The following is a 72,089-nucleotide window of genomic DNA, read 5'->3' on the forward strand; positions in this document are numbered from 1 at the left end:
AATTTCACCAAAACAGTTTGTGTGTTGAAGAAAAAATCCTTCAGAAATATTTGAAGGATAGAAATCTTCTTGTTCCTGACTATGTATTTTCAATTTTTAATTGCATGGTTTACAATTACTTATTTATGTAATTCTGATAGTAGTCCAGTGTTGTGCAGAACTGAAAGAAATCCCAGGTCTCCATGGTAAAACTTTGCTTATAATATCTTTAAGAACTTTATTTATCCATTTTTAACACTTGCAGAAGGAAAATATATTTGATAAATTAGAAATACCCCATTTTATTTCAAATATTAAGGAAGCAAATCTCTGGGGAAAAAAGGCAAGATAAAATTATCTTTGTGGTGTTTAGGCTTGTTAGGAGTAAAAATAGGTAATTGTCAAATGTTCATCAGTGTTCAATGGTTTCCATGGAACCTTTTTCTATAAGAGGCAAAATTGTTGATGTCTTGAGCAGGGTGGCACCACTTCACTTAAAAGGCATTGCATTTCTGCTTTGCAGTAACATTTCTGAAAGTCTAGTATGTTGCATGAGGAATGAGCTTTTTTGTTTTGTTTTGTTTTGTTTTTTTTTTAAATAAACTGTTGCTAAATCTGCCTCTGATACTCAGAATCAATGAAGTCTTGTATTCTTCTAAATTTAATGGTCAAATAAGTGTAACTTCCTTTCCTGCTGATATTCATTTCAATAGAGAGTGAAATTTCTTTAGCCTTGTTTCACTTACAAACTTCTTGGTAAAACCATGAAGGAACTCTGTGCCTGGAAAACCAAATTGGTTCCTTTATTATGGGAATTATTTATAGAGATGTTGCAGCAGAAGCTCCAAACTTCTCATTGTAGCTGAAGCTTTCTCTACTGCAAATTCTTCTCTTCCTCTTGAGTTTCAGAAAAGTTGCAACAATCGTTTTTCTAGAGCTGCATATTTGCATTTAACCTGAGAAGTAATTAAAATGTATAACTTATGAGGATTTATTTTTTCCTATGTCGTGGTTTGGCCCAGCTAGCACAGCAGCACCACGACAGTCTCTTGCTCGGTGCTCCCATTCACCCCCACCCTCATTAGAATGGCGGAGGACCCAGCAAAATGGGAGTGAAAAGATAAGCAAGGTTGTTGTGGATTAAGACAAGGGCAGGGAGGGCTCGCTGCCAATTACAGTTCCAGGCAAAACAGACTCCAGTATTAGACTTAGAAAGTAGGAAAATTTATTCTACTACCTACAAGAAATAGAATGGCATAAAAATGAAAAGGGAGAAGGATGATAAGACAGTTACAACCAGAACTTTAAGATCTCCCTCCCTCATCCCTCCTTTCTTCCCAGACCCAACTCACTGGTTCCAATATCTCTACCTCCTCCCCGCTAAACAGCTCAGGAGGGCAGGGAGTGGGGGACACACGGGACACAGTCCTCAGTGAATATCTCTGGTGTGGGTTCTTTGCCACGGTTGCAGTTTCTGCAGATACAGAGTATCTCCCCTGGGACATGGCCACTTCTGGGCATAAATTTAATGAGCTTCTTTGTTGTGGGCTCCTCCCCACAGTTACAGCTTCTGTGAATATTGGGTCCTTTCCATGGGACATGACCTCCTCCGGCCATAGTTACTGCCCCTGACACAGGGTCTTTAATGAAGTGAGTCACTACCCCTCACTTGGGGTCATTATCAAAATGAGTCTCTACCGCTGTGGCCAGGTCTTTAAAGAAATGCAAACGAATCTGAGCTTCATCAGTCTTTTCCATGGAATACAGGGGAGTCTCTGCTCCAGCACACCTCCTCCTCTCACTGACCTTGGAGTCCACATGGTTGTTTCTCTCACTGTTCCTACTCCTTGCACCACCACCAGCCAGAAGAAGAAGGGACAGAAGAAGGAGGAAACAGGAAGAAGAAGGAGGAAGAAGCCTCCTCTTCTGGCTTCTTCTTAAAAAGTGATTGTGGAGGTGTCTAATTGGCTCAGCCCCAGAAGTGGGTCTGGCTCAGAGCTGGGGAGAGTTGCAAGCAACTACTTCCAGGAGCCATCTTTACAGCCCCTTCCCCCTTACCAGAAAAGGCTGTCATATCAAACCATGACATGAAGTCAGCAACGCATTTCTGCTGGTTCTTCAAGCCCTTAGTCGTAGCCCAAAGCAGTTTGATTTGACCTTCCTCAGCCAAATCTGGCTTTGTCTTCCCAGGGGATCACCACTTTTCACATTCCAGATAGTGAAGGAAAAGGAAAAGAATTACTGCTCCTGCAACTGAGTGCTATGAAAATACTACTTGCATAGACTGAGTAATGTTTTCCTTGATGGTCAATGGGGGAAGGGATTCTGAGCATTCATCATGAGCTGGCAGCACTGCCCTTCCTACTGTCTCTGCAATTGTGACTGAGAATGCGGCATGGTTCACCCGGAGACAAACAAAGATGACAACTCCATATAGCGAGGAGCATTTGTGCAGATTATTGTGTGCAATGGCACATTGATGAGCAGGATGGCAGTGAAGCTTTATATGAGATATTCCTCTATGAGCTCTGGCTCAGAGCTGGGGAGAGTTGCGAGCAACTTCTTACAGGTGCCATCTTTACAGCCCTTTCCTCCTTACCAGAAAAGGCTGTCATGTCAAACCATGACATTCTGAAAAAATGTGAAAATCATTTCATTAACTTAACCAAAAGTACTTCTGCCTTCTATCAATGCATAAAAGGCCCTGGTTAGAAATGGCTCTCAGAAATGCCTGGTTAGAAATGGCTGTCAGCTCTGGTTAGAAATGCCTTGTACACACTGGCTGAATCTGTTCTGCTGAAGAATGACATTTTTTTTTGGGTTTTTTTAATCTTAAAAAACCAGAAACCTAAATAGAAACTTAGGAGATGCAAATATAAAGGATTAAATGAATGCTTTAGAACAACAGGGCTTGCTTTCCAGAGCTGGTAACTATGTTTGTTTCTAATTGAGGCCATTTAGCTCTCTAAAAATTGGTCGTTATCTTTAGCGTTCTAGACACACAGGACTGATTTACAGACTTATGATAGTAAGTATCTGGAGTTCCTATTGATTTCATGTCTGAAAATCAGGCCTTTTCTATTTAGCTGCTAATTGAAGCTATATCACTAACTTAAAAAGCTCTGGTTTGAAAATTTGGCTTGGGCTCTTGAATGCAAAGCTTTTTTTAAAGTTAAAGTGAAAATGGAAAAATTGGGATATCTGGATGATTTCACTATATGTCTCAAGTATTTATTTTTGATCACTTTCACTCATAATCCTGTGGTGTTTTAAACAAATATGTGTATTAACTCATATGAAATATGACCAAAAAAATATCAGGGATACTTTCCAAGGCACAAAACATTTTTTGAAAGTACCAACATATTTGAAATTATATTGAAATAGAACAGGTTTATACAATACAGACACTACTCTGGAAGCTTGTTAATACAACACTTATGTCCCAAAATCTTGTTCTTCTCCGTAATTCAAATTTATATTTTCAAAATATATACCTGCTTCTTAAATATTGAAGAGTCAAGGCAAACACTTTCAGGAACAAAAATGTTGACCAAAGTATGTTGTCTTGAAAATTGGCTTCTGGAAATAGTCAAATGATTTGCATTGAAAGGCTGATCTCCATATGTTTCAGAAGGTTTTTTTGCCAAGTGCTGAATATGCATTTTAAGACTTTAATTTGAACTGTGTGTTTCACAGAATCACAGAATCTTAAGGGTTGGAAGGGACCTTGAAAGATTGTCTAGTTCAACCTCCCTGACAGAGCAGGACCACCCAGAGTAGGTCACACAGGATTGTGTCCAAGCGGATTTTGAAGGTCTCCAGAGAGGGTGACTCAACAACCCATCTGGGCAACCTGTTCCCGGGCTCCATCACCGTCACAGTGAAGAATGGTATTAAATAGAAGGACTCATGTTAATACAACATTCAGGCTTGATATAATTTAGTTGGTACTTGTGAAAATTATTGTTTCCCGTAATGTCAAAATACATAAATAGCTGGTAACATGGCCAAACATTGCAGCCAGATGCAGTTATCCTTGTTCACTGAAATGAAGATGAATAATGACATATGGGGAGGCCTTTGTCAGGATATAGCCCTGGAGTCTGTCTGTCTTTTCTAAGTAATTACCTATTATTTTTATAATTACATTTATAATCTTTAAATCAATCCTACATAGTAGGGAGATACTGTTATCTTTGTAGTGAGGGATAACGTTACAATGGAAAAATGAGAGTACAGGGAAGGGAAGGAGAATTCATCTTGCTTCTGAAAACAAGCTGGTCTCCGTGGGCTGATTATCTAGGCTTGTGCCATGTTTCAGTAGGCTATGCACTCATTTTGTGACAGACAGGAACAAACTTTGTGTAGATGTGGGTCTCTATTCCCTGACTTTAAAGAAGCACCTTTGTATAGCAGATATGGGAATTTTCAAAGTGTTTAAATCAGTTGAGAAGAATCCTTCTGAAGTCAGTGATTTAAGGCTTCAGGGAAAATGCTATGGTGCTGGATTTTTATCTCCTAGAAGCTTGTGTTCTCTCCCTTGGATGCTGTGATCTGTTTTAAGGATGGCCACCTTAAGTGATGTTCCTGTCACTGACATTTGGCATTTCCTGAGTCTGTCTGTGATTGTAACTATGCAAATTTCGTTGAGGATTTAATAATAGACTAACCACATGTAGGGGAGAGAAGGGTACATAGATTTGTTTTTCTCTTCAATGTTGGATGTTTGAGTAATGAGTTATCCAAAAGTTCTTCAGCTTGAAGAACTCATTGCTCTCTTTCCCAGAGGATTTGAAAACTTACTGGCTATTTAGCTAATAAGTGTTGTATTTCTGGTTCAAATATGGGCTAAGTAAAAGGCTTTTTTTTCAAAAGCACTAGTTATTAGTCTTGCCCTGCTCCTACTGAAGGAGAGTGACCAGTAACTGCAATAAGAGAAATGGTAATTCATTGTCAATAAGGATTGTCAATTTTCATTTGTTCGGTGCTTCTGAATTGAGCATGTAATTTTTGTACCAATGTGACTATTGGTTTAAAATGGTGTAGAGTTTAGGAAAGACATTTTTGTGCATTTGCTTTTTCTGATATAGACTGATTTGACATTTACTGATGTAAATATCAATATTCTGTGTCTAGACAAGTCTTTTGCAAACCACATATCCAGCTTTAGCAAACAGTAGGTCCACCATAGTTTTCCATGCTACCTCCACAACAATAGATTTTTAGATTAGCAGGTCTCTGAACCAAAACCAAGTATTATTTTTAAAACAAATAAGATTAATACTCTCTGTTAAATACAATGTGCCTGACTTAAAGCCCATTGTGAGTATTTTTGTTAAGTCCTTTGAGCTTTGGATAGGTTGTAGCTTTTGTGAGTTTCAAGAATCACTCTGTTCAGAAATGAATGAGGAAAATAACTCACAATACTGATGTAGCTTCCTTTTCCACACATTTGAACATTCCCTCATAGCTCTTGTCTACAGAAATAGATCATCATCAGGTAGAAATTAAGAATAAGAAGTTTCATTTCAAGAAGTGAGTGTTTTCAGAAAGCTGTGAACACATGAAGATGGTATCATAACATGGAAAGTATCTTGCGATCTAAACCACTATGGTCACTGATGTTACCTGCTATAATTAGCAAAGTGAGCTGAAGTGCTTATTCATATCAACACTTCACAAAACCTGACTTAAGCATCAAATTAAGTAGGCAAAATAACTGGGTTTTTTTTTTTCATTATGATCTCGTTATTACAAAACTGATGCACTGCAGCATGTTTTAAATTCCCTGTTGTGTCTGTGAAGAAATATCCTTTATTAAAGACTAATCATTTACCAGTTTAATTTGAAGAACATACAAGAAAGTGAGCATCTGGAAAGGAAATACATAAATGTGAACTTTGAAATAAATTAACCAAGTAAATCTGAAATGATAGAGGCCTTCTTTGTTTACAAAAAAGTATAACTTTTGTGACTGTGAAAAAAGAAAACATCCTAAAAACCCAGCAAGTTAGCACTTCTAGTTATAATGTGCTCTCCCATCTTAATTCCAGTGTATGTCTCTGTCTACTGTAGTAGTGATAGAAAAACCTTACCAACTGAAGCATTTCTGTGACCATTCACCATTCAGACATAGTGAAAGTTCATAATGCTGTAATGTGGTCATTGCTAGTTTAAGTAGATTTCTTTCAGACATATTCCCAAGGGGGTTTACTGAAGCACTAGTATTTTTCCATAAGGCAGAGAAAGATTACTTAAAGTGATATGACCTGAACACAAAAAAATATCATTGCAGCAAAGCAAAAAGAAGCAGCAGAGGAGGCAGCAGTTAACATTTGGCTAACCGAGTTGCTCAGCTTAGTGAAGCCTGAATGGCAGTGATCGCCTGTAATAGCACCCATGTGTGATGTACATTAGTATTGTTGTGTAGTTTAGCTAATGTGCTATTTCAAAGAAAGCTAGCAAAGATCTCTCTTAGCAACCAAGGGTGCAGTTTCACATTACACCTAATACAGTGTGACTGCAGGCTGTGAGGAATATGAGCAGTCCTCATCCATTACCCACCGCTGTAACTTCCCACACTCTTCTTCCCTCTCAGTCTAGCAATTGTGTGGCCGTAGGGCAAAATGGTTGAGCTTTCTGATCTGAGGGAAAACAAATCTTTGTCTTCCTTTCTCTTTTTTGCTTCTTTTTTACCTTTTTTTGGTTTTTTTTACTCTGTGGAGGATGGATGTTTGTCAGAGCAGCAAACCAAGCCAGCTCCTGTGTGACTACAGGAGCCAGTGTAAATGTAGGAGTGGGAACCTACAGCTGGGCCAGGAGGACTGTTTGAAATGTTCCCAGATAACACACCAGATCTACCAGTTAGGGAGGAGGAATCAAGTTGACTCCTAGCTTACAGCTATACCACAATCAGTAGCTATCATTAGATGACATCAGATAAAGCTGTATTATACTCAAATTTAAGGTCAATTTATACTCTTTTTCAGCACATTTCCATGTCAGGCTACTACATTCTGCTTTGATTCCAAAGAACATTCTCATGTGAGAAGGCTTGTTATCATATTCTTTATCCCCAAAAGAGAGCTGGAAGTGTTTTCTGACAGAAAGAGAGGCTTAAGTGTTTTCTTGAATCAGGGTTTAGAACCAAATCCTGCAGTAGCAGAATTATTTACTGTTCCAGAAATATGGCTTGCCTGGCTTCTCTGATTCATCTGTGATCAGTGAGTCAGAATGGCTTTGAGAAGTGGATACTTTTTAAACTATTGATGTTTCCTAGTTTTTAAAATGCAAAATAACTAAGGTCACTGAAAGATCTATATCGTTCCTATATACCTCTAGTTCCATACATCTGCTGGATATATGATCTTATGTCACATTTCTGTTCTGTTATGAAGTTTGAAATACAGCCTGAGCATGACAGAGTTCTTCTTAATACTATCTAAAAATCCTCAAGGCCACAACATATTTCTAAGAAAGGATAAGATAAACAATTTGTCCAAATTCAGAATCCTTTAATGAAGACACCATAACTGAAATACAGAAAGAAGTGTGAAGGCCAAGAAGCAATCAGATGTCTCCCATTTTTGCAACTGGAAGAATGCAGGAGAATAGGAATTTACATAGGAGGACCATGTCAGAAGCAGGAACTGAACCCAGGCATTCTGAATAACAGCCCAGAGGTTTATCTTTCCTTCTTATTTGAGGAAAAAAAATGAACAGGAAAAAATTTCCACTTTTGTTAAATTTTCTGAGATTTCCAAGTGTTTTCCATTTCATACAAATCAAAAGCTTTTGAAATTTTCTAAGAAAAGGGCAGTAGAAGCCTAAAAACTCTCTTCTGGCATACTGGATTTTTAATGGCCTATACGAAGTGAAAGATTTTTCATTGAGAAAGCCTGGCTTCTGATTACCTCTTTCTGTTGCTTTTCTATAACATTCAAGGCTTTTTATGGTCTATCTCTGCTCTTCTCATATCTCTCAGGCACTATTTAGCAGCATGACTAGGGTGCCATGATTGTACGGCAGAGATGGTTAGGCAGGAGTTGTCCTGGTGGAAATGAGCTGTAGCAGCAAATAGCAGCTTTTATATCTCACATCACATGCAGGTAGTCCAGTTATTGGACCAAATGTTACCCTAGGGTAAATGAATCTGTGCTTCACCTTTCAGTCAGAGATGTCATCCTTGTCAAAACTAGGAGTATAATCTCAGCTGTCACAGTGGGGACAGTGAAAGTTATTTCCGAGGAGTGTTTCAGATACGCAAATTTAAGATGAAAAATTGGAAGATACCCATAAAGTTATGTTAATAAGCATTTCTTTGTTTTTACCAAAAAGACTGTTACTGATACTGGATGTATAGCATGGGGAGAAAATCAAATTGCTGCCTAATTTTCCAGAAGAGGTTTAAATTGTGGAGAGCCCACATCCAGCCTGGGATATGCAGAGAACAAAAAACTACACCAGGTCCCTGCTGTGTGTCCTTCAGACAGGGAGTTGCCACTTAAGTGCTCCTTCACTTCAGAGGAATTATAGCTGTTTAGGGGTGTGAAATAGCTGTTAACAAGAAAGGAATGTGATACAAATTGTTCTATGCAGAACTCAAACTTAGCTTGTCACTGCCTCTGCATGTGCTTATGCAACTGCCATTCCTGTAGTCCCACAACACAATGCCTGAATTATGCATTTTTACATTCCCTGGATAGCTAAACCATGTCACTGACTTTAACTGAAGTAATTTTGACCTCATGAATGGTTAGAAATGGTTTGTTAGGGGACCACCAAGGGTTGGGAGAGCAGATGTCAGCTCAAACCGGAGCTATAAGGAGATGAGATGATTTGCAAATGTCATTGCTCTCTGTCTTCTATTTAGGGGACCTCTATGAAAAACTATGCTATCTGTCCTTCCACACTCTCACTCCTTGACCAAATAGAAAATACTGGCAGACTTCAGCACAGAACAGCAGACCTGTGCTGCCAGAAGTGATTTCTGCTGGATGAAAGAAAACATAGAGTCCAGAAAAGTAAAATGACAAAATCAAGTCTAGTTACTGGAAAGACTTTGAGGAATGAACACCAGCCAGATATCAAAACAGCAGATCTCTAAAAATCCTCCATAGAGGTGATGATTTGTGTGGTTAAATCTGATGGAAGGATTTATTGGTCAGGGTCATTGGCCTAAAAAACTAAGAGCAGTGGAAAGTCTTGCAGTGAGAAACAATACTGCAAAATAAATCAAGATTTGATCAAGAATAAACCAGAAGGAGTTTGTAGAGAAAAATCAGAGAAGAAAAAGTAACCTAAGTAACCTAAAAAGTAACCTAAAAGTAACCTAAGAGGAGGAAGTTCACAGGAGATATAAAAAAAGGAGTTCAATTTAAATACTTCAGGCAAGATCTTCATCTCTTTGTGCAACTGGAAACAAATCCAGCAATCATCGTAGACTAAGCCCAGAAAGCTCTCTGTATCCCTGCCAATAAATTCATAATATGAAGATTGTGCTTTTCTAAACAGAAGGATAACATTCTGAAGGAGGTTATAGCCCTTTTGCAGGAAGGACATAAACAGAAATGTTTCAGCATCCATTGCTGTCTGCTTTAAGAAACAAGTGAGCCTGCTTTAGAAAAGCAAACATAAAATTGAGAATTTTCTCTTCAAATGCTTTATTATATATCAAGGAGACATCATAAAAAAGAAAAAGGAAGAGAATAAATCCCTAAAGAACTGAATGTGGTTGGAAAACAGTCTAGAATTACAATACGAATCTGATGTAGATATCAAGAGACAGCACTGATACTGCATAGCAAACTTGTAACTAAAATAAAGGTGAAATTAAAGTACAGGGATAGGTAGACCACAAATTAAAAAAAATCACAAACATATGAGTATTGGAGGGTTTGGCTAAGACTGAAGAACAACATGAAGGTGAGAATAAGATGTGGAAGGTGGAACATCACAGGAAATAACAGAGGTGCAACTGAACTTCTGGAAATACATATAGGAAAAGGCTGGATGTAGGGGGCAGGCTAACAATCCCTCTTGAGAAGAGGACAATGAAAATGCAAATTTTTATCCCTTTTCTCCAGTAAGGAATATTTGTGTTTCTGGGAAGGTGACAAGGGGAAGTAATTAAACAGTCAAGGAAACCTGATGTGTAAGTTATTCTCTTTAGTTGTGACTTCTGTCAGCAATTTTAGATCTCTATACTAGACAATGCTTTGGAATAAAAAAAAAGAACTCCCAATACATTGGTGAGACCAGGAAGAAAGCCAGACCTTCAGTGGCTTTTTTAAAGGATGAAATTAGTATTAAAATAAAATCCTTATTGTTACATATTTAATGACCTATAAATATTTGTAACACTGAAGTTGAGAGAAGAGATATGCTTTGAAAATAAAATTTAAAAGAGAAAATAAAATAAAAATGGTGGAATGATAGAACCAATGAACATTACTTTTATAAATTTTTAAAGACCTGGTTGAAAGCAGTTTTTACAAAAACTGGAGTGGTACACCTGCCATTGTGTACAAGAGAAAAACACTTGAAAAGCTTGGAAACTGAGGCATTGTTGTTTCTTGAATGGGACATGTAGTAGTTTCTGATTAAAAGAAAAGCAACAAAAATTCCTATCATCTTAAGTGTTCCCTCTTTCTTTTTCATTTTGTTTGAATTCAGGGAGGAGGAAGTTAACTTCCTAGGTTAACCTGATGAGAGCTAAGGACTGATGAGTAGAGTCCAGGGCAGGATATTTAGAAAGGTTACAAATTCGTTAAAAGGAAGGGATCTGAGTAATATTTGGAGGATGAGGAATCATGATTTTAGAAACTCCATTTACTGTTTCATACCATATGATGTGTAGCCTATAATGTCTTGAAGGATAATACATATCCTCTAGTGTCTTGCTGTATTAACTTACCACTAAATCTGTAGCAGTGCTCAGATGGTCTAAACACTCTCTGATAGATCTGATCTAGGAAGCAATTTGGATTTAACCAGCTGATATTCATAGAGACTGAAGGGAGATCCTTTATGTAACCAATTAATGGTGCAAGAACTGGGGAGTGATTCTCAGAAATATTTAGGAGACAGTGATAAAAAACAAATAAAAAACCTGAAATAGGTGCTGGCAAGAATGAAAGAAGAGCCAAGAGGCATCGTTGTCCACAAAGCTTCCTCTCTTTAGAGGTCCAGAATCCAAGATAAACAATATTTAGTAAAGGCCTTTATTGGATAACTTAATTTTAAGGAAAGGACTGAATATACCTTTAAAAAATCTAAGACAGGTAAGGAAGCAGTTCAGGAGAGTTTAAAGGCTGAGTTTTAAAAAGGCTTTTAAAAGAGATTTCTCTCCTATATTGATAGGCATTTAATGTGATTGAGCAAGGAAGAGATGATGCTTCTCCTAGAACGGAAGCAGAGTGAAATGTAGCATGTAAAGACAGAAGAGAGTATGACAACTACTTGCATAGATTTGTGTCTTTAATAAATTGTGAAATTAAAGTTTGTGCCAAGACACTGGCAGATTGAGAAACAAGTGTACTACAAGTGAGTATACAGTACCAAGTATTTTAATCTTATTTGTTAAGATTGTTTTAGATAAATGAATTGTGTACAGCAAAAGGAATGTCTCAACTGACTGTATTGTGTTGCACAAAACCACCATTTCTCTGCACACTCAAAAATTCATTTGATCAAATAGAAAGGAATATGTGGAAGATTTATTTTTAAAATTGGCTTGGGAAATAAAGTTTTTTGCTTTAAGCAAGAGCTCTGTAGCTTCCGATAAGCAAACAGGTCTTAACCTCAGGTTAATTTAGTTTAACAAGAGGAAACACATAAGAGAACTCATACCACGATATGCATTGTTGCTGTTGTACTTTTTGTACAGGATCAGGTTTTGTCCTGGAAGGAAATAGATATAATAGTTATGAGACACAAATGCAGGCTATGCACATCCAGGAAGATGAATCTAGAGTTTTGTTAAGTTGGAGGTATTCAACTTGATGACAAAAATAAACAATCATTAAATATATACCACCACTTCAGTACTATAGTATGTGTGAAACTAACTTTGTCTCCTGCTGTTCACAGCCTTGCACAGCCCTGGATTTGCTGTGTCCATCTACCCGTTGTCTTCCTGAGGACTGGGGTATTGCTACGTGTAACCTATCTGCTCCAGCAGTTGAGAAGGAGACTGGCTAGGCTATGCTGCACATTCCCTCTGCTCTCCTGATTCACGTCTCTCTCCACTCTCCTAGGAAAGCATCAACACAGAGCAGAGCTTTCATGTGCATAGACACCAGGTACTGGAAGGGAAAGGCAGAGGGAAAAGGCTGTTCCAGAAAAAGGATTATTCTGTGCCCCAGTTGGAGGGAGAGAAGGAAATCACTGCACAATCCTGTAGCCTGAGGACATGATCATTCAAATGTCCACTGAGCTTGGACTACTTGGGCATGAAGGTTACTGAGAGAACACCCCACCACCTCTGGAACCCCACTGACCCTGTATTCAAAAAGCTTGACAGTACTATGCTCCTGTTTATGGAGAGAAGTATTACAAAAAATTCAAATAACCTCGCAGTCTGTAACTGAATGTTGCCCTGAGGTGAGCCCACTACTGGATGGGACAAAAGTCATCATGTCAAATTCCAGGAGAGAAGCAAAGAAGAAAGGAACAGATACCGAGAACAGATCACATTCTTGACCTCTAAGGCAGGTAAATGTTGTGCAGTTTACCTAACCTAGCCATTTTCTTTGATTATTTTTTAAAAAGACAAGGTTTTTCCCTACGTGAGATGTTATAAGTATTGGTGCTTACTCTTCCCTTTTAAACCTCTAATACCTTAAACTCCATGTAATTCTTGTGCACTCACTTCTGTTTGGCTACCACTGTGGTTTGCTTGTATTTTAGTCTCCCAATGATTTTTTTAAATGTCAACTCACATTTCTGCTTTGCAACCAGAAGATAGTTATAGAGAAAGGGTCTGCAGTATATCAGACCCTGCTTAGGAGGATGTAAACAGCTAGCAAAGGCAAGTGATAGCAAAATGCAGTTAGCAGTAATTATCCTGGAGAGTGGTAATGCCTTGGGCCTGTTCCAAACTTGCAGACAGACAGCTGAAGTCCCAGCTAGTCGTACCCTTGAGAAAAAGATTGTATACTGTTGAGCAAAAATCTGTATGAGCCCTGCAGTGTGGGACAGGTTCTTGGAATAGTTTCCTGTGGAAAATTTGATTGCTAGTGCACACTGTCTTCCGTCCAAAGTATCCATGGCAATATAAAATATGTTGGAGGTTTAGTATGGAGAGAGAAGTTGAGGCTGGAGTGAAGACAGTTTAAACAGGAAACCCACATTTCAAAAAGCTGTATATGTAAAACAAGTCCTTTTTCACTGTTTCTGTCGCAGAGACTGCTGTTGTTTAGCTTGCCTTCTTATTATTTGCTTTTATAATAGCCTATATATTTACAAAGGATCAGTCTACAAGCAAGCCTCATTTAATGTCCATTTGCTACCATTTGCACCACATTACAAACTCATTTACAAAGTGAATGTGAAAACAAATGTGAGCCCCACGGAAAGCCTTGCTGAGCCTGTGTGGTTGCAGCTGTATGTAACAGCTCATAAATGGTGTCGGCTAGAGACTTTTCTTAAGTACTATAGCACAGGAGCTTGTCATTTCCTTAACCAGATTGCAGCATCTGTATTTCCCTTGCCCTTTTCCTGGTGCTGTTAAGCCAGAGAATTCTTTCTAGAGCACTCATCCTAAAAGCCAAATAGCTCCTCTGGAACAGTTCGCAATGCTGTCATCTTTAAAATATGCCATTGTGCTATAAAGCACTCTTAGGAGCTGCAGCTCTGGGCTTGCCTACTGCACTGAGACACAGAGGAAAATCAAAGCCAGAGTCTCCAAAACAGTCACACTGGCAGGTGAGCTGTAGTAACAAATGCAAAAGTTGAGCAAATAAGAAATTGTTATGTTCTCAGCTGGCACACTGGAACTCCCTGCATCCCACTCTGCTCACATCTCCAGATATGCTCATTGGTTGTGCCAGACCCTTGAGCTCCATCTCACCGCAGTTGGATGAGTCCTCCAGAGAACTGAGAATAATACTAATACTGTTGCATGTATGAGTGAAATGTGGCAAAGTGCCCAAGTTCAGAGATCCGTCCCTGCTGCCAAGGATTAAGGCAATAATTATCCCAAAAGAGACCAATGCTGCTTACAAAGAGGTTGTAAGCAACCTCTTTATAAGTATAGTAAAACCTTCTCTTCTTCAAGGTTTTTCACTTAGGTACAAGAGCTTTGCAAAGGAAGCATCAGTCACCTTGCAAACAAACAGCTTCAAAACACAAGCATCCAAAAACAGCCTTCCTTGTAAACAACTTTGGTGTAATTTGGAGTAATTATACCTTTTTGGTTTAAATCTTGAACTTGGCTCGTGACATATGAGTTCTGGGAGGCACCCAAGTGGCAGAGATGCACTGATTCATCTTGAGCATCAAAAATTATGAAAAAAGTAAAGAATTCAGGAAAAGCTGATCCAGGAGTTAAGAGTAGGAGACCTGCCTACTCTTACATGTGCATCTCTCACTAAAAACTGTCATCTGGAAGAGAAAAAACTAAAACCGAGAGAACAACTAGTACAACTGAATTAAATGAAACACTCGTTCTCTGGTATGCAGCTTAAACACACTGCTTATATGAATCTTCATGTATGCTTTCTCCGATGCTTGTACAACAGATAGGAAACATGTCCAAAGCGCTTTCAGTGTAGAGAACTACCAACTCCATTCTACTGAGTTTTGAGTTGCTGGTTGAAAAACAGATTTACACAGTCAAATTAGGTATAACAAGTGTAACAGTCTTTACTCTTCACAAGTGACCTGTCAGCTTCAGTAGCCATCATGCCCAAGATCATCAAACGGGATTTGGCCCCTAGTTTAATAGTTTAATATTTGCAGTCATCAGGAATCCTCCTACCAAGCAATCTGCTAAGTTTTTATCTATGGCTTTTCTTATATTTGTAGACAAAATGTAAATCCAGATTTGTGGGTTTATGGCTGAATCTAAGTTCTCTGTCTTGCAGCCTTTTGTGTTGGGCTCTTTATTTTCCAGTCAGAAATTTCAATAGTCCTAGTCCTGACAGAGAATGTAGGCAAGACTCCTACTGTCTTCAGTGCTAAAATAGTTTAGATTTAGTGCTTATAAAACATGAAGAAAAGCAAATGTATTTCCAGTTATAAAGAGAAACCTGGAGGGAAATTCTCTTTTATTTTCCATTTCTGCTCATAGATGAGCATGTAAAATAATTTCCAATTGACTGCTACACACAGAAAGGCGAATAAAAAAAAGAGTTCTGCCTCAGGATAATATACTACATAAATTTCCACTAAGTATTTGCATAAGGTCTTTCACATAATAGTCTCTAATATGTCTAGGAAAACTCATAAATCTTTAATTTTTAGTCTGCTGGATTATTTGTTTTCTGTTTTGTTATTGTTACTCTGAAATTTTTTTGAAAGGTAATGTCTTCTCATCTATCACAGTGATGGTGAACCTAGTGAAGTCTGAATTTGGCTGTTTGTTTCTTAGAAATTTAACTATAGCTTTTGACATTTCATGGAAGCTGCATCTTCCCCTCTTCCAGCAACTGGGATGAAAAATATGGTAACAGGGCTGCCTTATGGGAGTTATTTTGTTCTTGAACTCAATTGGAAGAAAATAGTGATGATTTGTTACATTACTTCCTTGTTCTCTGTAAAATGAAGATGTATTGGAGTAGGTGAAAATATTTGTGGGTGAGGGGAACATGCAAGGGCTGACTAAACTTCCTTGAACTTCTGTCTCATGTTGTTTTGGGATTAATGTTAAGGATTAGGTAAGTTCTTGTATTATTCAAATTAATTTTCCTGTTCTTAATAGAGATATGAAGTAGACAATTTAGTGTGAAATGATGTCTATCTAAATGATGTCTGTCTAAACTATTTCAGGAGAAGAGAGATTTAAATCTTTATGAAAGCAGACAAAAGGATATGTGTTTGATGTTTGGAAGTGGGATTTTTTTTTTCTAGAACAATTTCATTTGAAAGTAGGACACTACTTATTCAAAAGATGAATTAATTTATAATGGGAAAGATAATATCCCATGAGCCAAACTGATGTCAAGTGTTGTATTACGGATCCAAGAGTCACACCTCTGAGACAGGACAGATAATCCTGGCATATGAGAAAATAGAGCTGGAACAGATGTATGGCACCTTATGGGAGTGCTCACAGCTATTTGTGAGCCAAAGTACAGGTATTTAAACCCTTTCTTGCTGCTTTTTCTGCATGTTGTTTGCTATTCCTGCTAAATCTATTCCATTTCAAAACAGTTCTTGTCTTCTGCTTAATTAAACAAAGATGGAAGGTCTGATATCAGTCTTTCAAAGGCAGATCTGTAGCCACAGGGAACAAATGTGGAAGACTGGTTTTAGAAGTTGTGGTTCAGAAGATGTAAGTGTCTCAAAAGTTGAAAAGTGAACAGGAAAAGAATAGTTATTGAAGGGAAATTAAGATGGTGGTAGCATTATCATGTCTTATCATTGAGATCAGTGTAACCTTTGAATGATCTTTTAGGCTGTAGAAGGCTGAGGGAGCTGGGGCTCTTCATCTTGGAGAAGAGGAAATTGAGGGGTGATCTCATTAAAGTTTACAAAAACTTAAAGGGTGGGTGTCAGGAGGATGGAGCCAGGCTGTTCTCAGTGATGTCCAATGATAGGACAAGGGGCAATAGGTACCAGCTGGAACGTAAGAGGTTCCAAAGAAATATAAGGAAGAATTTCTTCCCTGTTCAGATGAGGGAGCACTGGAACAGGCTGCCCAGATGGGTTGTGGAGTCTCCTTCACTGGAGACATTCAAAACCCACCTGGACACGTTCCTGTGTTACCTACTCTAGGTGGTCCTGCTCTGGCACGGCACTTGGACTAGATGATCTTTCAAGGTCCCTTCCAGCCCTTGAGATTCTGTGATTCTGAATTTTAAATGGAACCTGTTTTGCACAGTATGACTGCAGGTGAAAATGCTCTTTGGTAAAGTGAAAGGTTTTGCAGTTTTTATGGTAAATTCTAGTGTTCTTTCATTTCCTCATATTAAACTTAGCAAATACAGGATCTGATCCAGCAAATATTTAATCTTACAGGCAGCTTGACATACGTAACTCTGTCCAGTCCTCCCATATGTTTAGTAGTGCCGATACTCAGACTCCTCTGAATAAATTATTTTAAAAGGTGAGCCTGGAAAATGCCTTCCAACTAAATAGATTTTGTGTGGGAAAATGCAAAAGTGAGAAGCTGTACTTTCAGCTTTCTGAAGTTATTCTTCAGAAGGCATATTCATAGCTGTATTAACATTTGAGGCAACTACCACATGTTTAATATCTTGAGAAATCTGAGCACAGTCTTCCTGCTTTTTTTTTGCCAGAGGGAGTGACATAACAGGAACCATCTACATAGCTTTCCATTTTAAACCTAATTTCCATTCTCTTTGTTTATGGTTAAGGTCACACACTCTGGCTGTCACAAAAATAGCAAAATCACATTAATCTGTAAATCAAAACACATCTATCTAAGGATGAATTGTTTGTAGCTTGTACCATTGTCAGCCTCCCTGATATTTGTAGGTGATACTTATTTCCTCTTCCCAGTCTCTTCTACCTCTCCCTCAAATCACCTAATTAATCTGTGAACTCCAGCAAGCAAGGACAAGGAGGGAGCATCAACCATCATCAGTAGCAGTCATCTTAATGGAATAACATGCTGTTGGGCTGAATACATACAGCCTAAGAATGGCTGTCTGCTCTCCAGAACACTTGTGCTTAAAGAAAAAGGAAAAGCCTTTAACCAGCCTTAGGGGTAAAAAGAGAGAAGAAAGAAGAGAGTATTAGGATAAAGCTAGCAAAAGAATGAAGTTGCTTGCAGAGCTGAATAGATATAGAGACAAATAAGCCACCAAATGTGGATGAAAGGAACTTCAATGTCTATGAGAGAAAGAAAAGAGGAGAAAAAAATGCAGTGGCACCAAAAGAAAAGTAAGTGATAATGGATGAAAAAACTATGTACAGTTTTTCAGCAAAGTACACCAGGAGCAAAAGTCAAAGCTATGAAAGCTCTATATATAAACTTCTCAAAATCATGGAAAAGAAATATTACAGTCTTGCTTTATGAAGTGATAGTGAAAAGTCCTAGAGTTTTTGGATTTACATTTTCACACCTCACTGGATCCAGCTAACAAACTTTGTGCTATGAGCAACATCATAGCACATGATAGAAAAGCAGGAGGAAAGGTTAAAAGACAGACATGGGGGAGTTAGAAAGATTACATTATGAAGAAAGTCAGAAACATCTGTGCACATGTGTGTGTGCTTGTGTATGTACCTGCAGGGCTATTCTCCAGGCTTCTGAACTGAGGATTACAATGTGTACTTGTCACTGCTGTCATAGTGACTATTGAATTGAGCAGTCACTTTTTGTCAGACTTTGCCCTCTCATGGTACTGTTTACCTATGTATTCATGTAATTAATATTATCTAAACCCTTAACTGAGATCCTTAGAGAAAGACTATCTCTGTAAGGCTTGGACTGAGCCTCAAGCCGTGGTTTCTCAAGCTTCTTGGCATCTGTGGGCTACTGGAGAGATAATAATATGAAGAGAAACCTCAATTAATACCCAGCCCTCCTAAAACTCCCCTGGAATCTTACTGATATGAAGACCTGTCATTTGCCTTTATCTCTGGTTCCTTACACTCTTAAAGTGCTCACAGAACAAATCAAAACACAGCATGACTTGAAATGTCATCTCCGTGTAGATAATACATTTTCAAATACATCATAAAAAGGAGTTAAAAGGAGAGTCTCAATATCTACTTGTATTTTGGGGATACAAAGGGAAAGAAATTTCACAGGGTTGCAGAGCAGATGATTGTATAACCAGGACTGACTGACTTGTGCAGAAAAATGAAAATTTAGGCTTCATGTTAGGAAAGCTTTTTGTCAGTGATGGTTTTGGAGCTTTAAAATATTCTCTGGTGAGGGTAAATGCCAGACTTGAATGTCCAATTTCCCAAAACAAGGGAAGTGTGAGCTCTTCACTTGGTCTCTGTCCTCTGCTCTTTGTAAAGGCCCTTCTTTCTAGGTGAAGGCCTGGAAGTGCCAAAGGTGGGCAATGGCTGGGTAGATATGGAGTGGGAAAAAGAGTTTGTGAGGCACACGTGAGCCACAGTACTTCAGGCATTCCTGTCAGGGTTGAGGTTTGTGTTGCTGAGAAATTTTCCACTGCAAAGAAGCTGAAAAAAACTGTCTTAATCAAACAATAATTTCTGATTTGACACATTCTCAAAGAACGGTAGCTTTTGGAAGGGACCTTTAGAGATCATCTGGTTCTATTCCCCTGCCAAAGCAAGACCACTTAGATCAGATCACACAGGAATGCATCAAGGCAGGTTTTGAAGACCTCCAAGGAAGAAGACTCCACAACCCCTCTGGGCAGCCTGTGCCAGGGCTCCCTCACCTGAACAGAGAAATAGTTTTTTCTTATGTTTAAATGAAACTTCTTGTATTCCAGTTTTTTTCCATTACCCCTTGTCCTGTAGCTAGATACCATAGAAACAAGGGATGCCCTAACCTCCTGACACCTACCATTCAGATATTTGCAAATGCTAATAAGATCTCCTCTTGGTCTCCTTCAGACTAAAGAGCCCCAGTTCCTGCAGCCTTTCCTCATAAGGAAGATGTTCCATTCCCCTGATCATCTTGGTGGCCCTGTGCTGGACTCTCTCCAGAAATTCTCTGTCCTTCTTGAGCTGGGGAGCCCAGAACTGGACACAGGACTCCAGATGAGACCTCATTAGGGCAGAGTAGAGGGGGAGCAGAACCTCCCTCAACCTGCTGACCACAATCTTCTTGATGCATCCCAGGATGCCATTGGCCTTCTTGGCCACGAGGGCACATTGCTGGCTCATATTTACTTTATGAGCAATCACGACTCCCAGGTCTCTCTCTGCAGAGCTACTCTTCAGCAGTTCGACCCCCAGCCTGTACTGGTGCATGGGGTTATTCCTCTTGAACAACAGGACTCTGCACTTGTCCTTGTTGAACCTCATGAGTTTCCTCTCTGCCCAACTCTCAAGCCAGTCGAGATCCCGCTGAATGGCAGCACAGCCTTCTGGGGAATCAGCCAGTCCTCCCAGTTTGGTGTCATCAGTGAACTTGCTGAGGGTACACTCTGTCCCCTCATCCAGGTTGTTGATGAAGATGCTGAACAAGACGCCCCAGAACCGATCCCTGTGGAACCCCATTGGCCACAGGGCTCCAACTCAATTCTGGGCCATTGATCACCACCCTTTGGGCTCCATCATTCAGCCAGTTCTCGATCCATCTCACCGTCCACTCGTCCAATCCACATTGCTTGAGCTTTCTGATGAGCATGTTATGGGAGACAGTGTCAAAAGCCTTGCTGAAGTCAAGGTAGATGACATCTGCTGCTCTCCCCTCATCTAGCCAGCTGGTTATGCACTCACAGAAGGCTATCAGGTTGATCAAACAGGATTTCACCTTGGTGAATCCATGTTGACTCCCCCTGATAACCATCTTTTCCTTCATATGTTCAGTGATAACATTCAGGATGAGTTGTTCCATCCTGACTATCCCTTTCCAGGGATGGAGGTGAGGCTGATCAGCCTGTAGTTTCCTGGGTCATCTTTCCTGCCCTTTTTGAAGACTGGCGTGACATTGGCTTTTCTCCAGTCCTCAGGCACCTTGCCTGTCCTCCATGATTGTTGAAAAATGATGGAGAGAGGCTTAACAATCACATCAGCCAGCTCTCTCAGCACTCTCTGATGCATCCCATCAGGACTCATTGACTTATGAGCCTTAAACTTGGCCAACAAGTCTTTAACCTCTCTGTCTTCTACTCAGGGCAAGTCCTCTGCCGTCCTGGCCATCTTGTTATCCTTGCCGGACTGGGCTTCCCGAGGGTCAGCCTTGGCCATAAAGACGGAAGCAAAGAAGGCATTCAGTGCTTCAGCCTTCTCTGCATCCTCAGACACCAGGGCACCCTCAGCGTTTAGCACAGGGCCCACGTTCCCCCTCACCATCCTTTTGCTGCTGATGTACTTGAAAAATGCCTTATTGCTGTCCTTAACACCCCTGGCTAAATTTAATTCTCAAATGGCTCTAGCCTTCCTAGTTACACCCCTGCATGCCCTGGCAATGTTCCTATAGTCTTCCCAAGAAGCCAGCCCCTGTTTCCACCTCTGAGATGGCTACTTTCTGCCTGAGTTGTCCCAGCAGATCCTTGCTCATCCATGGAGGCCTCATACCTCCTTTTCCTCCTTTCTTGTGCATTGGGACACACTAATCCTGGGCTTTGACATAAAAGTTCTTAGGGAAGATTTTACTGTGCTGCCTTACTGTCCTTAACTTTGTTACCATTACCAGTTTCTTACTTTTCATTTCTGGGACAGTATTTTCCTTTTTCTAGGTGGTTTTATTCATTCCAAAATGCAGCATAAACATTTAAGTGGAGAAGAGAAGAAAAAAAGACATCTTCTATGTTAGAGGAAAAGTTTGTACTTTTTGAGGATTTAATAGTTCCTTTCAAACACAATTAACAAACTTCCCACTAACACAGATCGTAGTGTTATTCTGAAATAAGGCAAAGATGTGCGTGTATGAACATATATATTTGTATAAAATGATGATGGGCCATGTAAAATGATATTGTGGTTCCTATCTGCTATACTGGTTGCATGTAAGCCACCTTTGCTCCAGGATATTAGACAATAAACATTAGATAGGAATTCCTTCACTGATCCATGGTTACTGTTTTCTTCTGCTTCCTTGGGACATGGACATTAAAGCTCTCAGGAGTTAACCAACTCTAGACTGATCCAGGCTGTTCACTAGTGCCAGCAATGGTGAATTGTTAATAGGGATACTTGTCCCACTACATGTTATTTCACAAGCGATGATAAAGTTGAAAGAGCACAAGCTGTTGCCACCTCCCTTTGTCTGCACCAACCCTTCTTCAGAGGGTCCTGATAGTAGATATAGCAGAAATAAGTGGAGAGAGTAAGCAGCAAAAGAAGCTCTGAGGATAGCAGCCTTGTCCCTTGTAGCAAAGCAATTCTGATTTCAATTTACCCTAACGTTCACCTATAAACCATTATAAATATGAGGGTGTGGGAGACGTTACCCAGCCTTTGCAGCTCTCCTTCCATTTGAAGCAGCAGCTCCAGAAGAGAGAAAGCAGACAGCCAGGAGCTGTAAGTACTTCAGCCACCCTCATTTATTCTGCTATTGCATGTGAGCTGACATCCTGAGCTCACTGAAATCACTCCATGTAAAATGCATTCCTAAGCTTTCCAAAGAGCTGTAGTCTCATCACTGTTATCGCATTTTCTGTTTCTTGCTGTCTTTAGGAAAAGGAAAAAGTGAAATAAAACTATCTCTGCATACAGACTGGAAGCTCACTGACTTTCAATCATTTTAATAGTCAATTACAGTCAAGAATATTTGTTTTGCCCCTCCTCCATATCTTCACACATAGATCTGCTCCATCAGAAATCATTCATTGTGGACTTAAAGAAATTGCACACAGGATTCCTGCCTTAGACATTATTGTCACATAATAAGCCATCTATGGCCTTTTCTTAAATGCATATCCAGATAACAGAGTGAAAATGAGCACTGTTAATATGTCTTCAGGTCTCCTTCAGGTCTTGTGAGATAGATTACATGTAGAAAAGCTTGTGACTTGAATATGAGCCAGTTGTCACATGAATAACAATATCAGACTTCAGCCTTTGTAAACAAAACCATATCATGGGATTCTGCTTTGATTTTGTTGTAATTGGTTTTAAACAAATCTCCTGTAACTGTTTAGCATCTGATGACAGAACTGAAAGATATTGATGTTAATAATGAAACAAACCACTCACTGCCAGATTTTGATAAACTGTACTGTATCTCACTTCAGTGGAGTCACTTAAGGAACAAGGTGCTATTTAAATATATTAAGAGTTTAAGCATCTTGTCCCAAATTTTTAAAAAATACATTTACAGCTGTCAGTTGTGCATAGCAAAGACAAAAATTATTCACAAATAAATTCAGTTCTGTTACAAGTAAAGAGAAAATGTGATCCTCTATGATACTCTTTTTTTTTTCCTCCAGACCAAATTAGACATGTTACATTAAAACAACTCTTGAAATCCCTTCAGAAAGAAACTAGTTAAATAAAGTTGATTAGCAGTTACTGATTGTTGCTTTGATAAATGATGCTGGGATTTGATTGCACTTCATTTTTGATTGTATCGTTTTAATAATGGGAAGAACTAAACAAAACTCTCTACTTGCAGAAATACCTCTGTTCCTCAGAGTTCTTGTTCCTTTAGAGTAGTTATCTGCTTCAACATTTACCAATGAGTACCAACTACTGTCAGAAAAAAAAATAACAGAACAAACTACATTCTGATGAGTAAAAGGGTCATTCCGACTCTCTATTCATGTTGATAATTTCCAGTGCTATGCAAATAGCAACATGCATTATCATGATTCATGTGGAAGCAGCTATCAGCTAAACACTAACTCTAGAGAAATTCTTCCTAAATATAAGTGACATAATTGGAGGTAAAGAATGGCAGAAATATGAAGACATTTAGTGTCTGATTCTACAGTGAACACTCCCTCTACAATAGTGCAAATGCACATATGCATTGGTACAAATACCTGATGTGATAAGACAAGTCTAGCAATGTAAATATAAGCTTTTTTTTCCCATGATCTTATTTCCTCATGGCACTCTTGGCCTCAGTCCAGCTAAGGTTAAAGATGTGTGTAATTTTCAGCATATCTGTAGCTGCATTGTAGTCCTTTGAGGATAAATTATGACTAGTAGTTATTTTCCACACGTACTGTAAATAGTATTGCAGTAACGTGAAAACAAATGATTCATACAAAAGGTTTGTGTGTTTCTTGTTTTGGCTTACCATACTATTAAATTTCAGTACAGAGACCTCTTTCTTCCACTTTCTACCTCTGCAATTGTGACGCCTATGTGATTTTAAATGAGCATTGATGGGTGACACAGTATGAAGTAGTTAGCACACTGTAAAGTGAAAAGCCAGCTTTATTTTACGACAACATTCCTGTATAGATAGGACTCCTGTGGCTCCTTGAAAAGGTAGATATGCTTAATGTCTGTGGACCTGAAAATCTACTGGAGTGAGACAATATGACCACCCAACAGAATAACCTGCCTGTTGATTAGAAGCCAAGGTGCATGATCTGAATGCTACTGACAAAAGAGATTGAGTCGTTGACCAACTAACTGGACAGTTGTTTTAATCTCTAAAACATAATGATATCTTGATACTAATACAAATGTCTTTGAAAGCGTCTGTTTTCCATGGCTTCTTTTGGATAACACATTCACTGTCAGAATTGTCATGTAAATAATATTGCTAGCGATGCTAGTATAAGCAAATCTGGTCGTACAAAGCCTCAGGATTTTCGGAGACAGAATCATGTGCACTTAGGCTTCCACTAGTTAGGAAATTTATGTTGTATGTTGTGAATCATAGCTTGCACTCTCATTTCAGATTCTCCTTATGCCATAACAGAATCTGATTGCAGCAGTCTAACTTTGAACAATTTGGAAGTATTTTAGGAAGATAACGTCCTAAAACATGGCTGTCAAATGGTAAGATTTTCAACAGTTTGCTGCCAGCAGTGTCTGTGTTTTCTGCTGTCAAAATGCCACAGTGTAACAGGGCTGACCATATGAGATGTCATATTAGCCAAGTTGAACAAGGGCTAAATAGAGTTTCAAATACAGCAGAATGTCAGGCAAGTTTTTGATATTCATGATGCTTTTCTTTCCAGTGTCTTCAGAATAGAAACTGGTAGGACATTGTTAGTCAGCATGTGTAACACAAAACACTGAATGTAATTCCATGGAGCTGCATGTTGGTTAATGTAGCATGAGGAGGTCAAAATTGGAAGACCACACTCCTTCCTGAGTAGCAAAGTGATGTCTGTGCATGGTAGGTCCAACAACTTTGTCAATAGATTGTTGCAGGTCTTGACATCGACAGCCAGTGTTATCAGGTGGACAGGGTAAGTCAGAGCTCTATCAGGAGAAACTATGAGGTAGAGCAGATATGGGCTGTATTCCATTGAGAAACTAAACTTGAATTACAGGAGAAATTACAATAGCAAAGTATTCAACTGCAAATGCCAGTTATGCCAGTATTATCAGGAATCAGGTTTCAAGTTATTTTCAAGGTCAGAAGACTGCTAAGAATTAATGTCCAAACAGATGTCTTCAAATCAGAAGCTCAAGTTTCAGGCAGATCATTGACATACATGTTTAAAAGAGTTGGCACTATTTAGGAGCCTAGTGATAGTCCTTTGGGGTAAGGTTTGCTGAGTGCCATTCATGAAGACTTATGAGCAGTGGCTGGAAAAATAAGCCCCAGATGTAAGTGAACTAGTTTTGACATTTTCACTAGAGAAATGGCAAGTCATGCCATGTTTGTAGGTGGAAGTCAGATGCAGGACAGTATAGTAGTATACCTTTTTAATTAGTTTTCATTGTGTTCTGACAGTGGAAGGACTTGATCATGAATAATGCAATCACACTGAAAATCACCTAGCTCTGCAGTGAGAAAGACTTGTATCATTGACAAGATCCATTGAAGGATGAGATATCCTCATGCGTCGTAGCAAACAGTAACAAATGTTACAGCACCATAATTGCCTGTGTGGCATAGACGCTACCTGGTTTTTGCAAGCTGGTCATCTTGTATTTAGCAATTTAGGGCCCAAGTGCAAGGATAAAGATATTTAGAAAATTGCCTTGCAGACATAGCAGTTTTTAAGTTCTCACGTTTTCTCTAATCAACTCACCAAGAAGCGTTCTTGAGTATTAATGTATGCAATATTAATATATGGATTAATTAGATGGGATCTTGAGCTGCGACTTAAAAGATGCATGATGAGTAACACGAGCTTTATCTGTGGCTCCTTGGTGACCATGTTCTCAGAGGTTAATGCCCTCTATAGGGCTCTTAGAGCATTTCTGATCTGGTTACCAGCATCCCCCAGCGAGAATCTCAATATGTTAATTTTGTTAAAATTAATGTCAGGAATATGGATAGGGAGAGAGTTGAAAGTAAACAAAATACCAGGGCCAGTATTCATTCTAATTATATTTATTTTTCACCATATGGAAAAATCTAGCACCCACCATCTATTTAAGTCACTTACTAACTGCATAATTAATAGGGCTAGGTTAACCTTGACTGTGAGTTTCCTTTAGAAACTGGGTGCCAACATGTTTGAAGTTACTTTGTTCCCATCTGAATGGCTCTGTAGAGGGTTTACAACTTATTTAATGAGATAATCATCCTTTCAATTTATTCTACTTTGTTTTATAAACAGAGAATACAGCATAGATTAGACTGATCTGGGATTGTACCAAGTAAGAGGATATCGTTTGCATGTAGAAGAATTTGTATCTTCTAAACTCTTGAGTCCACTTATTTCTTAACAATTCAGTCCTATCAGACTGAAGTGAAAAGAGACGCTCCTGAACAGTTCCTTGAAACAATCTGAAAAAACAGGTAGGAGGGGAAAGAAAAGTTTATCAGGATACTTGTAACTATTTCACACATGGCTACATACGACCATGTGTGTATCTCAAGGGTTTTAAACCCATAATCAATAAGAATTGCAAGGCTTTTGTCAGTCAGTGACTTCCTTCTTTAGGGATCTCCACTTCCATGGGAAAATACTGATAAGTCCAAAACTGGACAAAATTTGACAGCTACAGGTCTATGTGATATTCAATGTTTGGCTAGGTCAGACAAAGAAAATAATCCTCTGTTTAGAGAAAACTATCTTCTAAGGGATTCTCCAATGTGAATGAGATCCTGATATTAATCAACTGATGGTTGTTTGAACTACTTAGAAAATAAATCTAACCTGATTAGTCTAAAGCCTATCACTCATCGAATTTCTTATCAAATATAGCCTGAGGTGATTTTATATGAGGAAGACAGGCAAATATCTGCTGTGGTTCTGCGCAGCTTTTCCCACTTTAAGGACAGATTTAAAGGCTTTTCTTACAGTCAGTGGTAATCTTTCTGTACCTTCTCTAAATAACTACAGACTAGCTCAAAATGGAGAGTTTTCTTGAAGACTTGTTGGACTTCAAGTACAGCATCAGAGCTAAGGCCTTTGGCTCTGCTCTTTTCCTTCAAAGCCTTGTTTATCTCCTCCTGTTGAGCAGGACAGATAAGCCACACCTATAGCTCTACTGTAGGAGTCTGCAGTTGTTACAAAGCCACCCATTTCCTCTATGCTATGTGGTGAATCATTTTTGTAAAGTGCTAGTAATCATTTCAGAAACTGGCCTGTGATCACTTTTTTGGCTAGTAATTACTCACCTCTGATCTAACGCAAATGGCATTGTTTTCAGACCTACTGGGTCCTCATCTTTACTCTGTAGAAAATGTCTGTGTTGCTTAAAGCCCCCCATGACCAAGTTAAAAACAAAAAAAAAGGTCAGCTTCAGACTGGACTGTCAGAAGCTTATTTATTCATAATAGCTCTAAATTACTTGTATCAGATTTTATTGGGAATATCTGTCTGAGAAATCTGGTATCAAGCATTTCTGTCAATCTGTGATTCCACTGGTCCTCCTTCTCCTTATTGAGGACAGAATAGTCCCTGTAAGCCATGTTTTGTAGGTCCCATACATTGACATTTGTTTTGAGGAGATAAGCTCATATTGCTTGTTTGTCTTTCAAAAGGAATAATAGTCTCCATCTTGATACACATCGAGTTTTTCTCAAAAAGTAAAAATTGAAGGATCTTTGATGGACAATAATAGATTGTAACTGGCTTAATTTCATTCACAAATGGTGCAGAGGAAGCTGTCTTTGAACAAGTAGAAATGAGAGGTGGGAAAAAAACCCCAGTTTTTAGAAGATCACTAACATCCTCAGATAAAACATTTAAAGGCTTATAAATTTTGTTTTGGAAAAGACTTTAGCTTTTCAAATCCCTTTATGAGAGACACGTGAACTGAAAAGTTTCTCCAATTGATGGAAACTAGCACTGCATTATTCAGACATGAATTTCCTTATGAGTTTTCATTTTACACAAATAAGCTACACGTTTCCAGATTTACAGTAAAGCCCAATGTTAGAAAAAGTACTTGAGGGGTTGAAATTGCATGAAGAAGCTACAGAAAGGTTTGAAAGCAGTTTGTAGGTGAATTTAAAATGTCATCAACTGGAGAATCTTGATTCGATTTTCTGCTAAATATTGCCAATACAAAGGAATGAAAATAAGGCAGGATCAGTGGAACAGACAGGCTTTCTAATACCATTTTGCTGCCAGGAATTGTAAGAGGGAGAAGTGAGAAGTCAGGCAAAGCAAATGTACTAGTGCCATGGATACTCTGACCCACTAGCAGCAGCTGCTGAAACTGTTGCTTGTTTTCTCTGTCTGGAGCAAGGAGCAAAGATCAAAGTTTAACTGAATTCAGCTACTTTTCCCTACACAGTTGCTCTTCTACCCGCTCCCTCTGCTGGTAAAGCCAAGGAGACCTAAAGAATGGAAAATGAGAGTTTAAAAGGAAGACAAAATGGTGGGCTTACCCTTTACTGTTTGACGATGAACTGAAACCTGAATTTCAGCACAAGAGTAACCTGTCTTTTAAAATACTTTGTGTCATGTTTTCTTCATTATCTTTGGAGAAGGAGTCCTCTGTTGTGGTAATACTGGATCTCTTTCAAATGTTCCCATAAAACAAAGCATCCTGTTCTTAAGTTTAAATATTTAAGGAAAGAAAATAGTGTAAACCACTTACTGACTTTAGAGATGACTTTTTATGTGTTGAATTTTGTTCTCTTCCGTCATATTCTCAATGCACATCATGAAAAATCACCACCACTTGTCTTTTCTATGTCATCATTGCATCTTACAGCATCTTTAAAGGATGAAATTTGCTTTTTAAAATCTTAAAACCAAGATATTTCATACAAAGGAATGCTAGCTGTCCTCTTTTCTAAAGGTGAATTTTCACAGTACAGCTGTCGCAAAAATGGATCAGTCCCACTTGGACCTTTCTCTCTAACACAGTCTCCATTACATGTCCCATTCCCTCCTTTGCTTTGGCTCTGGCATTCCTCCAGCTGCAGACTGAAGCAATTAATCTTCCTAAACAAGCAAAAAATTTGTTCTGGTTTTTGCTAGCTTCATTTTATGCCATTTTAATGAGGTGAATGATCAGAGCACAAGGTCAGAAGACAGCCAGAGACAGCTCCAGAGATGGGACAATGGCATGCTATGAACTGTTAGATCTGCTCAAGCTTTATGGTACAACTTTCACACCAAGTTCTGGTGGAAGAGACAGTAAGCATTGACAGTAGATAAAATTCATTCAAGTTTTTCTCCATGTAAGCAATTTGTCCTTTAATAGGCTTAGGATGAAATATAAGGCTCCTGGAACATTTTGATTGAAGCTAGTTGCCAGTAGCATTAGCTGATGAGAAGCCTGGCTAAAAAAGGCATAAAAAAAAAAATCTCTTGCCCTCCCTTAATGGCTCCTTCTACTAGAGTTTGTAAGGCTACATATTATATTAAAGATTCACTGTTGTTGCTACCATTCTCTCTCTAATCACCATGTCACAGTCTTCCTTTTTTTTTTTACATCCCCACTGAAAGATCACAATTCTAAAGCTGTTGCTCCCTGCTCTTCCCCCAATCTCGTTTTTTCTCAGTAGTACTCTTTCTGATGCTGTTTCTGAAGTCTGTGATGCTTCTTTTCACAAGGAGGTTCTTTTTTCAGCTTCTCTTGTTCTCAATGACCAACCATGCATGCTCACTGTATTTAATACTTTTTTACTTCAGCAACATCCTCAGATATTTTCTGAAAGTGATCTTAGTCATGAAGTAACACGAGAGGGTCAGATGCTCCTTGTTCAGCTATCTCAATTTCAAGGGACTGAATAACAGCCTATTTTTTTGGTGGCGAATCTGACAAGTAAGAAACAGAAAAGGGAAGGGCTGCAGAGAAGTATTTTATTGGCAAAAGATGAAAAATATATGATTCAACTATGTGAATTTGTATGGATTTTAGGAGGCGGAGAAGGAAGCTCAGGAGCTCTGCAATTATTACTGTCTGCTTTCTGTCAAATGGCTGTGTCATTCCTGAGCATCATGTTAATCTGACACAACAACTGGGTGAACATGGAGAACACTGCAACATGGAGTTTGATGTACAACATAGAACAGATTATGAGGAGAATGCCTTTAGAATTCACTTTCTGCAGATATTATATCACCTAGATGTTCTTAGACAGCAAACATAAAAGGACACGAGAACAATCAAAGTTAATTCTCTTTCACACTTAAACAAAATGACTCATGGAAAATATTTTCTATGTGGAATAGAAAACTGTCTGGAAAAAAGATTTTGTGTCATGAGGAGCTCTGTACCGGATGTGCCTTATTATGGCTGAAACTGTCATCCTACATGTTGCCACCTGTGTTAGACACATCTGTGATTTAGTGATGGTTGATATCAATCCTTTTCAACAAGTCTATATATTTACATTTCTTTTCTGCCTGATTTGTTTATAAATCAATGGCTATATCCTCACATGGACTCAGAACCGCTACTGAATTATAGGGACTAGTAGGGCAAAGTGTTCCTGTATTGCCTAATCTTGGCTGCATGTCTCCATTGCAGCAGCAATATGATTATGATGAACTTCTTTACCCTTAAACATCTTCTGCCTTTAGATTTCCTGTGTGAGCTTTTAATACCGTGTATGCAACTTCTGTCCTCATTAATTCAACAGAAATGGGACTTTATTGTTTGTTTTTACCTGAGCAATTTCCCACCTTCTCTCAGGATATGTTTACCATTTCTACCTTCTTGTTGATCCAGCTAAGCTGTTTACTATACACACCATACAGCATCTCCTAATTAGAATATTTTTTCTAATGTTGAATTCATAGCAATTACAAAGATGAAAGGAAGAACCTAACAAAATTATGACCATCTGAGAAGTGATTAAACAGGAAACTCCCCTGCATTGTGATTGAAAGGAAATGAGTGGGTGTCAGCCTAGTGAGTTGTTCCATATGAATCAAGCTATAATGGGTCTGTTTTTTCACGTGTCTTAAAGGAGGGCTCAGATCCTGTAAATCTCTTGTCTGTTGACAATTTAGAGCAAAGTAAACTCACACTCCTGCACTCCCAGCCATCAAGTAAAAGTATAGAGCAAACTGATTAAAAATGAGCAAAGGATTTTTCATGGTCTTTAACATTTCTGCTGAGCAATTGCAGTCTCTGCTTATCAGCTGCCCTTTCCTTTCTCTAATTGTCTGATGTAATAGCCTCTTGTCCTAAATTTCTTATATAGCTCCTCTGTTTCAAACCTACAATCTCTAGCTGACCTATGTCTTCTTTTTCAATCTCAACTGAAGAACACTTCTCTTCAGTAAATTATTTCTTTTTGTTTGGGATCCTAAATAATGCAGTCAAGCTTTCCTACAATCTGAACTTCATCCTTTAGTAAATTTTTCCTTCTCACAAAAAAAGAATCTGATTAATTTGATCGCTCGGTGAATTACCTTAACACTCAGTATTTAGGGACTCCCCTGACAAATTGTCTCTATCATTTAAAACCAAATGTCCCATTTTACAGATCACAGATGCCTAAAGAAGTCTCTGGAAGACATTTGTGTATGGTAGATTCACTAATCTGGAAATGGATACTTTTAAAAATGGAAATAATTCTTGAATGACTGTAGTCTCTGTGGATGAATACAACATGTAAACATGAAAACATAGATGTGAAGAGAGAATCCATGAACAATCCAACAACTGCTGGAAATAAATACATTACTAACAAGTAGTTAGTTGTTCAGGTCAGTCTGTCCTGACCTCAGTATGACGTATAATGACTTATTGACTCTTCCGTTTATACATCATCGGTCCTAATTGCAATGTTCTATTTTTTTGCCTTTCAATAACCTTCTTTAAATATAGCAATTATTATGAGTTACACAGAGAAAAGACAGTAATCCAAATGAAATGTGAAATAAATTATGCATTGACTATGCTGTCAATACCAAACTGATCTATACTTCGAGAACTATACAAAGAAAAGACTTGTCACTAAAATTCAAATTGCAGAGCTAGACATAATTTCTTTTCATATTTCTTTCATCAGCAACAAATACAGGAACCTAATTGTGGCTTGTGTAGTCCAGTCAAATGAGAAGAACATGTTTGGATTTATTCAGCATTCTACATGTTCAAATGCTACAAGATTTAAAATGAGGTGCTGCTTGCTACTGTTTTTAAGCATTTTTAAGCTAGATTTAATTTTTGAAAAAGAACATTTCTTCCATTGTCTGTAAAAGGCATATACATTGTGAAATCATTCTCTCTGAAAGACAGATGGAGAGAACCTAAATAGTGGGACAAATGCCAGAGGTTCCAACATCTGCAGTTAGTGGAAGATCTGGACACTGCATTTTAAACAGTGCATTTTAAATGGGATTGTGATTGGGATGAGACACATGTTGGCAGGAGCTGAATCCCAGGAAAAAAAGAATCCTATGGATTTAAGACTGAAAAAATTTGCCATGGCTCTCTTTGGCTTCCAACTTAGGCAAATATCCAAAACATGCCAGTCAGATTCTGTTGTCATATGGTAGGAAAATGTGTGCTCTTATGAAAATGGCCTGCATCCAGGTAGGTCCTGGTAGATAGTGATTTATAGTCTAAGTTTTACCTGAATGTGAGCTGTATGTTTTAGTAAAAGTGGTCAAGTCATGTCTTTGAAGGCAGGGTTTCCCAGGCCCTACAGAGAATAACTGGTTCTACTGGTTCCTGTGGCTGGTGCTCTCAGCTCTTATGCCTCCAACCACACCCATTACAGGCACCTCTGAAACACAGAGCAGGTGAGATTTTATCTGTTGAAATATTTTCCAAAAACACTGGATTTTGTTCTTTCAAGTCACTGATCTCTGTAACTGGGAAAGGAAGGATTATTTGGACAACTATTGCTATCTGTATAAATGTTCACGTTCTCAAATGACCTCATAATTTTTTATCACAATGATTGCTTTCTCTAAAATACAGACACTTATTTAAAGCTTAATATTAATCTCTAATTAAAAAACTCAGCCTTGAATCACAAAGCAGAGGCAGTGTATCTAAGGATTTGGTCAGAGACCACCAAGTTTTATTACACAAAGTACAAGTTCACTCCAAGCGGATGTTCACACAGGCTGCTTTCCTGATCAGTGTTGATGATTCATTGCATGGACTATCACTGCTCATCAACTGCAAAAGTAATCCAAGCAAGATTCAATATGACAGATTATGAACTGATTTTAAAATATTTACTATAAAATGCAAGTCATCATCATCAAGCAGTTACTGATAAAATCGGCACATTTCACAAACTGTGGAGGAGTGCTGCATTATAATAAAGATAGAACATCAAGGAAGTGACACGAATATAAAATGTATTTCAGCACAGAGATTTTGAAGGATATAGACCATCTCTGCAGAAGGTGGGACAGTAGTATGGAAAGTAATTAATTAAAAAATTAAAGTGTTGTGAATAATAATAAATGGAACATATCTCCATAGTATGATGCAGTGATTAATGTGAACCTTGGGAAAGAGCAAGTCAAATAAAAAGGTTACCTTACCACTGGACTTAGCACTGATATAACCATTAGTAGCCTGTCTACCAAAATATGCACTTGAGAAAGATGATAAATAGCTGCTTTGGAGGAGATGCGGGTGATTAAATAAAGAGAAGCATGACTTTGAGTGAGAGATGCAAACAGTGGTGTCTGTGATTGCTGTCTGTGAAGACAACTCTTATGCCTAATAAGCAAAATGTAAGATGATTGGATGTTGAAAGTCACAGCTAGAAATGAAAACGTCGTGGGATAAGAAAAATCAGCACCAGAACATCTAAGCAAGAACTGCAAGAGATGTATCACTGGAGATTTTCAAAGCAAGATTGCTCTTGGATTTGAAATAGGAATTCATTATAAGACTTGTAGCCTTTTGTGGTACAGGCAATCATTAGTGCAATATTGTGCCTTACAGTATTCCCTTCTGTGTTTAAAGTCTATGAAGCTATGTTGTTCATAGATGGATCTACTCAGAATGTGATAAACATTTTGAATAGCCTGATAAATGCATTACCAAGTATTCATTGAAATAAAAAAGTAAGAGGTTTCTAACTGCTTTTCTGCATTCACCATTAGTTCTCCATGACCGTGAGTATAATTCAAAAGTGCTTTGAGAACATGTTTTTAAAGTTATGACAATACATCTTAAATTACTCATCAATCATTGTGAATATTATTGAAAGGAAGACAATTTATACAAGGCAAGATTCTTAATTATTTGTCTTCTGGGGAAATACTACCCCATGAAAGTGCTTACATAACACATCAGTGGCATTAACCTATATTTACCCAAAATGGAAATGATTTGAGATCTTATTAACATTTATAAATATCTAAAGGGTGGGTGTCATGAGGTTGGGACATCCTTTTTTTCTATAGTAGCTAGTAATAGGACAAGGGATAATGGGATGAAGATGGAACACAAAAAGTTCCGCTTAAATATAAGAAAAAACTATTTCACTGTTCAGGTGAGGGAGCCCTGGCACAGGCTGCCCAGGGAGGGTGTGGAGGCTCCTTCCTTGGAGGTCTTCAAGACCCTCCTGGACATGTTCCTATGCAAGGGATCTAGGTGAACCTGCTTCTGCAGGGGGGTTGGACTAGATGATCTCTAAAGGTCCCTTCCAACCCATACCATTCTATGATTCTATGATTAAGCAATAGCTTAGACAGCAAGGCTATGGTCACAGTATGAGAACCCAAATAATGTAAATTCAGGCAGTTAAGCTTGTCATAAAGACTACTGAGATGATGAAGCAGACTATGTAGTAAAAGAAATCTATGGCTAGGTCTGATTAATATTTTGACAAAGTGTTCTGTTGAAAAATGAGGCTTCACCAAAAGGAGATTCTTTGTAAAATCTTTTATATTTGGTGATGAACCTGGCACGTAGGCAGGCTGCTTTTGCAAAGCTGAAGATTTTGTGACCTTGGAAACTTTGATCACAGTGTATTATACCTATAAAGGAGCCAAAAATTTGATAAAACATAGCTCTTCTGAACAGAATACAAATTTAGGTCTTATTGACAGAATGAATGTACCCATGTCAATATACTTTCTATCTCTCCTCATGTTTATGTTCTAAAAAAACAGGAAAAGAGAAATCACTGCAACACTGTATAAAGTGTTACACTGTATACACTATACAGCCTTATAAAATGTTTGAAGGAAAGAATAATTAAAGCTCTCAAGGCAAATGCAAGACGGGATAATCATGGTTTTATCAGATGTAAGTAATGTTTGACTAAAATCTTTTTGCACAAGAAAATTGACCTTCTACACCAGGACAATGAAATAAAAGTCTGAATTTTTACACATGTTAGAGCAGCACTTGTTGTAGCATGAAGACAAATTATTACTGAAGTGGAAATGGTGAGGATTACAGCAAGAACTGATTAGGTTGGTAAGGAACTGACGAACATAAGACTGTGATTTATGAAAAGAGAAGTTCTCCAGACGAAGAAAGCGATCTGTTGACGTTTCCTTAGAGAACAGTCTTGACACTTATCCTACCCTGTTTAATCATTTTCAGCTTAAGGACAAGTGGCAGAAATGGTAACAAGTTCAGTAGCATGGTCATGGTTGGGGTATTAAGCCAGCCAGAACTTTGCATTGGATCTGCTTAGACATCCTTCTTTCAGTGAGCTCTCCAGAGTAGAAGAAAAAAAAAAAGGCTTTTAATTTCAAAAGACCAGGTTTTACTTGCATATACACTAGAGCAGTTTGTATTTTAAACAAAGACAGCTCAGTACATAGATGAAACACAACAGAAATAAAAATGATTTCATAAACACCTAACTCCTGGCTTTCCCAGAGTAACTTTGTTCCCTGGCTCCTTCCTTGTAGTTGTGATTTCAGTCCACTGAGTGGTTTTCTGGGTTGCAGAAACTGTGGTCCTCTCTTGGACCTTTAGAAGAAGGTATAGAGATCTAGCCTTGGCTCTGCTCCCAGCTCTTCAGAGAGCAGTCTCTGTGCCTCTGCTGCTGTGCAGATTTTTTTCCTCTTCCTCTGGCAGTCTCACTGTGCCATCAGGGAAGTGTCTGTCCTTCAGACAGTTGCTCCAGGGTGAGAGCAGCCCTTGCTTCTCCACAAGGCCAGTGTGATTCCATTCCTTCTATCTTAAAAGAACAAGACATAACAGCACAAACTGATAAAAATATCATCCATCACAGGGAAACAAGTAAAAGAGAAAGATCTCAGTGCATTGGTTATCGAAGGGTGGTAGTTGACAACCATTTTGAAGCAGCTGTGAAATTTAGTATTAGGATGCATTGGCTGAGGTACTTGTAAAAGAGATAGTTGCACAAGTTGCATTGTCCAAAACACCAATAAGAACATGCCAGTTTTCACCTATGATCAATAAGAGTAAAGTGGAATAACTGCAGAAGAAGGAAGACCAAAAAAGAATTAAATATGTTATACTAGATACTAAGAAGTGAGAAAAACTGGAGAATAACATCATGACAAAACCAAAGAACTTCAGATAAAAAATGAGGAAAAAAATGTCCTAGCAGATTTCTAGGACATGGCTTGGAGTGATCTTCTGAGCAACAGTAGCGAGGGTGAGAAGACAAGAAGACTTAAAAAATTTAACTTGATAATCTTAAGTGCAGGACTGTATGACAGAATGAAAAAAAATTCTGGAGATGGAAAATTGAGATCCGATACTCAGGGTATTATGATGTCCAAAAATCACTGGTCTGAGAGAAGCTGACTCCATGTTTGTCACCACTATCCTTACAAGCTAAATATCTCACATCTTATGGTATCTCCCTGTTGCCTGTAGAGGTCAGAAAGCTATGTGTCCTTCTCATGTGCTCAGACATAAACCAGTGGTGAGAGTTAAGGTGCAAACAAACCATTTCACTTAGGACAGATTGCTAGAGAATTTTTGCTATTCTCTTTTGTGAGGACCCTTCTCTGCCTCACAACATATACACAGTGATGACAGTGTCAATTTTTGTCCTGTAGTACATTGTGGCCATGGATTACCCCAAGTTTTACATTTGTCAGGACATTTTGGGAAGTGTTTGTGGTGTATTGTAGTTAATGGAGTTATACTACTGTGGAACTTTATAAAATAGACAAGTACTGTATGGTTACTGACAACTATAGTGGACTGTGAATGATGGCTCTTAAATTCTTGTTCCTGGATAATACTCTGATTTGGGAACAAGAATATCTACACAAAGAGTAAAACCAGAGGAAATTATATACTGTCAAGAAGTAATATACTGTTCAGTCTTCCCGTGTAAGCAATATCTCAGTGGAATTTGGACCAGTGAAATTTCCAATCAGGTATATATGGATTCAAAATTAACTCAGTAGTCCTTTATCCACGTGTTTAAATAGAAATTACATATCTATGCTTCTGTCTGGAGAAACAATTGCTTTCAACTTGTCTCTCAGCTGAAGAGAAGGAATAGAAATAAATCAAAAAGTCGGAAAGGGGAAATGCTGGAGCCAGAAACAGTAACATTTGGTGCCATATTGGAAGGCTAAAAAATACATATTTTTAACTATAGTAATCTAAAAAGAATTGAGGCCATCTGCTATTCTCAGAACATTAATTATTAAATGTATGAGGAACCAAAAGCATAATGGCTGATACATTCTAAATTGTTATAAATCTTATTCATGCTCCATCCTCTGTCTGATGCAGACAGCTGATCAGCAAGTAGCAAAAGGCATTTCATCAGAATGACAGTGCATTTAAGAATAAAACTGCTTTTCTTGAAAATAGGCTGAAAGACTTAGAAAATTACTTCAGTGTAAGTTTGTAATACCGGGCCCACTTACACACTAAGTTACATCTGTTTATCTAGATATATGTTTTTGAATTTAGTTAAATTCTTACAAAAATGGCTGTTCTTGATTTGATTTTAATTGGTTTAAATTCATTAGAATTAAGCCAGTTCCTTGCAGGGTTTGAGCCTTTAAGCCATGTGCACAAAGGAATTTACACCACTGTCACTAACTTACACCATTGATTGTGGTTCTGTTGGTACAACGTTTATGTAAGGAAAAGCTCTCATTTATTGATCAGCCTGAGCTGCCAATTGTATATCCAAGTCCAAGCCTCAGTAAAATACAGTGATGCTGAAATACCAATCCAGAAATACTGTGTGTTTCTGTAGGAAGCACAAAGTCAGTCATTCCACTAATCCCTCCTGTGTATTTTTGCAAACTGCTTTAGTGAAAAATATGATTCAGTTCCAGTCAAACCTATGGGCAACCATAGATTTAAACAAATACTGTACAATTCTATAAGTCTGATAGTACATATGTAAAATGCATATGTAAATTGCAGGTATAACCGTGCCATTGAATTTCACAGAATCACAAAATCTTACAGGTTGGAAGGGACCTTGAAGGCCATCTAGTCTATAGGTTGCTTTACCTTGCAGGGAGACCAGGTTAGCAAACCTAACCATAGGATTTTCATAAATTATAATGCTAATAATTTGTATTAACTGGGTTAATCTAGACAAAAAAAATTTAATATACAGGTAAAACCATATAGTGTTAAATTGGGGACTTTTTCTATTGTGATACACATTTGCTTCTACCAAGAGAAAAGAGCTACTCATGATTTATGAACTACTGATGATTATCCATGGGTAATGCTAGTAGACAGTTGGCATATTAGAAAGGTTTATGTAAAATATTAGTTAATATATTTTGAGATTGCTCTGCTCACGACAACTGAAACTCAAAATGCAGTCACATAAAATCTATCGCCTTTGTAGCAGATGAAGAGATAAAAAATGGGCAAAAAGACATAACTTACAGGTAAAGAATTACAAACATAATTTTAAATCAAACATTTCTCCAAAATTACTCTTAAACTACCAGAGAAAACAGGAAGAGATTATCAGATATTACAGAATTATGAAGCATGAGCTTGGAAGCTAGATGGACTAGAATATTCTGCTGTTCTAGGACATATTCTCACAACTACATATGACTGAGCAGTAACTGGTGACAGACAGATGGTACCATCCACAAAGCCCTTCACAAAGTAACAGCCAGGGTTAAAAATGGGATTGCACTAGAAGCCAGAAGTCTAAAACGAAAAAAAAAAAAGATACTTATAAAGAGCCATCATTTCAAAGTTAGAATTTCTGTATATACTGCAGGTCTAAGTGTGTACATAGGAGTAAGTCTTCCTCCTAGGTTGTGTGTGGACACCTGAAGTTTTTCTTCCTCTTTGTAATACATTATATATCATAGCCAGATTTATTATGCTCAAGCAACTAACTTACTGGTATTTGCTACAGAGGCTTTGTGTTTGACAGGACAGTGATAGGAACCATTCTTCTGGACTAGCCTTGTATTTGTCCTCCCAGAAATGCCGAGGGCCAATGGGTTTTAGGTGCTTAAACTCTTCTGCAGAATAAGCTAGATATTCATTTGTATTATTAAGCAGCTAAATACCCTTCTAAATGTGTCCTCAAGAGCAGTCTGGTCTGTAGAGGTAGTCCTTTGACAGGATTAGGGCTTGGTTTCCTTTAAACAAAATCTCATTTTCAATTATGTTGCACTCCCTTTTAGCAGGAGACAGCCTTCTCCATCCTTTGCTCCTTGCAAAAGATTCTGAAGGACTTTTCTGCTATATGGCATCTCATTTTTCAAGAAATCTAATACATGTATGATTTCCTACATAGGGCTTTATCTTCATTTGTTGCTACTGTTTCAGGGGAGAAAAAAAAAAAGACTGGAAGGGAAAACAAACACCACCACCCCCACCGCCCCCTACTCCCCAAACCAACAAACTCCAAAAGTCCTGAGAAAAACTCAATGTTAACTTTGATTACAAGCTTTTGTTCAACTTGAATGAGTGAATTGCTGGCTGTTGTGATCTCCATTCCCTGACAAATGCTGTAGCAACCTCACATCAGTATCTTGAGCTGCAGCTGAAGTCAGTTCCTGATGCTTTCTAATTGCTTGTGATTACATTACATGTCAGCTTCATATGCAGAGGTAAACTGATGAAATTATCTCACTCCTAAAAGCACAACCACTGCAAATGTGGAACTAGATTAAAAAAGGATCAGGCAAACACAGGGAGCAAGGACCATTCAGCGGGATCTCGACTAGCTTGAGAGTTGGGCAGAGAGGAACCTCATGAGGTTCAACAAGGACAAGTGCAGAGTCCTGCATCTGGGAAGGAACAACCTCAGCCACCAGTACAGGCTGGGGGTCAAACTGCTGAAGAGCAGCTCTGCAGAGAGAGACCTGGGAGTCCTGATTGATAATAAACTAAACATGAGCCAGCTTATGTGCACTCGTGGCCAAGAAGGCCAATGGCATCCTGGGATGCATCAAGAAGAGTGTGGCCAGCAGGTCAAGGGAGGTTCTTCTCCCCCTCTACTCTGCCCTGGTGAGGCCTCATCTGGAGTCCTGTGTCCAGTTCTGGGCCCCTCAGCTCAAGAGGGACAGGGAAATGCTGGAGAGAGTCCAGCGCAGGGACACCAAGATGACCAGGGGAATGAAACATCTTTCATACAAGGAAAGACTGTGGGACCTGGGGCTGTTTAGTCTGGAAAAGAGGAGACTGAGGGGAGATCTTATTAACATTTATAAATATCTAAATGGTGGATGTCAGGAGGTTGGGACATCCCTTTTTTCTACAGTAGCTAGCAACAGGACAAGGGGAAATGGGATGAAGCTGGAACACAAAAAGTTCCACTTAAACATAAGAAAAAACTATTTCACTGTTGAGGTGAGGGAGCCCTGGCACAGGCTGCCCAGAGGGGTTGTGGAGTCTCCTTCCTTGGAGTTCTTCAAGACACGCCTGGACATGTTCTTATGTGACCTGATCTAGGTGGACCTGCTTCTGCAGGGGGGTTGGACTAGATGATCTCCAAAGGTCCCTCCAACCCCTACCATTGTATAATTCTGTGAACACATTAAGCACTATGTTCTGAAGGCAGGCTTTGGCTATGAAAGCTCTTAAATGGTCAGCAGTCACAAGGCACGGGATTGTCATAAGAGGAAGATCCTCACATCCCTATCATCTTCTTTTTCTTAGTCTTTCACAAGTAGCTAACAGTGGCTGCTGCAAGACACTCTTCTCCTTTCCATGGTAGAATCCTGTTAAACTAGCAGTTGATTGGGGCGTTATCTTTGCATAATGTGACCCTAGGTCTCCTTGGATACCTGAGAGCTTTGCACAGCTATTAGTCTTCACAAACAGTGTGTCTCTTATATTTCTCTTTTTTTTTTCTTTCAATAGCTCTTTTTAATTCCCCCCCCACACACACATTTTGCTCTTCCTCAGCATTGCTTGATAAATGTTATAAAGTTTCATTACTGTCTGGTAGGTTATTGTTTCCTTTTGTGAGCACGGTTGGTCATCTGGGTTAAGTAATTTTTTATCTTTTGTTCTGCAAAGTCTCCCTTTTCCTTGTGTCAGTGTGACCTCGCCCACAACTGGTAACCTTGCTACAGGTTGCGGGGACAACTCATCCATGTTCCTACAGCCATCTCCTCCACAATTCTGCTGCAATCAGACATGTCGCTTGTCTCACCTCAGAGTCGCAAACAGAGCAGCTGGCTGCATGCCATTTGCAGTGCAAACATGTTGGTGCCTTAAACTTGTGATACAGACAGTCTCTTTTTCATAGCAAGTCTGTACATTCCTACTATGCGAACTGCTTCTGGGATATGAAATTAATCTTGTTTTCAACATCCATAACATCCTTGCCCCTGGGCATGTTTCAGGATGCTTTTTGTACTGCTTTCTATTAGAAGTATATGGGATTGTTGTCTCTTTTTGTGGTCATTTTGTTTCTGCTGCCTCCATTCCTTTGGCTTGAGCTGGCAGTTGTTGGTTTCACCCCTGCAGCAGTTTTTTTTTAGGTGGACTTTTCCTTTAATGATGGAATATTTTAATGTTTCAGAAGGAAAATGTGAATAAGCTTCTTAACACTGATACTCAAAGCTTCTAGGGGGCAAAAACTGTGTATCCTTCTGCAATATTCAACAAACACCTTTTTCTAGCACCTTCATCAAACTAGTCAGCTGCATAATCAGCCAGGCTTCATACTTTTCTCATTACTTTTTTTCCAGGGATAGAGAAGAAATAAGTACATTGCTTTTTGCTACCATTCATCATGTCTGTAGGCTCTTTTTTTGTATCTGCTGGAACTCCTTCCCTCCTGCAACCTAAGCATTTCTCCCCCAAGTGCCAGGCAAGTAGCTACCTGGTGAGCTTGAGACAGAACAGTAAAGGGAGGCAGCCAGTAAAATGACACAGGTTGAGCAACAACTTCATCCAACAGCACTGCATAAGAGGAATTTTGCACCAATTGCAAATGTTGCAGATCAGAAGGGCAGAAAAAGGAGAAACCAGAAGGAGAAACCAAACCTCGGTTTGGTTTCATGAGAATCAGAGTTTCAGGAATTAGGGGACTGGAACACCTTTCTTATAAGGAAAGGCTGAGGGACCTGGAGCTGTTTAGGCTAGAAGAAAGGCTAAAGGAGGACCCTATCAACACTTAAAGAGTGAATGTCAGGAGGATGGAGTGACGCTTTTTTCTGAAGTGTTCAGCAATAGGACGAGAGCTAATGGACACAAGCTGGAACACAAAAAAGTTCCACTAAAACACGAGGAAAAACTTCTTTCCTGTGAGGGTGAGGGAGCCCTGGCACAGGCTGCCCAGGGAGGGTGGGGTGTGGACTCTCTTCTCTGGAGGTTTTCAAAACCTGCCTGGATGTGTTCCTGTGTGACCTGATTGAGGTGGACTCACTTCAGCAAGTCCAGGGTGTTGAACTGGATGGCCTCTAGAGGCCCCTTCCAACCTCTACTGTTCCATTATTCTATGAAACATTCCCCCTGCCATACAGAGAGGGCAAGTGCCCTCCCTGCCAGGGCCAAGGCGGACAGCTGAAGATATCTACATGCTCTCCCTTCCTCTCTTAGACTGTCTTCCTTTGCACTCCACAATGGATTTATTTATGGTGTAAAAGCCAGTTCTGTCCGGAGTAGCCCTGCAGTTGCAACAACCTTAGTCCAGGAAAACCATTTTCCTCACTGAATTTTTTTAAAAGTGTGAGATAGAATTAAAACATATTCTAACATAACATTAGTAGTAATGCAATGTAAAAGCTCAAATAAAAACCATAATTGGGCCTTAAGCTACATAAGTATTACTGTAAATTCTTACTTAACATCTTTGGAATCCACTTGTAGTGCCTCTTAACTACTGCTCTGAACAGGACAGATTAAAGATAATTAGGATAAGATGTGATAATTAGATATAATGCACTCACCCACAAAAATTCTGCAAGAATTTGCAGCTGTGTAGTCCCAGGTGATTTCAATAAAGTGGAACAGCACTTTATATCAATGCAGAATTTATATGCAGCTCTTCAGTGCTTCATATATCACAAATATACTAAAAACAAAATCCATTACTTCCAGTCTTTTTTATAGATATTAATAAATGACGTGCATAACCCTAATTCAAGAGCCTAAAAGAACATGTATGATGTAAAAAATGGCTACTTTAACCAAAGATCAAGTTACAATCCCCAAAATCCAGCTGAGTATTTTTTGCTTAGCTGTAGCAAAGTCTGATATCATCTTCCACAGAGCTGGTGACAAAACTCCCCTAATATAGGAAATTAATATATATATTATAGCATTGTTGAAGTTTAACTTTGTCAATATCTGGAAATAAAGATTGGTTCTGCTACTAAAGTATAAGCCATTTGGTCCTAAAATATCCTCATTACTTGATTTTTGGAATTTGAAAACATAAATGTAAGTTCAAGTCTCATGACTTATAAGTCAATTGCTCTTACTGACCTATTAATAAGAATGGTGCATCCTTTCTGAACTTACTCATTTGTTGTCATATCCCAGTAGGAACACTCATTTTTTCCTGTTATAGAAACTGGACCTGTCGGGTAGGCCAGTCAAAATCACAAATAGTTTTTGATTAATAATTACTTCCTAAATTCCTGTTGTAAGGAAAATATACCTTAGCATTGATTAAAAAAAAAAAAAAAGAAGAAAAAGAAGAAAGGGAAAGCTTGAATCTGGATCCATCTGGAAATTTTCTTGCAGTTGTCAAGAATATTCCCTTGCCTTGGAACAGCAGTTATCTTTAGGTGCAAGGGTCACTGACTTTGTTGTTAGGGTAGTAGAGATCTTAATTGCAAAGCTAGAGGAAAAGAGCAACATTAGATATAACAAACAACTTCTCACCCTTTCCTGCCCCAGATTGAATTGATTCTGTTGTTGACCAGTACAGAAGTAAACCAGACTCCTTGTTCTAACTTTTGGCAAATAACTTGGATTTGCAGCCTTTGTTTTTCATGTGTTTTTAACGACAAAAGTCTAAACCATAAAACCATTGTGAAGGAATTCTCTCTGTCATTCCATTCATTACCAAGGTCTCCTCAAGGGAGGAAAAGTTATGGACAATAATTTAAAATGAAATATAATTTCAGAGGATCAGTCTTTCAGTGATTAAAATTACACATAGTTGAGAAATCAGATTAAGCTGATTTTTGCAAAAATAATTGGGCAGATATTTTTCAAAATTCACCTTATACAAATGTATCATCTGTATAAGGGAAGTCTCATCTTGAGCATATTATCTGAAACTGCTCTGGGCAATGCTTCTGAACAAAATAAAACATCTTTCACTGCTCTCACATTCTGTTATTATATACATTTTCAGACAGCAGGGCCACAAAAGAAGTATTATTCTTTTCCAGTCCCTTAGCTGTCATGATAAATCGATTAAGTTGTAATAATTTCACCTCCGTGTGGTACTTAGTGAGGACAGCTTGAATTCAGAGCCTGCTCTCAATCTATGGTTCATACAGACATCACAGGAGGGGTGCCTGAAAAAAAGAATGGAAGCTATTTTTTTTCCTCATGTAGCTATATTATGTAATACCTGTATCCTGAATCTGAAGACAAACTGTTGTTTATCACTGTAGAAAAGTGCACTGAGGGAGACTTCAAGTGGCAGTTATAAAATATGGGATGGAAGAACTCTTCCCAATATGTACTGAAACAGAAGTGTAGAATTAGTAGATAATAATGTATCTTGGGTAAAGTTATAGATACAGCTCAAAAGAAAGTCAGAAGATAAACAACCCAGAACTTTTTCTTGAGATATTCCAGTTCCTGGGGCTCCTCTTTGAGGATAGTGCAGACCAAGTCCTGTGCTTCCTCACCAGCACTACTTCTTGCTTTCCAGCCTATTCTCAGTAACCAAGAATCTCTGTTACCCTCATGGGGTTGTCTTGCACCTCTCTTCCAGTTCGCTCACCGCTGTGGTTGTCTCAAGTATACCTTATAAACAAGACACAGTTAAAGCTTGGTCTTGTGCTTCCAAAGTGGGAATACTTATGATAAGAGATACACCACCTAAGCACAGAAGTAAAGCTGATGTTCTTCTCAAGCATCACACTTCATCTCTGGCCCGTTTTTTCTGTATCACAGAGATGCCATGACCCCAGAGCTGCATGACATTATATCTTGGCAAGCCCTGTTCTAATGATGCCATTCGTATGCTCGTTTGTAAGATGTGTTTCCACTGCATGTGGTGAGTAGACTAAATCTACATTTTAGAGTGGCAGTTGTCACATCCGTCTGTTGGAGGGTTGTCTAGTTTTAATATGCAGTTACAAAATCAGGCAATACAGCATCATCAGTAACCAGGAATAATTCCAAAGTGGTATTATTTTCCAGTCTAAGTAAATAGTGCTGAATGATTTGGATTGCCAAATAATGTCTTTCAGGTCTATCTTGAAGATAAGCTGTGCATAGTACTGACCTGTTACTACAGACTTGAAAACTAGAGTGTTCCCTAGGGCAAACCTGCTTGTTGTCAAACTCTCCAGTAGCAAAAGCATTTTTTGGAGCATACTAACTTACTCCTAGAATATCCTTTGAGACACAGTGTGAACATTTTTCTAGGCAGCCTTTCTGTCCACCAACTAGCAGCAAACCCATCAGGAGTAAAGTCTTCATAGCCCTGGTGAGGATGCATTGTCTTGGATTCTGTGGCAAGAGTGTATAAAGCTATTTTCCTCTAGTATCTCTGGCCCAGTGTTAAAAAAAAATGCAGAATGCAAAACTGTGATGAAAATGACATGAAATAGCTTCTTTTCAAGAGTGCCAATGGCTAAGCTCAATCTGGCTTTTTAAAAAATAAACTTTTAATGTATTTTGTCTGGATTTAAATAAGAAGAGTTTGACCATTCCTAGAAGAAAGCATCTTCAGTTCCTCTTCATATTAATGCTGATGAACATGTCAGATGCAAAGACACTGTTGTTGTATCTCAGTACCTGGAACTACTGTGTCCTTTTTCAACAAGAACAGCACCAGCACATGTCCTGTTTCTGTACATGGTGAATGGTGTCTGGCATGTGATAATGACTCACTGTCTCTTAGTTTTGAGACTTATAGCCAAGTTCTACTCTGAAATCCATGCAGTTCTGCTTGATTTTCATTACTGTCAATAATACAGTCTAGTCCTGAATGTTTGTAGGGACACTGTCTGCTTGCTACTGCTGTTCTCCACTGTTTTGTTCATGCTGATCTGTTGAATTGAGTGGATTTGCCATGCTGCAATAGTGTGGATTTGATTATCAGGGCCCACAAACTAGAGAATACCCCCTGCTCTGTTTTTTATCTTACCCTGTTTATACACTGTTAGCTTCTGAGTGGTTTCTTTACACTTTCACTGGGGTGAGAGGAGAATCAAATCCTCAGACTGAATACAAACTTCTGCTGGTTCATATAGAACTCTTTATTCTTTGATATTTAAGTAAGTGACAGTTTTTCAAATACCTCTTGCTGTCAGGCTGATTCTGCCCTCAGACTGCTCAATACCTTATTCCCCAAAGACCCCAGCTTGGTTGATGGTATCTTGCACAAACATCTCAGTGTTTCCACTGTCCTCCAGGGAGTGCTGAGAGATACAGCTTGAAACAATATAAATAGACGCCTTTCCACATTTTGAGGATGACAAAAATGCTCCAGCCACTATCTTTCTTGGGAAAAGTCTGAGCTGGAGCACATCACAAATCTCAAGTCCAGGGATGTGCATTGGCTGCATCGCAACCTCACTTTAGAGTGTAACCTGTCTATCTAGACACTGTATTTCCCAACCATTGTTTTCCCAACATCGGTAGGAAAGAAATGTGACTGTAGTAGGCCAGAATGAAGCACTGCTGTCCAACCAAGTCTCCATTGTGGAAAATGGGGGGATGAGAACTCCAGTACATGCTTTGTCACACTTCTGGTGCTTAGGCTAGACATGGGCAAATGTCTGCTTATTTCCCTAACACAGAAAGATAGTGTTTCTGTTTGCACCTTCGGTGAATGCAACAGTATGGTATTTCTCTTGTCTTTTCTAAAAGAGGAAGGAAAAATTAGACTAAGTAGAATTATCTTATCAAGGAGACATTGAGGTGACATTGATTCTGGTGACTCCTCAGAAGGTGAAGATTCATGTCTTCATTCTCCCTCAGACACTCACTTGAGAGGGAGCCTGTAGAAGTCCATGGGACTTTTTGTGCAGTCAATCCGGCAGTACTGAGCCTGCTGTGATGAGGCTGGCATTGCAGGAAGTTGCATACATCAATAGTTTCTTGACCGTAAAGATTAGAATCACCATGAGTCAGCAACACTATCCCAGCTTCACTATCCCATCAAGGTATATGTTGCATATAAATTTATGAACTCCAAGGATATACTTTGGTCTGTGTCAACGACTTACTAGGTCTGATTGAAGTCCTGCATTTCATTTCTCTTGGGAGATTCTGACATTTCCTAATTTGCTTTGGTGTGAATCAGACTGGAGACAGAATAGTCTTTGCAAAATGAAATTTAGAATGAAAAAAACAATCATTTGAGAGGGTCAAAATACTCGGCTTAAAGAACACTAGAAACATTTGCATCCAGTTGTGTTGCATTGCTTTATATTACAATAGCATATAAATATGTAACAGAATTTAGAGAACTTGTGAGTTCTCAGAACAGAACATGGGAGAAGTGACAATCAGAAATGATACTTTTCCAACTTCAAATGTACAAGTGGATGTGCAAAGCATGCCAATAGCATTGCTGCAGCAGCAGGCAACACTACAATTTCCTCAGTGAGACATTAGCAACTGCTACTTAGGTGAATTGGTACTGAAACATTTACAACTGGTGCATCGAGCTGTGTATAGCTATGATATGCCTGTGCAAACACTAACCAAAGCAGCAAAAAGTGAGAGAAAAAGGGTGGATGGAACCACACTCTAGGCCAGCTTCCAGAACCTGTTAATTGATGGTATGAATGTGAGGGCTGAATGGAAAAAAAAAAAAAAGTCAGTGAATAGCTGGGTCATAAAAGTCATGCATAGACTCTCTGTTTCTCTCCCATACATATACGTATATCAAGTCATATGATGGTCCCTAAAGGGTTATACTGAAAACCACATTAAACACATTATTTTCAGCCACAGATGTGAGCAGTCATGGCAGGATGCTACTGTTTATAAAAGCAGAAAATGTGCTTGTGAGGATCAACTGTTCTTCTCTGTTCTTTGAAAGAGTAAGATATAGTCCAGGAAGATTATTGGCTGTTGCTGTGCCTCTGATCTTTTCTAAGGGCAAAGTTAGCTTGACAAAGGAGACATGCAAGGTGAAGCTGAGAGTGCATTTCAGGCCAACACTTTGGGATGATGAAGAAATCTGACTATAGCTTGTATGGGAAATATTTAAGAAAGTGATACCAAATACTGTGGAGGAAGTTATTGGATGACATAAACAAACAAAGATAAGCTGGACAAGCAACAAAACAGAATGTTACAAGAAAAGCATAAACAGGCCATGTCTACTGGCAAAGCAAGAGCATGATCAAAGCAGTGAGGAGATTACATAAACAGCACAAGCAAAGATTTGGGAGCAAGAAGATCAGCAGCTAGAGAATACCCCAGACTATCTAGGAAAACAATTTACCTGGTGGTTAAGTAGTACTGGAAAAGAAGGTGAGCCAACATTATTTGCACTAGGCTGGCACTGTACCTTCACAAGTCTTTTTTTCATTGATTTTACAATGACATTAGGTTCAGCTGAAAAGGGAGCACTATAAAAAGTGACTAACTCTGACCAATCAGGGCTATGGATAAGGTGACAACAATGCTAAAAGATGTATATAACAGCTCTTGCAGTCTCGTAAGAACTGATGGGCAACTGATTAATGGATTCATTCCAAAAGCTGAGAGAACAGGAAGGACTAATGGGCTTGCTGTTCCTTTTCATCACTCTCTTTAACCAGTCATGATGATGTCCAGTGTGTAACACTGGATGAGCAGTGCTCTTCAAACATTCTGTGGGAAAAGACTTTCTTTCATCTGATGAGGGCTGCACACCTCAGTGCCTCCTCTGGCGTGCATCTGTAAACATGTCTATGAAGTGACCAAAATGGATATGTTCCTGTATCCCTAGGGGTGTCTAGTTGCATGGCTGGTCATACAAGTGATCTCTGTCATTTTTTCCAGCATTCATGTGTGATTTTGTCAGAGGTCGTGCAAATTATGTGATGGGAAAAAGTTTACACTGTTGCCATGTGGCAAGCATAGTCCAGTTTCTTCAGTCTCAAAAGAATTTCAGAGGAGAGGTTAGAGAGTAACAAACTCAGAACATCCAGCCTCTATTCTTCTCCCAAATTATGTATGAAGGGCCTGTGGTAAGTGGATAGCAGACAATGAGCTGCTAAATTAAAATTGTTCTGACAGGCCGGATTTAGTCCACAAAACTTTCTGTTGTTTGGGGTTCTCTGTTAGAGACTTAAGCTTCCTAGCTTGCGTAAATGATCTCATATAATTGGCAGATACACTTGAATTGATGAGAGATTCTTGGCTGTCTTAGAGAATTGGTGTAGTTGCCTTGGATTCACAGTAAATGCCTAGAAGATGAAATGGTTGTGTCTAGAAAAAAAAAAAGACCATGTATTGTGTTGAAAGGGAGTTGGAATAATCTTATAAACAGTATCTTCTGTATCTTATCACCTAGAGACTTTAGTGAGTGTTGAGTTTCAAGGATGAGGTTAAAAGAGCACATGCATCAGCCATAAGAGCTGCACAGAGATTTAAAAAATTCCACATGGGATAAAATAGGATGTTTGGAGGCAGATGCACTACCTAAAGGTAAAGTCAGAATTTGGGAAACAATGGACATCTGCCATCTCATAAATCAGCTCTTTGGCAAATAATTGTGAAAACCTGCTTCCCCAAAGACCCTTTGTCCAGGAATCACCAAATGGATTTTCTGCGCTGTTCCATGTCCCTGCACAGAATCCACTGCATAGTCTTTCCAGGGTCTAGGAAGCCTGTGTAGTTAAGAAGTCTGCAGAAACACTCTGAACTTGCTTCCCAAGCAATCACAGAATCTCAGAATCACAGCATCTTAAGGATTGGAAGGGACCTTGAAAGATCATCTAGTCCAAACCCCTGGACCTTCTAGAGTAGGTCACACAGGAACTCATCCAAGTGGGTTTTGAATGTCTCCAAATCAGAGGAAGACTGAGAAATACAGGAATACCGGGTACATCAAATCCCTGACATCTAGGTCTGGGCAAAATTAACTGAATGAGTGCCTTTAGATGGTGCTGACTAAAGTTTTGTCTGTAGAATTCTTTGGATTGGAGAGACATTCTTTCCTCATGAATAATTTTTAAATGTTCCAGATTCTTTTTCACAGTGTCCCTGTCATTTGGGTGATCCCAACTCAGTTAACAGGTTCTTTGATAAAATGTTCAGTACAACAACTGTGTCTTTTCTATGCATTTGTCTGGGTGATTTGATCAGGGAGCTATTTTGTAACCCAAGGATAATTAGAGAGAGGTCTTTACTCTTTTGCAGGACTCTGTTCCCAGTGGTTGTGGACTAACAAATCTTGAAGCTGTATGACAGCTCAGTTGTCCGCTGAAGTGAAAAGTCTGATACTTCAATAATATAGACCTCATTTTCTGTAAGTTCAAAGGAAAACACTAAAATTCATTGCACTAAAACCAAATGACTCCTCTGTAGGAGATCCAGTACTTTGGTTTGAAATTGGATGCAGTTCAGTTGAAACACCACTTGGAAAATGTGAGAGCTTTACTGTCTCTCCATGATGTAAAAGACCATTGAAATAAAAGACCTATGAAGACAGCTGTTAAGATCCACTGAGTGTCAGGCACTTCAAATGCTAAATTTGACAATGACTGCTGAGAGCTGAAGTTGTTTTAAAAAATATCCTTTTTGCACTACAGAAAATAATTTAAAGTTATTATTAGAACAACAACCATGATTAAAATCAACCATTTGTGGAAATTGTTTGTAAAAAGATCTTCAAAACACCAGCAGGTCTTCCAGAGTACTGAAGCAGAAGAAAATGCTCAGGGAAAAAAACTAACAAAAGTAAATGGTCTTACTGAACAACCTTATGAATTACACAGAACTGATCTAAAAGTTAAAAATCTGAATAGTTTTAGAAAGATTGAATGTTCAAGGTGAGACTTTGCCTTTTAAGTACATTTACCTTGATTTTGACTGTGGTATATTTATATTTGCTCTCATTAAGCTAGCTTGTTTGAAAATACATGGAGATAGGAAACGTATAAAAGACAATGATCATATCACACATCACATTTTTAAATTACCTGAACAGATTATCAGAGCAACATTTCTTTTTTAAGCTCAAAGATTGTGTCTTAGAACTTGGACATCCTCTAAGTGCCTGAATGGGAGAGGATTTTCATCAGCAAAACTGCTGAAAGATTCTTGATATGACATCTATTTTCTCCAGTGTTAGGAACGAAAAAGCTTATTATCTAGTCTAACCTTCTAATTTAAGCCCTCTTCATAGACAGATAAGTATCTTCAAAGTTCAACCTGACCTATCCTAGTGTAAATATTTGAGATAGGTTGGTACCTATCACCTACTACCTGGGTTGGTCTGACATGAAAAATCAGCATTGAGTGAGCTGAGAATGTCATCGCAGGTCACTCAGAACAGGTCTGGGATTTCTTTCTGCACTTGCTGACAAATCTGTTCTAAGTGTCATTGAAAAATAAATACCAGAAATTTTTAAGGTTTGATTTTTTTTCCTTTTGAAATCAGTTTTCCCCACAAACATGCACATCTTCAAAGTGATTTCTATTATGAATACTTTCAAGAGGAAGCTTTTTGTTGCCTCATTCTGAGATGTGGACCTTTCTCATCTGTTTTCACTACCTTGTCACGCCAACATGTGAAAGCCTCGGTTATCCCTAACTAATTGCAAAATCTATGTTTATCCTATAAAGCCACATGAAAAATACCGTGTGAGAAGTCACAAAACAAAGTCAGTTCCAAATATCAGGCAAAAAAGTGCTCTTAATTCATGTCTCTGTAGAGTAAAAAACACTGGATCATTGCAACTTGCAGTATATCTGCATCTGTTCTGCAAATTCTACAAGACTGAATACACCAAGTAGAAAATATTTACAGAATTATCCACTTTCATCTGTTTTGAGATTTTTCCACTTCACTTATGGGCTCAGTTCTGCAGGGATCCCTGGCTTACTCTTTAGATAGGATTGCTGCCTGACATACTGCAGTGAAAGACATCACAACTAAAAACCTAAAAACCTGCATGTATATCCTACATGATATTCCACACTCTCATATAGGATAACATTCTATATATGTTAAAGGCAGAAAATACTAGGAATGTATGAATCCAGATATACTTTCAGATTTAAAATATCTGACAACTAAGGAATCTGTGCTGTTAAAGGCTTGCTTTTAGTCAATACCTGTTATTAAAGAATGCAGTACTGGATATTTCCCTCACAGTTTTTGTATTTATTCTGAGAAAGTTATCAAGCGTTTCCACATTGGGTAGAGAAGCTCACTTTTTCAGAGCCCTTTGTTCAGAAAGAGATTGAAGGCAAGAGTTTGATTCCCTGACCAAATGAGTGTCTTCTCTGAAAGAAAAGTATACCTTTTGAGGGCTAACATGCAGCAGGATAAACTCATTTAAGTTCCACAAGAGAACATAGAGACTGATAATAGGATAGGGAAAATATGTGACTGTATGAATCAAGTATATTTGTTCTTCACTTTTTACTGTAAGTCACAGATTAATAGCTTATACTAGCTGTTCAATTGTTTTCAGCAGATGTGTTTAAGACTTTGTGGACAATATATGAACACAAGTGGGAATAGGTTGTTAAATGCTTCTTTATGTCTTGGATCCTCAAAGAATTTCCTTCATTTAAGTTCAGGATGTTAGACAATGCGTTACTACCCTTGGTAACTCTATCCCTCCCACCTCTTCTGTACAATCTTATTAATGTTTCTCTTCAAGAAAAAGAAAGTGGAGTTTGATACCATGGTGACAGTTATCTCCTGCTATTTCTTTTAGAATCCTTTAGTACAGTTACATAGTTCACTTATTAACCTAAGGCAACCACTGACAATAATGCTGGGAGTGAAAGAATAAATCAGAAAACATGAACAGTGAAAAGGTTGTGTTTGGCACTCCAGTCGTACCATTGAGGGAAACTCTACAGTCATTTGTGGAGATAAGGACCGAAGATTCAGGCTTATAGACTGCATACGTGTGTATTTGGAAGGAAATCATCCATAATTACTGTAATCTTAATGCAACAACAGTGGGCCTCTTATTGTAATTTGACTGTCCACTTGTCTCATGTATCCTCTGAACTCTACCTTAGTGGTAGCTGTTAAAAATTCTCCTGAATAAAATCTGAATGCTTGCAGAGCCATTGGAATATTCAGGTTCTTCAAAATACCAACAGAAGTAAGTCATAGAGAAAGACATTTGATCTCTTAAGACTGGATGAGGATTTTTAACATGCCCTTACATTTCCTCAGTACTTTTATAGCTCTCTCGTTGATAATACAATCAACCATACACGATTAATAGAAAGGACCGTTGCATATAAGAGAAAATTATTTCTGGATGAATTGCCTTCCTACTTGATCCAATGGAAATTTCATGTTTTTATCATGTAATGACAATGTTTCAGTTTCAAAATACAGGTTAGGATGGAAAACAATGAAATAAATTCAGAACTCTGCCTTTGAAATAAATGACCTTTTATATTATGAGTATCTTACTTTTCGTCTGGACATAATTGAGTTATAACTCTGCTGTCCTTAACTGTTTATTATTCTACTCTTGGCTGATGAGTAAAGGTCATGCTACACTTATTCTCAGTCATTACTGTAAATGTCATACTGACATGTTGCAAGCTGTGGTGCTGAAGTTGGGACTGTGACAACTGCCTTTACTTCTCAAACCCTTAACTGTATCTTTTTGTCTTTAATATTCATGATCAATTGCATCATGGGGCACTTTTTGCCCTGCTATCCAAGTATGTTTTGCTGGCAGTCATCAACAATGACAAGAAATTTAGCCTTTCTTTCTGCTTGATGACTGTCAGTGAATAGACTGTGATTTCACTGTTTGTTCCCATTATTCTAGAGTATTTGATGAATATCAGTGCAGATATCTTTGACTCTGAGGCTGGGGGGCAAATACTCCTCTAGAAATTTTTTTTTTCATATTTGAGCACAGACTAATGAAAAAAATCCCATGTCATTGTTTCCATTCTCCATTTTTGTATGGAAGTTTTTCAGAAAGAATATTTCTACCTGAGTTTAAAATTCTACTCCCAAGATTACATGGGATTCAACATTTTGAAATTGGATTCCTGTGAGCATTTATGCCAGTGAAACATCATGAGAAAGCTTAATAACCTTGAGTTTAAATTTTTAAATGAATGGAGGTTGATTTGGCTCTTCTGTGACAGCAATCTGTGGGATTTTGATACTACTGGAAGTGTTACAGGTAAGAAGGAATATTAATCTTGTATTTGACTATACTAAATCAATAAGTAGGCTGCTACAACTGCACTGAAAGTTGATTTTTGGTGTTAATTACATGACATTTTCCATCTTCTATCATAATAAATGTTTTCTGCCATATACCTAAACTTCATTTGTATTGGCATTCTTTAACCTCATTCTGCAAGTTGGCTCTTCACAGAATTACAGAATCACAGAATGGTAGGGGTTGGAAGGGACTTTTAGAGATCATCCAGTCCAATCCCCCTGCTCAAGCAGGTCCACCTAGATCAGGTCACACAGGAACTTATAAGTATTAATGAGATCCCCCCTCAGTCTCCTCCAGGCTGAACAGCCCCAGATCCCACAGCCTTTCCTCATAAGAAAGATGCTCAAGTCCCTTGATTATCTACATGGCCTTGTGCTGGACCGTCTCTAGAAATTCCCTGTCCTTTCTTCAATGAAGATCAAATCACCTGATCCTGAGAAATAGAATGCTGCAGGTACTGTACGGAGTATTCTGGGGAAAAATTGCAAGTGCTGCTTTGCTATGTAATAGGTTGACTTTTTACAGTCAATTCAAGAAGTTTTCTGGAAAATATTGTTAGTTACTATTTTCAGTGGCTAACCCCTTGAAGTAGCTGTTTTGTGGCCAGAAGTAGCCCTTAGAGGTAGCTCACAAGGCCAGATTGCACCAGTAGTCAGGAAGAATACTCAGCATAAGTAAACTTAGCAGAAATTAAACCTTAGAAGTGCTCTATGAATGGATTTCTACTGCACAGAATAATAACAAGATGGGTATGATGAGACAAGCTCCTCATATAACATGGTCAGAAAGAAGGCCAACACTGCACAACACTGCATTTAATGTATTTACACTGTGTTTCCATGAGTCCATCTTTATCTTTTATCTATGTCATATCTTCCAGGATTATAAGGATCTTGCTCATTGGGATGGGTTGACCTAGGCTAGCTGACAGACACCTAACTGCTTGCTCTGTCCTCTCCTTAATGAAACAGGGAGAAAATAAGATGGAAAAGCTCATGAGGAGATCACTTACCAAGCCTTGACTTTGGGGAAAACTGATATCATTTACTGCCAGTTCCAGGGTAGGATAGTCCCAAGTCCTCTGCCTCATGCCCCCTGGACAATGCAGGGGGATGAGGAATGGAGAGCTGTGGTGAGTCCAAAACAGTTCCTCTCTGTCACTTCTTTCTCCTCATACTTTTCCCCCACTCCACTGTGGGCTCTCCATGAGCTGCCACTTCTTTCAGGACATATCCACCTACTCTGGTATGGGATACTCCATGGACTATGTTGTAGACATCTGCTTCTGTAAATGTCTGTCCTAAATGGAGAGGGGATCTTGGTAAGCTGTGAGAATGTTTTCTCTGCTTAGTTGTGATTTTCACATACATTTTATGTTATTTAGCAGCTAATAAAATACTGTGATTTGTATATTTTCTTTATTCATACATGCTGCTTTGTCTTACTGGAGACAAGCTCAACAGCAAATTAAACACTTAAATGGATGTACTTCAGCAAGTTAGAGCACCATTAAGAAGAACAGGGCAGTTCTGATTCCTTTTGGTACCATGGAAGTGTATCTACTGTGAATTTACTACGAGCCTGGTTTATGCAACTTGCCGTAGAAGAAAAGATGTATAAGAAAAGGCACTATCTTAATAGTAAAAAAATAGGAACTTCTAAAATTGTAGTGTGTGGCATAGTCTACTTTATGGCACATTGATGTCATATATTTGTGGAATCAGAACATTTTTCACACTTGCATATTTCTGTTCACAGTGATAGCATAAATTTGGCTAAATTCATTGTATGATATTATTCTCTAAGTACAGTACCAGTAGGTTATATTTTATCTACAATATGTCTCTATCCCAGTATTTATGTTTATAACTCTTCCTTAGAGTACAAAAGTATGGGAGAACACTTCTGGGATGACTAAATTGATGAATCTAATGCAGAATACACTAAGAATACACTATTTATTTAGCTCTCCTGTTGTTAGACACCTCTCACTAAAACAGTGCTTGAAAATACGGGTGATCTCTAATTCTACCATGAAGAATTAGTGATCCACTTGATCTCCGTACTCTGTGGAACTGACTGATCAGGAAAACATGTACGTGAGTGCTAGAGTATGTCCACTCTAGTTTCACTTCACTGCTGTTCTCAGCCTGCCCTTCTGCTAGACAGAACTGCAGAATTTTAGTCCCTGGGCACTTATCTCTGAAGTTATAGCAAATTTTGAAGGGCCCTTCAGAGCCTTATGGAGCTGTGAATGGAAAGATTATATCCTGCTGAGTTGCTAGGAAAATTTTCATCAGCTATTGTCAACTTCTTTTCTTGTAACGGAGGCCAGGGAGAATGCTTGGCTTTTACTCTATGCTTGGTGAGGAACAAAAAATATCTGCTGGAGTTTCTGTACTGTCAGCTGGAATATCAAACTGATGTAGAGTATTCTGGAAACCTTCATTTAGACCTATGTGAGCTCAGTTCAGAAACAGCCCAGTCTCTATGGTTCTGTACAATGTTAACATTAGTGACTTCTTGGTCTGCTTCAAAGCACGGACCAGTCAGACAGACATGTTCTCAAGCCATGAGTTACACAGGGAATCTTTTCCCTAGGAAGAGGAAGGAGACTTTTTGTTATCAGACCAAACTTCCAAGATGAAATCACTAATCACAGGCAGATCCCCAAGAGACTTTGGCCACTCCTACCAGTGGAGCTCATCTGGGCACGACTTCAACATTAGGCAGTTCCTGACCTGCTGATATGCAAGTGTGTGTGGAAATTACAGTGTGCTGAAGAAACATTCAAAATATTTTCACAGGTCTCTCAAGAGCTCTTGCTAGAATTGATGTGCCTGTTCTCTTATCCCTTGCTTTTTTCCATACAAGAGCAGAAATGCTCCATGGGAAAGGCATATTAACTAATGCAATTTCATGTTCTGAGCTGATTGCCATGGCAGAGACTGTGCACATATACAAGAAGAGATAATTCTTCCTCTGAAGAGCTCTCAGTATAAATAACAATGACGATGATGATGTAAGTCTTGGTGAATCATCATAGGAAGTTGTTGACTTATACATAGGGAGGCCAGGCAAAGTGCATGTTTTCAGTGTTTGCTTCCTTTGGGAAAAGTGGTCTCGGCTTTGTGTCTGCCAAAACACTGTCATTCATAATGTCTTCCCAGCACTGCAGTTCCAAGTGGCCCTGCATAGTTACCTTTATTTTTTTTCTAAAGGCGTTCCTAGATGATATTGACAGTTTCAACTGTATGTGAAAAAAATACCCGGCAGAATGAACTTTTGAGTGACGGTAAACTAGGAGGGATTGTCTGACTGCAGTTCAAATTTAATGATTAATTAAATTATAATGCTATAAATTGCTATAAATTCTAATGCTGTAATGCATTTCTGATCATACACTTGAAAGCAATGATGAAATCTGCAGCAGCAGCAATGAGGAAGCAGCAACAATCAGCTGCACAGCCATGCAGAGAACATACTTATAACACAGCATGTAGGCAGTTTCTTCCTTGGTTGATAGCTACATGTAGCAGCAATGACAATATTCTACGTGTTTTCAAAGTACTTCTTAGGTGAGACAGCAAATGTTCAGGCTGTAGGAGACATAGAATCATAGAATCATAGAATGGTAGGGGTTGGAAGGGACCTTTAGACATCATCCAGTCCAACTCCCCTGCAAAAGCAGGTTCACCCAGATCAGGTCACACAGGAATGCATCCAGGTGGGTTTTGAAAACCTCCACAGGAAAACTTCCACATCCTCCCTGGGCAGCCTGTGTCAGTGCTCTATCACCTGAAAAGATTGGTGTAAACAAAAGTGGGTGGCCTTAAAGTCAATTTGTTTTCTCCTTCCATTTGTGAGTACTGCCCAAGGTGTTGTCTGTCTTAAAGTGAAGCTACCGTCTGTGAATTATTGGGGTTATACTGGTAAGAGAAGAGATGGACAATGTGTGGCTTGTAGCTAATTCATTTCCAGAAGTCAAGTTCATCTATAAATAATATAAACTGAATTTATCTTTGGTTGCACATGGGTTTTCCCAGCAGCAGTGCTTGTATAAACAGCTCCCATATCTCTGTCACTGCCCTCTTTTCCATTCCCTTGCTAATCCCTCATTTATACTGGAACAACTGCATGTGAGGTCTGTGCTATGAACCAAATGATGGAACTCGTGCAACTGAAAAACCCTTTGCACTTTTTCTGAGTTATGAGTTATTTTTAAGCAATATTGTTGTCAAATGTGATGCTTTGCTCTTAGCAGCATGGAGTCTGACTACTCTCTGTTCCTCCTGAAGTGGGAGGTAGTTCTGTAGTGTCCTTACTGCTACTAATGTGCAGAGAGAGAGTGTGAGTGCTGATATTAAAAATGCCATGGTCATGCACTATCAAAATGATGATGGAAAATTATAGATGGTTCATAGTCATTGCTTAAGTTAGCAGTCTCTTTTATTTAAAAATCTTTTTTCTGTATTAGGGATAGATTATTCTCTGTGATTTTTTTACCTGATTTATAAGACAAATGGTGTTACTGAATGTAGGATGGTCTGCGTAATGAAGGACTTACCCTTGGTGAATGGATAAGAGGTTAAAGACTTGTTGGCAAGCTTATAATTCATAAGTCAATGGGTCCTGATGGATTGCATCCAAGAGCGCTGAGGGAGCTGGCTGATATGTTTGCTAAGTTGCTCTGCATCATTTTTGAACAATCATGGAGGACAGATGAAATACCTGAGGACTGGAGAAAGGCCAATGTCATGCCAGTCTTCAAAAAGGGCAGGAAGGACGACCCAGGAAACTACAGGCCGGTTAGCCTCACCTCCATCCCTGGAAAGGTGATGGAACAACTCATCCTGAATGTTATCCTTGAACATATGAAGGAAAAGATGGTTATCGGAGGGAGTCAACATACATTCACCACGGGGAAATCCTGTTTGACCAACCCGATAGCCTTCTATGAGTGCATAACCGGCTGGCTAGATGAGGGGAGAGCAGCGGATGTCATCTACCTTGACTTCAGTAAGACTTTTGACACTGTCTCCCATAACATTCTCATCAAAAAGCTCAAGCAGTGTGGATTGAACGAGTGAACGGTGAGATGGATCGAGAACTGGCTGAATGATGGAGCCCAGAGGGTGGTGATCAACGGCACAGGATCGAGTTGAAGGCCTGTGGCCAGTGAGGATCTACAGGAGTTGGTTCTGGGGCCATTCTTGTTCAACATCTTCATCAGCGGCCTGGTTGAGGGGACAGAGTGTATTCTCAGCAAGTTTGCTGACAATACCAAACTGGGAGGACTGGCTGACTCCCCAGAAGGCTGTGCTGCCATTCAGTGGGATCTCAACCGGCTTGAGAGTTCTGTGATTCTATGATTACCAGTGAAGTGATGATTGTTACTGGCACTATGATGGTGTAAAATGTTGTCATGTGTTTTGTTTTTCCACAACATGTTGATGATATTTATTTTCTTGTATCTTAAGACTGCTGGAAAAGGGAAAACTTCTCATAGAACTTCTTAGGCAATTTGCTCTCCTTTCAATAGAAAATATTAAGATGCTTACCCAACTGTCTCCAAATTACAGTGCAGTATTAATTGTTGCATTGGCAGCACTCATATTCTCTTTAGAGTTTCCTGCCTTGAACCTGCTGTGTTGTGCAAGTGAAGTGTCATGGTTTGACCCAACTAGCACAGCAGCATCATGACAGTCTCTCACTCAGTGCCCCCATTCATCCTCACCTTTGTTAGGATGGTAGAGGCCCCAGAGAAATGGGAGTAGAAAGATAAGCAAGGTTGTTGTGGATTAAGACAAGGGCAGAGAGGACTCGCTGCCAATTACGGTTCTGGGCAAAACAGACTCCGATACTCAACTTAGACAGGAAAGTAGGAAAGTTTATTCTACAAGAAACGGAACGGAATAAAAGCAAAATGGGAGTAGGATGATGAGAAAATTACAATCAGCACTTTAAGATCTCCATCCCCCATCCCTCCTTTCTTCCCGGGCCCAGCTCACTGGTCCCGATATCTCTACCTCCTCCCCTTCAATGGCTCAGGGGGGCAGGGAATGGGGGATGTGGTCAGTATCTCACAGATGGGCTCTGCTGCTTCTCTCTGCTCAGAGGAGGATGACTCCTGGCATTCTTCCCCTGCTCAGATGTGGGGTCCCTCCCCTGGGACACAGTCCTTAATGAACTTCTCTGGTGTGGGTTATTCCCAACAGCTGCAGCTTCTGCCGATACACGGTCCCTCACATGGGATGCAGTCCTTGGTGAATATTTTTGGTGTGAATTCTTTGCCACGGTTACAGTTTCTGCAGTTTCAGGGTCCCTCTCTCGGGACAAGGCCTCCTCCGGCCATCGTCGCTGTCCCTGGGGCCTTTAATGAAGTGAATCGCTGCTCCTGGTCCAGGGTCAGCTTTAGCAAAATGAGTCTCTGCCCCTGATATGGGGTCATTATCAAAATGAGTCTCTACTGCTGATGCAAGGTCTTTAAAGAAATGAAAACAAATCTCAGGTTCATCAGAAAAATCTCAGCTTCTCTCCATAGAATGCAGGGGAGTCTCCACTCCAGCACACCTCCTCCTCTCTTTCATCACTGACTTTGGAGTCCGCATGGTTGTTTCTCTCACTGTTCCTACTCCTTGCACCACCACCAGCCAGAAGAAGAAGGGAAAGAAGAAGGAAGAAATAGGAAGAAGAAGGAGGAAGAAGCCTCCTCTTCTGGTTGCTTCTTAAAAAGTGATGGTGGAGGCATCTAATTGGATCAGCCCCAGAAGTGAGTCTGGCTCAGAGCTGGGGAGAGTTGCGAGCAGCTTCTTACAGGAGCCATCTTTACAGCCCCTTCCCCCTTACCAGAAAAGGCTGTCATGTCAAACCATGACATGAAGTCAGCAACGCATTTCTGCTGGTTCTTCAAGCCCTTAGTCGTAGCCCAAAGCAGTTTGATTTGGCCTTCCTCAGCCAAATCTGGCTTTGTCTTCCCAGGGGATCACCACTTTTCACATTCCAGATAGTGAAGGAAAAGGAAAAGAATTACTGCTCCTGCAACTGAGTGCTATGAAAATACTACTTGCATAGACTGAGTAATGTTTTCCTTGATGGTCAATGGGGGAAGGGATTCTGAGCATTCATCATGAGCTGGCAGCACTGCCCTTCCTACTGTCTCTGCAATTGTGACTGAGAATGCGGCATGGTTCACCCGGAGACAAACAAAGATGACAACTCCATATAGTGAGGAGCATTTGTGCAGATTATTGTGTGCAATGGTACATACACTGATGAGCAGGATGGCAGTGAAGCTTTATATGAGATATTCCTCTATGAGTAGATAAAGCCAGTAAGCTGTGAAGACATATAACCTTTCAGTATCTGTGTTGATGAAGAACTAACGCTAGTACTTCCAGAGCTGATATTCTGTACCATTTGGAGAGATGATTTGTGAGTATGTTTTTGAGAGCAGAGTAACAAACCTTGCAGCCTAAAGCACAATCTCATTGTGATGGATGGAAGTCATACAGCATTCTTGTCAGTTATATACCAGGTTCAGATTTTTGTGGGATGAAGATCCGGCGTGCCTGGGTAGGGAACAAAGGTCAGACAGATGGGAAGTGAATGCTGCAGAACTGTGATGAGTCATTTTAAGTCCCATATTTAATTGATTCATGTAAGAATATCATAAACACTCCTATGACTTCCATCACAATGATTATGCATACTGCAAGGGTTGCTTAATGAGGCTTACCCAAGTCTCTGCCAGCCCTACCATTCTGCAACAAAAGAAATAATGGAGCATTGTAATAACTGAGCCTAAAGATGCCTGTCTGTAAACACAGAAAATGTCTGTGAGCAGAGATGATTTCTTTCCACTGGAAGGGCAATGTAGGCCTACATGTGTGCCTGCTTGCACGTATGTGCACAAGGCTTTAAGGAGGAGTGTGTCTGTTCGCCGGAGAACAAAAACTGTTTGTGCTTGTAATGTGCGAGTAATTAAAGTTGCTGAAGCATTATTAGTGTTAGACACTGAACAGAGGCTTATTCGGCAACAAGGAGAAAATGTGAAGGTTCCAGTGGAAACAAGAATACTTTGATACACACATCATGTCTCACAACAGTAATAAAAAATTAGATTGTGAACTTGGGAGCAATGAAATTGCTAGTGATAAAGATTTTTTTTTTAAGGACTTAGAAGAATTCAGTGTTATCTTCCAAACTGCTGGGTTATCAGAGGAGGCACTGTGTGTTGTGGAGGAGTTCATTACTGTTGTAGTTGGTGCCACTGTTTTGAGTTGGCAGAACGTTGTGAGCACAGCTGGGCCAGGAGGAGGATATTCACTCACAGCCGAGCTGACTGACCAGCTGTGTGTTTACTGAGTGCTGCGCAAAACTATCTCATCAGGCTGCTGCCTTTCTTGAACTCCAGTGGCAAGCTAAGGAATGGTGCCCAAACCACTGCAATAATCAGATCTCAATGACAAGAGGTGGTCAGCGTGCCTCCAGGGAGCCCTACTGGGGCGTGCATAGAGAAGGCAACAGCTACATAACTGTAAAGGAGTGCAGAATATATTCCTGCTGGAACCTGTCCCAGATTCTGTAATTCCCAGCCCCACTTCTGGTCTCAGGGGAGCACAAAGAGGGTTTTTAGTTAATCTGTATTTAAGAAGGAAAGACTTCTGAGTCCCCTCCTCATTTACACAGCAGAGCAACAGAAGCCATCATTTGCTGATTTTTAGTGAGTTAACAATGCTAATTTTCAGTTTGTTTCTGCTGCAATCAGAAAACAGCAGATAACCTCCACCTCAGCTAATTTAATGCCTACTGAGTTCCCTGAGGTTTCTCTTTTGTGATCCATGCAGGCAAAAGGGAGGGGGAGGAAGGGCCAACTTACCATTAGAGACACTGTCAGCTGCCAGCTGGACAAGTCTGAAAGTGATCCATTTTTGCTGATTATTCGGAAAGCTCTGATGGTCTCCATGAGTCTGGCACTGTCATGCATGGCAGGGGTTGCTGCACATAAAAGCATCAACTAGACTGCTCCCTAGGGATTTACAGTGTGAGTAATAGTGGGTTAATTTCTCTGAAAATTTCTGAAAGGGATGAGTGTGTATCAATAAGTTGTTCCAGATGACTAAAATAAAGTGTCAGAAAAGCCTCGAGGGAGTCATATGATATTGTCAAGGAGACTCTTTCCCTCTGTTCTTAAAGGTGGCTTGCAATGTTAAAAAAAAATTAATTAAGCAGCTTTTGACATTTAGTGATAGTATTATGAAGGAGGAAGAAGATCTGAAAGTTACTTGATTTGGTTTAGCCTATCCCTACCAGGAGTGAGTTTCTTTAATGTAGAAACATCTATTACATTCTCTGCTTTACAGTGAAGTACAGGGGCATGAAGTGCATGCTTTCTTAGCCTTTAATTGAAACTGAGATTAATGGACTGGAGCTTGAGTCTTTTTTTTATGCCTTTGAGCTCTTTATGTAGCTATTGCTCAGATGTTTGAGTTGCATAAGTGTTAACCAAAACAAAGGATAAGATTACACAGCTTTTGCAGTGGTTTAATTAAATTGGTGCAACCCAAATTCAGTTTTGTTAGGTCAGCACAAAACTCCATGCATAGGCAAGCCCAAAGCCTTTTAGAGAACGCAGTGAAAACTTTCTCACTTTCACATTTTGCTCCTGTTTTATTTCATTGGTTCTTCTGGTGAAGTGAGGCTGCTAGTTCACAGCTAGTCACAGAGGCTTCTGGGAACTAGAGTGTAAACAAGACCTGAGTAAAGAAAACTAACTGGAAACCACCCAGTAGCTTTATCATTGCCCTTTTCACTTTTTGGACAAACAGACTACTGACCCAGGAAGGCTAAGGGACTACTGAGACCAGGAAAGCTAAAGGCCTTCTAGAAATAAACCTAGCCAGGAAAGTTCAGGAAAATAAGAAGGGGGTTTCAGGTACATTGGCTGCAAAAGGAAGATTAAGGGGATGTGGGCCCACTGCTGAACACAGAGGGTGCCCTGGTGACTGAGGATGCAGAGAAGGCTGAAGTACTGAATGCCTCTCTACTTCAGTCTTTACAGCCAAGGCTGGCACTCGGAAAGCGCAGTCCAGGAAGGATAGTAAGATGGTCTGGACAGCAGAGGACTTGTCCTGGCTGGAAGTGGAAGAAGTTAAAGACTTTTTCACAAAGCTTAATGCTCATAAGTCAATGGGTCCTGATGCGATGCATCAGAGAGTGCTGAGGGCACTGGCTGACGTGGTTGCTAAGCTGCTCTCCATCATTTTTGAACAATCATGGAGGACAGATGAAATACCTGAGGACTGGAGAAAGGCCAATGTCACACCAGTCTTCAAAAAGGGCAGGAAGGATGAGCTAAGAAACTACAGGCCAGTCAGCTTCACCTCCATCCCTGGAAAGGTGATGGAACAACTCATCCTGAATGTTATCATTGAACATATGAAGGAAAAGATAATTACCAGGGGGAGTCAACATGGATTCACCAAGGGGAATCCATTCAGCAAGGCTTTTGACACTGTCCTGGATTTGGCCAGCTCTTGATCCACCTCACCATCCACTCATCCAAGCCACACTGTCTGAACTTGCTGATGAGGATGTTATGTGAGACAGTGTATGTTCTGGGTTTGGCCAGGATAGAGTTAACTCTCCCCAGCCTTGCTGAAGTCAAGGTAGATGACATCCACTGCTCTCCCCTCATCTAGTCAGCAGGTAATGCCCTATAGAATGCTGTCAGGTTGGTCAGACAGGATTTCCCTTTGGTGAATCCATGTTAACTCCCCCTAATAACCATTGAGTTGGAGGCCTGTGGCCAGTGGAGTTCTACAGGGATCAGTTCTGGGGCCAGTCTTGTTCAACATCATCAACAACCTGGATGAGGGAACAGAGTGTACCCTCAGCCACTTTGCCGATGACACGAAACTGGGAGGACTGGCTGATTCCCTAGAAGGCTGTGCTGAATGGCAATTCAGCAGAATTTTGACTGGCTTGAGAGTTTGGCAGAGAGGAACCTCATGAGGTTCATCAAGGGCAAGTGCCCGTCAAGAGGAACAACCCCATGCACCAATACAGGCTGGGGATTGACCTGCTGGAGAGCAGCTCTGTGGAGAGGGACCTGGGAATCCTGGTTGACAATAAACTGAACATGAGCCAGCAATGTGCCCTCATGGCCAAAGCTCATGGCATCCTGGGATGCATCAAGGAGAATGTGGGTAGCAGGTCAAGGGAAGTTCTGCTCCCTCTCTATTCTGCCCTGGTGAGGCCTCATCTGGAGTACTGTGTCCAGTTCTGGGCTCCTCAGCTCAAGAAAGACAGGGAACTGCTGGAGAGAGTCCAGCGCAGGGCCAACAAGATGATCAGGGGACTGGAGCATCTTCCTTATGAGGAAAGGCTGCGGGAACTGGGGCTGTTTAGTCTAAAGAAGAGAAGACTGAGGGCAGATCTCACTAATACTTACAAGTATATAAATAGTGGATGTCAGGAGGTTGAGGCATCCCTATTTTTCTGTTGTATCCAGTGACAGAAGAAGGGATAATGGAAAAAATGTCGAACATAAGAAATTCCATTTAAACATAAGAAAAAACTTTCACTGTACAGGTGAGGGAGCCCTGGCAGAGGCTGCCCAGGGGTGTTGTGGAGTCTCCTTCCTTGGAGGTCTTCAAAACCTGCCTCGATGCATTCCTATGCACCTTGATCTAGGTGGAGCTGCTTTGTCAGAGGAATTGGACTGGATGATCTCTAAAGGTCTCTTCCAACCCCTACCATTCTATGATTCTATGATTCTATAACCCTATGGGAGAAAGCTGTGCTGAAAGCCCAAGGAAGGCCCAGGTGCCTTGTAAGCATAAGACATTAGGTCTGCTCTGGGACCTGGAAATCAATCTACTCTCCAGTGACTCTTCCCACCGGCTCTGAAGAATGACTGTCCTCACACAAAAGATGCCTGGCATCAGGCAGCAAACTGGCACATCCAACCAACATGGGATTAATTTCTCCCCACTGTTATTCCATCCCAGGACTGAAACGAACAGAAAATGAAAACAGTACTTCCGTGACCTACTTTTATCCTTGAACAAGAAAGGGAAGCATGGGTAGCAAAAGAGACGTGTCTTAAAATTTACAGTCTATCAAGGAAAGAGATGACCAAGCACATTTGTTTTAGGGATACCCTGCATCTGCATTGCCCCGTCCTCTTTTTTGCTTTTTCTCTTTTCTTTTCTTTTCTTTTCTTTTCTTTTCTTTTCTTTTCTTTTCTTTTCTTTTCTTTTCTTTTCTTTTCTTTTCTTTTCTTTTCTTTTCTTTTCTTTTCTTTTCTTTTCTTTTCTTTTCTTTTCTTTTCTTTTCTTTTCTTTTCTTTTCTTTTCTTTTCTTTTCTTTTCTTTTTCCTTTTTTTTTTGGTCAATTATACTATTTTATTGTCCATGTGGAAAAAGATAAATTTGGCCATTTGGCCATGATTTCCAGGCCTCTGGCCTGGATAGTAGAGCCTGGATAAATAGCCATTTTCAGGCCGTCTCTTTTATTACACAGATGGTATGTGCTTTCACAATAACTCAGTTGCAGCTCAGATATCTCTTCAGTATGTCGGACTCACTGTGGTGTGTCACATAGTGCAAGCTCACATACTTTTGACTGTGAAATATTAGATAGAAGTACATCAACTTTAATTACTTCAGACTTGTGAGGATTTTGATTAAGTGAAGCACATGTTTTGTAGTGAGGCGGAGGCCAGAATACCCCTCCATAAACACAAACAATTTCATGCACACTCTGCAGTGTGTCCAAACGCTGTCATAAGCAGAATGGCACTCCACGCTCCTTCTGTCTCACACCTTGCATTAGTGGTGATTGGTGATTATAAGGGGACTATAAATAGGAACAATGCAAAGACGGTTATATAAGGGGAGGAACTGCTCTGCACAGAATGTATGATGTGCCTGCTGTAAGGTTTTAGTATGCATTTACCCTCCTTTCTGAAGTTTGTGGCTTGAAAGCATTATTTGGTGTTCACCAGACAAAATGTTTTGCTGATAACTCTCTTTCTTAGAACTGTAGGATAGTTCAAGTTGGAAGAAACCTCAGAAAGTCTCTAGCCCTACCTCCTTCTCAGGCAGGTTACCTATAAGATCAGATCCAGGTTATTTTGGAATTTATCCAGTTAGGTCTTGAAAAAGCTCAAAGGATGGGGACTGCACAGCCTCTCTGCTAACCTGTTTTTCTGCTTGACACAGGGAAAGGTTTTTCTTTAAACCCACCCTGAAGGTCTCTTGTTTTCATTTATGCCCATTGTCTGTCATCCTCCCACCATGTGCTGCTGTGAAGAGCCTGGTGCCACCTCCTCATACACAACTGGCAACCTGCTAGTTAGGTCGCTCAGAAACTATTTCTTCTCCAGGATGAACAAGCACCAGCCTTTCCCTCCAGGACAAATGCTTCAGTCCCTTGAGCTTCTTGCTAGCCCTTGACTGAACATGCTCCAACATGTCAGCATATTTCTTGTATTGGGAAATCTAAAACTATACACAGTATTTTAGATGTGGTCTACCAAACACTAAATAAAGGAAAGTTATCGCTTTCCTCAACACATTTTTACTGAAACAGCCCAGGGTTCTGTTGACTTTCCTGCTGCCAGGCTCATGCCCAGGTAATTGCCCACCATGATTCCCAGGTCTTTCTTAACCGAGCTGCTCTTCAGATAGCCTTCAGACTATATCATTGCCACTGTTATCCTTTCTCAGGTGCAGGACTTTCCATTTTCCCTTTCGGAATTTCATAAGATTGTGGTTGACCTGTTCCTCAAGCCTATCTAGGTTACTGTAGATGACAGCCCTGCCCTGAAGTATATCAACTTGTTCTGCCTGTTTAGTGCCATTTACAAATTTTTTTGTAACCTCCTTGTACCTATTCCATCACCCCTCTAGGTTACAATAAAGGTGTTAAAAGATACTAAGAAAGATATTAGATTATGAAGATGTTATATGTTTCCTTACATAAGAAAACCTCTTAAAATTGAGCTCACTGCCAGTGACACCCATCCTCTTGCCTATAACCTAAGGAGATGATGTTTGGTGATATGCAGGAATTGTGTGGCAGGCACAGTCCAAGTTCTAGCAGGTGGTTCTATGTAGGTGACAGCTACACAAAAAGTGCACAGCTACAACTTTGTCCTTAGCAGTGTCATGATCATCTAAAGGGCTGAAGTGGTTCTCGTCCCTGTGTATAGACCCTGCAAACCAGTCCTTGCAAATCAGATGTATTTTCTGCCTTCTCCCAAGTTACAAGCAATAGGACAAGAGGAAAACAGCCTAAGATTGTGCCAGAGAAGGTTTAGATTAACTATTAACTATTTTTTTTTCATGATTCTATGATTCTGTGAAAAGGGTTGTCAAGCATTGGAACAGACTGCCCGGGGAACTGGTTGAGTTGCCATCCCTGGAGGTATTCAAAAGATGTGTAGACGTGGCACTGAGGGACATGGTTTAGTGGTGGATATGGCAGTTAATGATGGACTTGATGATCTTAAAGGTCTTTAAGGTTTCATGATTCTATGATACCACAGATATGGAGTGTAGTCAAAGATCATAATCATAAATTGATGTGTGTAGGCATTGTGTAGAACTGAGGGTATATAGTTCTGTGCCTAATGGAATGGGATGTGGCCTCATGAAAGACTGTTCTTGGGTCCATGCAATCGTTAATAAGTCAATCATCTTCTTTTGTGATTCAATTTCTTACCTCTAAAGTAAGGATAATAATATCACAGTACTGCATAAACATTGTTTATTTTCAGAAATGTTGGTAATTGGCCTTCGACTGCAGCAGACTATTAAGCGAGATCAGAAGCCTGTGCATTATACCCCATACATACCTCTACTGTAGGTCATGCATGGTCCTCAGAGGGAGGTTTCACACAGGGAGAGGGAAAATGGAGGAAAGGCAAATATGACTGATAGAAGCCTTATCAATATTTACACAAAAGATTGTCAAACTAGGCAAAAACTACTACACGGATGAATCATCAGCAGTACACATATTCCTTGGGAAATTCATCTTTAAAAGCATTACAAGACTTTGTAAGAAAACTGTTGTGTGTCTAGATTTTATAGTGCAGAGGCCAATAATCTCCTCTATAAACCTTAAACTAAGACACATGATAAAAAAAATTCCATCTGCAATTAGAACAAAAACATTTTAACTAGGAAGGTTGTTTGTTTAAAAATCATGTTCTGCTTTCACCATATAGATAACTGTTCATAATCACAACTACACCTGCTTTTAACTTTTATTTCTCATTAAGTGTATAAACAAAGCAAAATAAACTCCTAATGTTGAGCCTGACCCTATTGCCTTTGAAAACAAAGGAAGAACAAGACTCCTGGTAACTTCAGAGGGCATTGCATCCAGCCCATTGTTTTTAAAAGTCAAAAGCTAACACAGATTGTTCATTTCCTGGTATTGGCACCAGTAGTAAATGGGATTGCCTCACGAATTGTTTGCTCAGTCTTCTGGGGACAAAGGATAAGAGCATGTTACATTGCTCAACAATGATCTTCTCAACCAGCTACACAGCAGCACTGTTTCATTTCAGTCATTAGTTACCTCCTTGGTGAGTAAAACGAGACCACGGAGTTGAAACTGTGGTGAAAAGAGTGAAAGCCAGCAAGAAGGGTGGGTCTGACATACCATTCTCCAACATGCCCTGCTTGCAAATGAAACAAATAGGAGATAGAGGCTAACATTATTGCAAAGCAGCAAAGTAGCAAATTGTTCATCTGAGGAAACATAAAGGCTGCTTGATGACCACAACCTACTTGATATTACTATACGGCAGGAAGTATCTCTCTGTGTTGTGTCCACAGTGTAGGCATCTACACTTTTGCCAGTTGTCTGGAATTGCTCCATAGTGAGTGGACAGAAATAGATCTTCCTACTCTATCTCCTAAATGAAGGTGATTCGTTGAATCTATTTTAGACATCGGAAATGAGATGAGAGGAGCTATGCCCTCAGAAGGCCTGTTCCATTGACTACAGTGGGAGCCTAGACAGTTAACTCAGATACAGACACCTACAAAGCAGAATCTATATTTGGACAGATGAATCCCACTACTGGTGTTTACTATAAATAGGGAAGTGCACGGTATATTTAAAGCAGAAAATCCATTGGGTACTGCTGAGATTATTGTTAATGCTACTTAAACTAGTTAATTAAATAACTAGTCAATCACCCCCTAGTGTAAAGAGGGACAACTATACTGCTACTAAAGTCAATAGCAAAATTAACATGGGCAACAGCAGACAATGCTCTGTGTCTACATGTAACCATCCATTGAAGCAAGAGTTAAAACCTAGCCTTAGTTCTAGGCCCAGTCATTTTATTTTTATTTTTAATATTATGGTGATCCAAATATTTCATTCTGCTGGTTGTAGCAGAAGGGAGCAGCTGCAAAGCTCAGCTGAACAGCTATTACTCTCGGTGTGAGTGTTCCTAGTCTGCCCAATTGCAAAATACAAGACATTCATGTAAGCATGTTTCAAGGATGTACACTGCCTCCGAAATAGAAGACTCTTCGGGCCATTTAAAATCCATCACTAATAAATCTGGGGTAATGACTTTACAAAACTAGATAGCTGGCATTGACAAGTTGCTATATTGTAACAGTGACAGCATTGAACATGGTTGGTGTAAATCAGATCAAATGAATGATTCTGGTACCTAAACTGCAAAAATGTGGCACTTTATACTGCCCAATCAACTACAGCTACAATGACCATAGTAAGAATGTGTTCATTTACTCCTTCATAAATCACTTTGAATTGTATTGTGGAACAGCGTGATAGGCAAGGGAGGCATTTCTGTGGATATTTTTATAATTAAAAGGAAGAAAACCTTTCATAAGACTGGCTGCCAGGTGGCTA

This window comes from Colius striatus, chromosome 4, assembly GCF_028858725.1.
Source record: "Colius striatus isolate bColStr4 chromosome 4, bColStr4.1.hap1, whole genome shotgun sequence".
In the NCBI taxonomy this organism is placed as follows: domain Eukaryota; kingdom Metazoa; phylum Chordata; class Aves; order Coliiformes; family Coliidae; genus Colius; species Colius striatus.